The 72,089-nt window shown below is 37.0% G+C and overlaps 1 protein-coding gene and 1 non-coding gene across 2 annotated transcripts; one reads left to right on the top strand and one right to left on the bottom strand.

Moving 5' to 3' along the window:
• Positions 1-34,062: 34,062 nt before the first annotated feature.
• Positions 34,063-38,098, top strand: LOC117695126 (olfactory receptor 1468-like). The gene is made up of 2 exons (XM_034485997.2): positions 34,063-34,257; positions 36,070-38,098. Exon 2 carries the CDS (start codon positions 36,083-36,085, stop codon positions 37,022-37,024), a length of 942 nt encoding a protein of 313 aa, XP_034341888.1. The 5' UTR covers positions 34,063-34,257; positions 36,070-36,082; the 3' UTR covers positions 37,025-38,098.
• A 2,943-nt stretch (positions 38,099-41,041) lies between these two features.
• Positions 41,042-41,170, bottom strand: LOC117695640 (small nucleolar RNA SNORA17). Its single transcript, XR_004604685.1, has one exon. It is a non-coding gene; the product is annotated as a small nucleolar RNA SNORA17 (small nucleolar RNA).
• Between the last annotated feature and the right edge of the window lie 30,919 nt (positions 41,171-72,089).

The following is a 72,089-nucleotide window of genomic DNA, read 5'->3' as shown; positions in this document are numbered from 1 at the left end:
AAGTTCATCCATTTGTTTACAAAATTCATGAAGTAATTTTTAAAAGAGCTGAGTAATAATTCATTCTGTAAATGTAAGACATTTTCTTTATCCATTCTTCTGTTGAGAGACATCTAGGTTGTTTCCAGTTTCTGGCTATTATTAATAAAGTTGCTATAAACATAGTTGGTCAAGTCTACCCCTGGTATAGTGGAGCATCTTTTGGGTATATGCCCAGGGTTGTACAGCTGGGTCTTAAGCTAGAAATATTCCAAATCTTCTTAGAAATGACCATTTTGATTTGAAAAGTGATTGTACAAGTTTGTTTTGTGACAAAGTATATGTAGAAAAGGAAGGTTGCAGTAAGGATATGAACTGAATAAATAAATTAATGAAAAAACCCCAAATAACTCAAGTAGAAAACTCAAAGGAAGACTTACAAGTAGAATTAATCAAAGAGAAGACAGAATACAAGCACCTGAAGATAAAATAAAGGATCTAGACCAAATAAACAAGGAACATAATAAATTTACAAAAATTTACAGAAAATATAGAACACCTTGCAAATAACCAAACCACCAAATAGTCATAACAAGAGAGAAGAATCTCGAGTCAGTGTCACAGACCAGATCCTCAACAAGATCTTAAAGAAAATAATCCCAACCTTCAGGTCTGCACCAGTGCCCTGAGCAGACCTCAAGAATCAGTTCTGCACCCAGTCCCCTGTTGAGGCCCAAGCTCGAGTCCCTGTTTGGGCGCCAAAAAATGTCAGGAACCGAGCAAAATGTTGAGGCCCGGGCTGCCCCGAGTTTGGCAGCCACTGTATCCCGGTCTAAGCTGCTGCTCCAGTCCGCGGGTCAGGGTTCAGCAAGAGAGAGAGTGAGGACAAATGTGAAGAATGGAGACCAGACAGACTGCGTTTCAGTCCTGTTTATTCTTCAGTCTCTCTTCCTAGTCTATGTCCTAAGTCTTGAGTTCCTAGTTCCTAGTTCCTAGTCCCTAGTGCCTCCAAGTTCCAAGTTACCTCTTCCAAGTTCTCTTCCAAGTGCCTGCTACCTAATGCCTAATTCCTACTCCAAGTTGTACTCCAAGTTGTACTCTCTGAAGTGTCTCCTAAAAGTGTCTCCTAAAAGTCTCTGATTCTCTCATTCCTCTTCTGTCTGCCTCTGCCTTTTATATGTCTCACTTCTAAACCATGCCTTTTGGTTACACCTTTAATCATGCTCTTAGGTCTTGTCTCTAAATCTGATCTCTAGGTCACTCTTAAGTCACACACCTTTAATCTCACACACCTTTAATCTCACACACCCAAGGTATCTAAACCAAGATTATCAGAGTGTGCTCAGCTGTTGTAGGCTATTGTAATCCAAGTCTCATGTCAGGGTATATGGCTCAAGATGACTGCAAAGTTGATAGCCGCTTTCTGCTAAAAGTCGGTCCCCTACAGGTCCCCCTTTTTAAATTTTTTTTTTAAAGGGAAGGCTGGGAAAACTTACGGAAACCGTGCCTGTCCTAGGTTGGAACAAAGGACCCCAGCCTCCCTTTCCCGTCCTTGGATACTCAACAACCATTGGTTGAGCTCCTGTCTTAGGATGGTGAGGCCTCCCTTCTTTTAGGGGCAAGGGTCTCGGTATGCTCTCTTACCCGTCTTTGACTATCCGGCTTAGCACGTAAGTTAGGGGATATACCTCATTAGTCTTGATGACAGAGGTTTTACAGTCCCCTACTTCCAGCCTGTAATAATGGACCTGTGTGGGTTTCATTTGAATAGTGTATATCTGTTGTCATACAAAAGCCATCAGTCAGTTGAACTGCATCAACCCAAGAGACAAGAGACTTAACAATGCCTGAACAGTCAGTATGACAGCAACACTCTTTTTTAAGGGCAACACATAACTCCCTCTATCAGAGGAGTAAAAGGTGTAAGCCTCTTCTATTCTGTTTATAAATGTCTTATATCAGAATCTAAATCTATAGAAATACAAAACTGATCATAGCTTTAATCTAAAGAAAACAAGTAAGGAAATCCCTGTTCCTGCTCTAGTCAATCTCAAACCCAAAAAACAACTATAGTAACTGTGGTAGTGGGTTTTTCTCCTGGGTCTAAACAATCTAAATTCCCAAATGGAACCTCATAAAACTGCAAGCTTCTGTAAGGCAAAGGACACTGTCAATAGGACAAAATGGCAGCCAACAGATTGGGAAAAGGTCTTTACCAATTCTACATCTGATAGAAGGCTAATATCCAAAATATATAAAGAACTCAAGAAATTAGACCTCAGACAATCAAATAACCCTATTAAAAATGGGGTAAAGAGCTCAAGAAAGAATTCTCAACTGAGGAAACTAAAGTGACTGAAACGTACCAAAAAATGTTCTACATCATTAGTCATTAGGGAAATGCAAATCAAAACAACCCTGAGATTCCACCTCACACCAGTCAGAATGGCTGAGATCAAAAACTCAGGTGATAGTAGATGCTGGCAAGGATGTGGAGAAAGAGGAACATGCCTCCATTTTTGATGATATTGCAAGCTGGTACAACCACTCTGGAAATCAATCTGTTGGTTCCTGAGAAAATTGGACATAGTATTACCCGAGAATCCAGCTGTACCACTCTTGGGCATATATCCAAAGATGCTCCAACATATAATATATAATTAATATATAATATATAATAATATATAATAATATATAATGATATATAATATAATATATAATATATAATATATAATATATAATATATAATATATAATATAATTAATATATAATATATAATATATAATATATAATATATAATATATAATATATAATATATAATATATAATATATAATATATAATATATAATATATAATATATAATATATAATATATAATATATAATATATAATATATAATATATAATATATAATATATAATATAATATATAATATATAATATAATATATAATAAATATATAATATATAATATATAATATATAATATATAATATATAATATATAATATATAATAAATGTATAATATATAATATATAATATATAATATATAATATATAATATATAATATATAATATATAATATATAATATATAATATATAATATATAATATATAATATATAATATATAATATATAATAATATATAATAAATATATAATATAAAATATAATATATAATATATAACATATAACATATAACATATAACAATATAACAATATAATATATAATATAACAATATAATATATAATATATAATATATATAATAAATATATAATTAATATATAGTATATAATATATAATATATAATATATAATATATAATATATAATATATAATATATAATATATAATATATAATATATAATAAATATATAATATATAATATATAATATATAATATATAATATATAATAAATATATAATATATAGTATATAATATATAGTATATAATATATAGTATATATATATAATATATAATATATAATATATAATATATAATATATAATATATAATATATATAATAAATATATAATAAATATATAATATATAATATATAATATATAATATATAATATATAATATATAATATATAATATATAATATATAATATATAATATATAATATATAATATATAATATATAATATATAATATATAATATATAATATATATAATAAATATATAATAAATATATAATAAATATATAATATATAATATATAATATATAATATATAATATATAATATATAATATATAATATATAATATATAGTATATAATATATATAATAAATATATAATAATATATAATATATAATATATAATATATAATATATAATATATAATAATATATAATATATAATATATAATAATATATAATATATAATAATATATAATATAATAATATAACATATAATATAACACATGCTCCACTATGTTTATAGCAGCCTTATTTATAATAGCCAGAAGCTGGAAAGAATCCAGATGTCCTTCAACAGAGCTATGGATACAGAAAATATGGTACATCTAAACAATGGAGTATTACTCAGTTATTAAAAACAATGAATTCATGACATTCTTAGTCAAATGGATGGAAATGTAAATTATTAACCTGAGTGGGGTAAACCAATTACAAAAGAACACACATGGTTTCTGCACTCACCACTAAGTGGATATTATCTTCAAAGCTCACAATACCTAAGTTACAACTCACAGACCACATGATGCTAAAGAAAAAGGAAGACCAAAGTGTAGGTGCTTCATTCCTTTTTAGATGGAGTAACAAAATACTCACAAAGCAAGTATGGAGAGAAAATGTAGAGCAGAGACTGCCCCATGTAGGGATACATCCCATGTGTAGTCACCAAATGCAGACACTGTTGTGGGTGCCAGGAAGTACATACTGACAGGCGCCTGATATACCTGTGTCCTGAGATTCTCTGCCAGAGCCTGACATATTCAGAGGCAGATGCTCACAGCTAACCATTGAACTGATCATGGGGTCCCCAATGGAGGAGTGAGAGAGAAGACTGAAGGAGCTGAAGGGGCTGGCGGCCCCATGGGGAGAGCAATAATACCAAACAACCAGAACTCCCAGGGTCTGAACAGCCAGCCTCAGAAAACACATGGAGGGACCCATGTCTCTAGCTCTATATGTAGTTGAGGATGGCCTTGTTGGGAGAGGAGGACCTTGTTTCAGGGAAGGCTGGATGCTCTATTGTGGCGTAATTTGAGGGCAGAGAGGCAGGAATGGGTGGATGGGTGGGGGCACATCCTCATAGAAGTAGGAGGATGGGGGATAGGATAAGGGTTTCAGGGGGTAGAATGGGAAAAGGGGATAGCATCTGAAAGGTAAGTAAATAAAATATTCAATAATAATAAAAAACAGATAATGAAACTGGCTATTGTTGTCGAGCATTTGAGACTTTTTGTCAACAATTTAATGTTACTCATATTTCTTGGATTCTGTTTAATTCTCAATGACAAGTTATTATGGAAGGTGCCCATGGAACTTTATAACAATATCTTTATAAAATAAAAACAGGGGTTGTATATCCATATACACCACAAATTTACTTGAATCATGCTCTTTTTATTTTAAGTTTTTAAAAATTTGGATGCCAAGGAACTTTCTGCTGAGTGTCTATTCCACCCTACAACTAGGCATACTTATGCCTACCTGAAAAGGATCCACTTAGTGGCATATGGTATGATCCTGATCAGGTATCTAATATGGGGAGAGAGGTTATGTTTGTGTTTTTTCTGCAGGATGCTGAAGGAGCATGGTTTCTGCTGGAGTGATTGGTGAGACATGCAGATGCTGGGACAAAGAATGATGCTGACCTGTGAGCTTGCTGAGTGCCCTGACAATGATGATTGAGAAGCTGTATTGGACATATGTTCCCGACCAACCTTTGCTCTTTTATATTTCAGATGGGACAAACTGCTTGCCTCACGTTTTTAGACCTTATGGGACAGAGAATAAAAAAGAGCAGTAGTAATGACTCTTGTATTGTTCTTGAATGTGACCAGTTATTCGGACTCAATCATGGACTTGTCTAGAAATCAATTCAATATTGAAATTAACATTCTTCATTTGGAAGGCTGGATATGGACATTTTCAAAGACATATTTGAAAGTTAGCTGCACTTCTCAATAATCTGTTTGCAAGAGATAAAGTTGGGACAGGATCTGGATTTCAAACAAGTGTTAGTAAATGTGTTAAGTCTCTTTTAATTGTCAAGGTAAAATTACATTTGCTTCTTCTACAATATTTATTATAAGGTTAATTGATTATATATGTCCTAATTGTGCTAGTGTGTTGAAACCCAGAATGTCAGTTAAAGAGGACTATCAACCAGCTTTTGTCTTATTGTACTATTACAGAAGCTTGGTTTTATAAAAAAAAAGCTTGGAAGTACTTTAAGAAGTGAGCTAGGCTTTAAGCAGAAGCAAGAGGGTAGTGGGCTTAATTATTGCTGGTATAACAGCTTTAATTACATTAATTTCTAGTACTACTGCTTCTAAAATTTCTTTGCCACAAGAAGTTAAAACAGCTACTTTTGTTAATCATTTAGCAAAAATGTTACTAATGTGTTGAATATACAAGAGGATTTAGATAGGCTTTTGGAAGAATGGATTGATGCTCTTTATCCTATTCCAATTATTGCAAGGAGGGTCAAAGTTTAATAGTAAGGAGCCATCTCAAGTATCATTCCAAAGACCAGTGGAGTTTTGTTACTTCTAAAATTTACAATGATAGTCATTATAATTAGGAAAAAGTTTATAGACACTTGGAGGGTATTTCACATAATTCTAACACCTCTCTGGATGTTTTATCTTTGCATAGTGAGATTATGAATTTAAAGAATGCTGCTTTGCTAAGCTTTGATGCTGCAGATAATTCTGATAAAATTATATATGGCTTGAGGTCAGTATTTCCATATTGTTCAAGCTTCAAGAATGGCATACATAGCTTGATCATGCTAGCCCTTTTTGTTTTGGGAATACTTTTATTCCTGCCCATCATGTAAAAGCTTGTCTTTAACAACATCAACATGTTGGCAGTCAAAGTACATGACTTGAAACTCAAAATGGACCCCCAGACAGAGTTATTAAATTAACAGGCTGGAAAGCCAAGGATGGGTAAGATTCTGCACAGAGCCTTACCCACCTATGTAGCAGGAAAATTTCCCCACAAGTTTGGAGGTGGTAAGGTGGGAGAAGTAAGGAGAGGAAGAGAAGGAGTAAGGGGAGGAAGAGGAGAAAGATAGAGGACCAGAGAAATGTGAACATGGAAGTAGACTTGCGCATGTCTCTAGCAGTCAGAGGTAGTTGATATATCTAGTTTTGGTATTGGGTAATACCTCTAAATGTGTGGGCATCTTGTTATTGAGCATTACCAAATATATAAAGCCATTAGATAATCTTTAAACATTAGAGTCTCATTTATACCAGGTTCTGTGTGGATGGTGGGATGGTCTGGGCTCAGCCCAGCCTAATGGGGACAGCGTGGAAGATTGGCAGAGCCACGGTGGCATCCCATGGGTGGCAGGGCAATTATTTCTGGCCTCCTGAGCTGGCAGCCTGATCGGAGCAGCATCTGAGAACACATCGCTGTTTGTGGCCTCTGGCTTAGCCTAGTCAGGAACATGGTGGTACCATAACAACAAGACTGATTGGGTGCAGTGGTTTTAAGTATCAACCACAACTTACCTAAGACAGAATTGCATTGCTTTTGATAATACTTATTTCATGACTGGTCAGGAAGGCATCCTTGTCAGAACCACCTAAGACAGGTTCAGTCTTGTTTATGAAATAAAAAAGAGGGAGATATGGAGAACTTTTAGGGCTACTTGACAGAAAGCTAACATTGGCCAAACAAAAGGAAATGGGTTGCTTGCCAGGAATCTGACATTGGCCAAGGACATGGAAATGGGTTTCAGGCAAGAATCTGACATTACGTTAGAACAAAGAAGTAATTTCAGGCAGGAATCTAAATCTTAGGTTAGAACAAAGAAATAATTTCAGGCAGGAATATAAATCTTAGGATAGAACAAACAAGTAGGCTTCAGGCTTGAAAATGACTTTGGGCTAGGACAGGGAAGTAGGCTCAGATATTTTAGTCATCCTGATGAGCCCTTAGAAAAGAGTGACCACACGGGAGCGATCATGGGACTTTGTTTATTGCCTTGCTTGTTCTTTGACTATTTGTGTTTATTGTCTTGCTTGTTCCTTGACTATTTGCATCTATTGTATTGCTAGTTCCTCAACCTAGAACTGACATTGATACTTTCATGTAATTAAAATGAGAGCCCAAAAGCTCACAATATCTAAGATACAACTCACAGACCACATGAAACTGGAGAAGGAAGACCAAAGTGTGGGTGCTTCGGTCCTTCTTAGGAGTAACAAAATACTCATGGGAACAAGTATGGAGGCAAAGTGTGGAGCAGAGACTAGAAGAGGGGCTGTCAGTAGACTGCCTCATCTGGGTATCCATCCCATGTACAGTCACCAAATGCAGACACTGTTGTGGATGCCAGGACGGGCATGCCGACAGGAGTCTGATATACCTGCTTCCTGAGAGGCTCTGCCAGAAGTGGATGCTTGCAGCTAACCACTGAACTGATCATGGTTTCCACAATAGAGGTGGTAGAGAGAAGAGTGAAGGAGCTGATGGGGCTTGTGGCCCCATTGGAAGAGTGCCAGTACCAACCAATCAGATCTCCCACAGTCTAAACCTCCAGCCTGGGGACTTGCTTGGAGGGACCCATGGCTCCAACTGTGTATGTAGTGGAGGATGGTCTTGTCAGGCATTGGTGGGAGAGGAGGTCCTTTGTCCATTGAAGGCTGGATTCCCCAGTGTGGGGGAATTCGATGGCAGGGAGAGGGGAGTGGATGGATGGGTAGGGGCACACCCTTATAGAAGTAGCTAAGATTACAGGATAAGTGGTTTCTGTGGGAGGAATGGGGAAAGGGGTTAACATCTGAAATGTAGATAAATAAAATATCCAATAAAAAAGAATGCTATACAAATTCAAAAAATGGTATAAAAAGCAAAAAGGAGGAGGAGGGATAGGGTAGGGGGTTTATGTGTGGGGGTGGGGAAAGGGCATAACATCTGAAATGTAAATAAATAAAATATCCAATAAAAAAGAAAATAATCCCAAACCAATGTAAGACAAGGCTATACAAATACAGAAAGCACACAGAATGCTTAATAGTCAAAACCAGAAATGAATATTCCTATAGTATATTATAGTTAAGGTACTAAGTATACACAATAAGATAAACGTGTATTGAAAGCTGCAAGAGAAAAATCACAGGTTACATATAAAGAAGAACTCATTGAAATCACAACTGCTTCCTCAATGAAAAATGTAAAAGCCAGAATATCCTGGAGCAATGTATCCCAAGTCCTAAAAGACTATGATAAGCAAAATTATCAGCCATAATTGAAGCAGAAAGAAAAAAAACTTTCTGTGATATTAATAGCCAAAAAATGAAACTATATACAACAAACCAAACTTAAAGAAAATACAGGAAATAGTATTGTTTTTTCGAGGCAAGGCTTCATTGTGTATCCTTGATTATGCTGGAATTAATTGCATATACCACCCTGCACAGGCAGCAAGCAGGATTTTGGACTGAAGAGAGGAATGAGCACAGCAAAGCAACTGTGGAAATAAATACTAAATGACAATTCATAAATTACAAAGTACCATTGATAACAAAAATGCCACCACCAAATACCAACAACATGATGACTACAGGTAACACACACATTTCAGCAAACTTTATACATCAATGACCTGAATACGGTACACAAAAGATTAAAGCAATGGGAATTAAAGCAATATGTCTGGAGCCTACAAGAATTACATCAGAATGCTGAATAGATATGATGGTCAGAAGTACTACATTCAAATGTGTAGAAAGAAAGCACACATCGCTATCCCAATATGTGGCAAAATAAATTTCAAAGTAAAACTAATCAGAAGAGATAAAAATGGACACTTCATTTTAATCGAGAGAACAATTAACCAAGAAGACTTTGCTATTCTAAACATACTTGTTATCAACCCATTTACATTAAAATAAATCACAACTGTATTTAAAGGCATAGATTAACACTAGCCTAGTGATAGGAGATGCTGTCAGTACCCTGTTTTTTCCAATTGATAGGTCATCTAGACAAAAATTAAACAGAAACATCAGGATTAATTGACATTAAAATCAAAATGAACTTAACAGATACCTCCAAAAATTTCCATATAAACAGCAAAGAATATGCTTTCTACTGAGCAGCACATGGAATCCATTCAGGACACATGGTGGCACCTGAAATGAACCTTTATGAATTAAAAAAGATTGAAATCATTCCTTGTATTCTATCTGGCCACAATATACTAAAACTTAAAATTGAGTGAAAAAGGCTGGTAAATACACAAACTCATGGGAATTAAACAACTCATTACTAAATGATGAATGAGTCAAAGAAAATAAACCAAAAAAGAAACAAAAAATTTTCTGGAACTAAATGAACAGAAAAATATCACACAACAATTCCTCTAAGACATTGAAATTCATTTTTATGAGAGAAATTTATTGCTTCAATTGCCAACATTTAAAAAAATCAGAAGAGCAAAAATTAATGACTTAATGATTCAATTCAAGAAATTATAAAATAAGAATAAACGAAATTTAAACTCAGTCTATGGTAAGACATAATAAAAATCAGAACAGAAACAAATGGAATATAAGAAGAAAATTATACAAACAATGAATAAAATTAAGAGCATATCCATTGAGGAAAAAACCAACAGATTAACAGTCCCATGGCCCAACATACCAAAGAGAGAGAGAGAGAGAGAGAGAGAGAGAGAGAGAGAGAGAGAGAGAGAGAGAGAGAGAGAGAGAGAGAACCCAAACTAACTAATCAGAAGTGAACAGAAAAAGAGACAGCAGATATCACAGAAATTCGGAATATTATAAAGGAATATTTTTTTAAAGAAAATCTATACTCCATTAAGCTGGAGAATCTAAAAGAAATGGAATAATTTCTAGATATAGCCATACAATCCATTAAACTAAGAGTAACTCAATAACCTAAACACATCCATATAACATAAAGAGATTGAAATAGTAACAAAAGTCTTCTAGACAGATTAATAGCAGAATTTTATCAGATTTTCAAAGAAGATGTATATTCAATCCTTAAACTGTTAAAAAAACAGAATCAATAGGGCACTCCCAAATGAAGCCAGTATCAACAAGAAACTATAGGCCAATATCCCTGAAGAACACAGACTTAATAATACTCAGTGAAATTTATGCAAACAGAATAAAGACAGACATCAAAAGGTGACCAAATTGGCTTTATCCCTGAAATGTAGTGATGGCTCCACATGACACTGGTCAATAAATGTGATAAACCAAAAAAAATGGACTTAAAGTCAAAACTCACATTATCATCTTGATAGATGCATCAAAATCCCAATTTCATTCTTTATAGATGGAGGGGAAAACACTATAAATTTATATTAAGTCAGAAAAGATCCTGGATAGCCCAAACAATCCTGAACAAGAACAATGCTGGAAGAATTATTGTTCCAGATCTTAGGATATACTACAGAGCCATCTAATAAAATCAATATAGCACTGAACAGAATCAGACATGAAGACCAAAGGAGCAAAATGCAACACCCAAACATAAGCACACATAGCTTCATTCATCAGATATTTGACAAAGATGTCCAAAGAGTAAGTTGCAAGAAAGAAAGCAACTCTATCAAATAGTTCTGGGAAAACTGAATGTCCAGAGCCATTTTTATCACCTTGTATAAAAAGTAACTTCAAATGGATCAAAGAAAAGACCTAAACATGAAGTCTGAAATATTGAAACTTCTAGAAAATCCCATAGGTAGTATGTGCGTGTGCGTGTACGTGTGTGTGTGTTTGTGTGTGTGTGTGTGTGTATTAGGTGTGAGAAAGAACCTTCTGAATAGGACTCTATATGCTCAAGAACTAATGCCAGGAATTGACATGTGAGACTTTATAAGACTAAAACACTTCTGCACAGCTAAAGAAACAACCACCCAGTTGAAGAGGAAGCCCACCAAATGGGGGATTTTTTTTTTTTTTTTTTTGCCAGCTATGCATCTGACAGAAGATTGATACCCAGATTGAATAAAGAATTCAAAACACAGAATTCAAAAATGGACGTGGGAACAGAACATAGAGTTCTCAAAACAATAAACCTGGACTTCTGCTAGGCAAGCAGGTAGGCTGACTGCAGATCTTTCATCCCCTGCCCCTGCCCCATTCAGCTCCTCCAGATCCAATGCTCCAGTCTTACCCCCAACTAGGTAACAGAGCACCTGCTACATTCTCCCTTTCCTCTCTGACCCCATCCCCAATAGATCAGGAAGACCCTTTCCTACAACCTTCCTTCCCCCAACTCATCTCATTATTTCAGTCTCCCAAACCAGCAGGAATTCTTTGGGAATACACCACAGGAACAAGATGAGCCAACTGAAGAAGACATTTGCCACTTCCTCTTCTCTTTCAAATCTAATCCCACAGTTTCACCCCTATTTCTGCAACAGAACACCTGCTGGAACCTTCCCTCCCTATTTACACACTTCCTGTAGATCCCACAGACCTTCCCTTCCCAACCTGTCTTTCTCCCCTCATTGTTCTACCCTAGCCTCCAACTCCAGCAGACACTCCTTGCTAACATACAGGTTAGGAAAACCGGTAGGCTGACCATAGAGCTTTCTCTTGTTCTTACAAATCCAGTCTAGGTATTCTCATCCTCAGCTTTACAGTAGATCTTCTGGGGTGACCACTCTTTACTCTCTAGCCTCATTCAAAGGAGACTTAATAAGCAATACTGGTGGAACACTGATTCCCTCCCTCTTGTGAATCCTTTCATACTCCTAGCCTATCCTCATTCCTAAGTGTCAGTTCCCAATATCCAAAACTACATCTTATGTGGAATTCTCAGTGACCACACCTATCAAGTCCATAGAAAAATTTCTACCAGGCAATACACAGCCATTGCACTCTACTAAAATCAAGAGAGGGAATGGAAACCAAGGAACAAAACACCACCAAACCAAGACAAAGCCAGATATTAGCACCTAGACATATAATCATCTTAATCCCAGATACCTAGATGCCAGCATCAAAACACAATAACAGCCAAGACAACATGTTTCCACTAGAGCCTAGAAACCCACCACAGCAGGACCTGAATATCCCAATATAGTTGAACCTCACTCCCAAAAGACTGAAGATGATAGAGGTTCTTAAAGAGGAAATGAATAAATCCCTACAGAAATGCAGAAAAACACAAACAGCAGAAGAAAATGAGTAAATCTCTTTTAAAAACCCAGGAAACAACAAACGGTGGAAGGAAATGTACATATTAGACATCATCAAGCCAAATAATCCAGTCAAAACTGGGGTATATATCTAAACAGATAATTCCATTCATCTTATAATTTGTTCTGAAAAGGGTTTATTGGGGGAAGGGAGAGAGAACCTAGGAAAGCAGTAGAGGCAAATGAGTGAGCTGTGAGGGTAGAGAGAGAAGGGGCAGAGATGGGGATGAGCATCTGAGGCCTCAAAGAGGGAGAGAGTACCACGAACAGAAAGAGGGGGCAGGGGTAGCAGGCAGTTCTTTTATATGCAGCACACACCTGGCACACTTGGAGGTGGAGGCAGGTGATGGCAGCAGGTAATGATGTAAGTCATTACTAGGTCCTTGAAATGAATCCAGTAGAATCACCTATTATCTAACATTCCTCCCTTTTTGTTTAATTAAAAACGAGGAACTAGAAAACGGTGAGGATATTGTGTTCTTTAGACTGCTTCCTGCTGATTAGCGTGTATCATCTTTGGGTATCCTAGTATTATGATGCTGGTCAAGTCCTGGGAGAGCTGGTTGTTTCAGTGCTGTCTGGGCTATGGGACCATCTTAGGTTGCAGTGTGCAGGCCCAGTTGAAGCAGGCTGGAGCACCTGTGGGTAACTGCTTTGGAGCTGTCCTGGATTCAGATTTTGAGAAAACACCTAGACTTGGCAGGATGCTAGAACACACACACACATACACACACACACAGTAGGGGCATAAGATAAATGTAAGTAGGTTGGGTAGAAAATATTTTGTAAACTCAGATTTTTTAAAACTTGCTGTAGTAAGGGTTCTTAAATGTTCCAACCTCCCCTTTAGCCCACCAACCAGAGGTAGTGGGGAAAGATGGTTAATAGGACAAGGGGGATATGGACCTGTTTAGAAGTAGTTCTTTGGGGGGCATTTCCAATCTTTTTTGGCAGGATATCAGCAGTACAGTCAGATCAAACACAAATCAGTACTGGAAGCCCAGTCCAATCCACAAACACTAAACAAAAATCAGCAGCAGCAGCTTGATCCAGAATGAACTGCTAGGCCCTGCTGAATTGGCATGAGTCCACAGAAGCAGCAAGAAGCTGCAGCAATAGCAGAGAGAAGTTCTTTGAAGTGTTTCTCTCTATGAAGTCAGAAGTCACAACAAGTGAAGATCAGTGAAGACCAGTGAAGCATTACAAGGTGTATCAATGCAACAGTGTCGTTCACTGTCTGTTGGGTTTGATTTAGACTAATAGTTTACTGAACTGCATTGACTCTGTTAGGACTCAACTTTCCCAGTTCTAATACAACAGCAGGATAGCAAAGAAAAGAAATCGAAAGGATTTTCCATTCCTTTTATATACCTAGAATCCCTTTCTTATGCCATTTAAACCTTTACCTGCATTTACCAAACTTAAAACACCTTCTTAGACTCCAAAATAATTTCTTAGGTCATCACAACTTAAGTTCCTATATCCTCAGACCTTAGATAAATCTTATATATTTTTCCTATCCAGCTATTCACTATGAGACACAGTTGGGATTACTGGGAATAGTCACTATAAGAGAAGTTTTATTTTTGTTTTATTTTATTTTTGATAAAGGAATAGTAAAAACTTACATCTGAAACCTTAAACAGAATTTTCAATAGAGGAAACTCAAATGGCTGAGAAACACTTAAAGAAATGTTCAACATCCTTAGCCATTAGGGAAATGCAAATCACAACTATTTTGAGATTCCATTATACACCTGTCATAATGGCTAAGTTAATAACACAAGTGACAGCTCATGCTGGCTAGGATATAAAGCAAGAGGAATATTCTTACATTGCTGATGGGAGTGTAAACTTATACAGCAATCCTGGAAATCAATATGGTAGTTTGTCAAAAAATTGGGAACTGAGATACCTTAAGATCCAGCTGTACCACTCTTGAGCATATACCCCAAGGATTATCCATTTCACCAAAAAAAAAAAAAATACATTCTCAACCATGTTTATTGTGGCTTCATTCATAATAGCCAGAAACTGCAAGCACACTAGATGTTCCCCACCTGAAGAATGGATAAGAAAAATGTGGTAATTTACTTAGTGGAGTATTACTGAGCTGTTAAAAATGACATTATGAAATTTTCAGTCAAATGAATGGAACTAAAAAAAGAAACATCCCAAGTGAGGTAATAGAGACCCCAAAAGATAAACATGGTATATACTCACATATAAATGAATATTAGCTGTTAAGTAGATGATAACAAAGCTACAATCATGGTAGACCCATAGAGGTTAGGTAAAGAGTGGGTCATATGAATATCCCTATGAGGAGGAAATAGAATACATATTACAGGCCAGCAGCGGGTGGTAATGGGAGCAAGGGCTCATGTGGGAATAAATACAGTGTAGGGAGAAGCAGCTGGAATTGGGAGGCTTTTGGAGTATGTGGAAATCTAATATAGTGGAAACTCCCTGGAATCTATGCAGGTCATCCAAATGAGGACTTCTAGTATGGAGTCTCAACTGGCCATCTCTAGTAATCAGGTGAAGTTTCCAGCTGTGGGACCGGGTTACTTTTTATTGAGTTGTTGGCCAAGGGAGTCCTGTGAAAATCCTAAGCAACCCAGGTTGCTCTCCACCAACTGTCAGCAGAGCCTCATTGCTGAGGACAACACCCACACAACTCATCTCCTTGAGCATGGAGATTTTGAGCTGGAATGTGAATGAAACTTCCACCCTTATGTACTTATCTCTTTGGTGCAGGAAGGTAATCCACAGGCTAACAAAAGAAAAATGTAGAAACCAACCCAGTCACAAAACTCTTTACCTACAATCTTTCCTGACTACAAAATATACTAGGGCAATGGTGGCACAGAACTCGTGGAAGCAGCCAACCATTGTGTGATTTGACTTCAAGCTCACTCCAGGAGAAGGAACCCATACCTACACTGCTTTGGTAACCAAGAATTAGAGACTACATAACCCAGAAACCTAGAGTAAAGTCAAGCACCACTGGCTTATTGGGAGAAAAATTTACATATATATATATATATATATATATATATATATATATATATATATATATATATATAAAATCTGTCATCATTAGAGAGGTTTCTACTGGCTACAGATGAAAACACAGAGAGAGGAAGTTCAAATGGGAGGTCTCCATCAAATCACCCTCACCCCAGAGCTCAGGGAATCTCATGGGAGAGAAAACAGAAAGACTGTTAGAGCCAGAGGAAATGGAGGACACCAAGAAAATCAACTAAGCAGGAGGCATATGAGCTCCTAGAGATTGAAGCACCAAGCACAGGGCCTATATGGGTCTATATCAGTTCCTCTGTGTATATATTATAGCTATTATCTTAATGTTTTTATGGGACTCATGACTGTGAGAAAAAAATGTGTTTCTTATTCTTGTCCCTACTACTAGACTCGGACTCTTTCCTTCCTGTTGTATTGCTGTGTCTATCTTTGATATAATAGTTTCTGCTTTGCCTTATTATATTTTTGTTGTGCTTTATTCTTGCTTGCAAACCTGTTTTTTTAAATGACAAACATAAAGGGAATAGATTTAAAGGTGTGTGTGGAGGAGCTTGGAGGAGTAAAAGTAGGAAAAACTTAATTAAGATATATTGAATGAGAAAAGAATCTCTTTTCCACCCAAAAGGAAAAAAATAGCTTGAAAGGTATTGTCATGCCTGGTATTCTTCAGTTTTTGCTAGATAGATGGCTCTTATGGGGGGCATTGCAAATTCCCTAAAATGTTATCCAGTGCCAAGAGGTTAATCCCCAAAACATATATACAAGCACCATTAAGTGGACTCAACAAATTGTTTTTATGTATGCTCAACCACAGACTTCACAGACCAGAAGAAGATAGAGAAGACAGAAAATAATGAACAAAATATCCACCCAACAAAGACAACCCAGAAGTAATCAAAAGAGACAAGGAAGGACACTTCATACTCATCAAAGGAAAAATCAACAAAAATTATCTTTCAATTCTGAACATCCATGGCCCAGCACAAGGGTACCCACATTTTAAAAGAAATATTACTGAGGGTTAAAATACATATTGAAAAAAATACATATTGATGCTCACACACTGATTCTGAGAGTCTTCAATACTCTACTCTCACCAACATACAGGTCGTAAAAAAACAAAAACTAAACAGAGAAATAAAGTATCTAACAAATATTATAAACCAAATAGACCTAACAGATATCTATAGAACATTTCATCTAAACAGAAAAGAATATACCTTCTTCATAGCCTCTCATGGAGCTTTCTCCAAAATTGACCAAGTACTCTGTCACAAAGCGAGTTTCAACAGATAGAAAAAAATTGAAATAAACCCCTACATCTTACCAGACCACTATGGATTAACACTGTATTTCAGTAATGACAGCAACAAGAGAAAGCCTAAAAACCCATGGAAACTGAACAAGTTTATAATAAATGATAACTGGTCAAGATAGAAATAAAAGAAAGAAATTAAAGACTTTCTAGAATTCAATGAGAATGAATCACAACATACACAAACCTATGGGACACAATGAAAGCAGAAAAAAGAAAGTTCATAGCATGGATTTTGTGGAGAATTCTACCAGATCTTCAAAGAAGAACTAACAACAACACTCTGGAAATGTTCTTTTTACAAATCCATTATTAATCTGCTACCAAAACCAGGCAAAGACCCAACATAAACAATCTTACAGGTCAATGTATCTGGTGCACACAGTTGTAAGAATTCTCAACAAAACACTAGAAAACTAACCTCAAGAACACATCCAAAAGGTTATAAATCATTATCAAACTATCTTCCTTCTAGAGATGTAAGAATGGTTCCACTTATGTAAATCAATAAATATAATCCATGAAATAAATAGACTCAGTGACAGAAACCATATAATCCTCTCATTCAGTGCAGAAAAGGGCTTTGAAAAAAAAAATCACACATCACTTCAGTATAAAATTCCTGGAGAATATATGGACATGAAAGACATATCTATACATAATAAAGGCACTATACAGGAAGCACTTTGGCAACATTATCTTAAATTATGAAAAAAACTCTTAAAACATTTCCACTAAAATCAGAAACAAGACAAGGATGTCCACTCTGTCCACTCCTATTCAATATAGTACGTAAAGTCTTAGCTAGAACAGTAAGAGTCGTGAAAGAAATTAAGGGGATACAAATTAGAAAAGAAGTAAGCCTATCTGTATTTGCAGATGATATAATTCTGTACATAAAACCCCTAAAGATTCCAAAAACTAACAAATATATTCAGCAAGGTAGCAGGGTATGAATGCCAAACATGCTGAGATAAAATCCAGGGAAATAATACCAGTCACAATAACCTCAAAAAATATCTAGGAGTAAGTCTAGCCAAGGAAGTGAAAACCTATACAATAAAAATATTAAGAAAATGAAAAAAGACATTTAAGAAAATATCATAAGATGGAAAGAACTTCTACGCTCATGGTTCTATAGTGTTAATATTGTAAAAATAGGCATTCTTCTAAATGTAAGCTCCAGATGACTCAACACACTCCAATCAAAATGCCAGTGAAATTCTTCATCAAAATTAGAAAAATCAAATGCTGTTAATTTTTATTGTAAATAAAATTTATTTTATTTTATATAAAAAATTATATAAAAATACAAAACACTCAGGATAGTCAAAAGAAGCCTAGTGAAGTAAAACAAAACAGAAACTGCTAATAGTATCAGCATCCTAGATTTCAGACTACACTACAATGTTAGATTAAAGAAAACCACATAAAACTGTCACAAAAACAGACACATTGGTTAATGGAAAATAATTGAGGAGACAGATATAAGCCTACATTACTATAGCTACCAGATTTCATAAAGAAGTCAATAATACATATTGCTTAAAACATACCATAATCAACAATGGTGCTGATAAAACTGGGAAGCTACACACAGAAAAATATACTGGATCCTTACCTTGTACTTTTCATAAAACACAATTCCTAATGTATCAGTGACCTCTACAAAAGACATGATAGCTTGACTCTTAAAGAGAAAAATTATGGAATATACTTGAACTCATTGTCATAGGAGAGATGTCTTTTAATAGAATAGGCATTAAGACCAACAATTAATAAATGAAACACTATTATACTAAAAACTTCCCGTATAGCAAAGAACACCTTTATTTTGGTGAAGTGTCAGCCTAAAGAATGAGAAAAAGCCATTACTAGTTGTATATCTGACAGAGGCTTAGTATCTAGAATATGAATATACAAACAACAAAACCACCAAGAAAAAAATAACCGAATTAAAAAAAATGAAGCATGGAATAAAATAAAGATTTCTCACAAGATGAAACGCAAATGTGTGAGTAACATTTAAAAAGTGTTTGATAGCCGTACCCATCAGGAAAATGCATCTTACCCAGTTTTGAATGGCTAAAATAAATATAAATAACAAGAAATATTGATATGGTTATGGGATAAAGAGCCTACTTACTCACTGCTGGGGTGGGAGTACAAACTGCTACATTTACTATGGAAATAAATGTGGAGTTTCTTTAAAACACAAGAAATAGATTGACCATACGATCCATGTATACCATGCTTTAGACTATAACCAATGGACTATTTAACCTGCTCTTCATTCATTGCTGTTATTTTCACAATAGTCATGAAGTGGAAAGAGGCTTAGTTGTCTATCAGTTGATGAAAGGATAATGAAATGCAGTATATTTATATAGCAAAATATTCTTCATCTGTAAAGAAAATGAAGTGATGATGTGTGCAGGTAAATGGATTAAACCAAACACAATTATTCAGAGTAAAATAACCCAGACACAGAAAAATAAAACCAAATACATGTTTCCTTTGATTTGTAGATGGTAAATCTTATCTTCAGCTATATGTCTCATTTTGGACTACACACAGAGGATAGGAGATTAATATGGAGCTATGAAGTGGGGAGGACATACTTAGATTGGGGTATGGGAGCACAGGATAAAAGACGGAATATAGGGAATGGTAAATAATAAAGACTTTAGAAGAAGAAATACAGAAAACTACTACTGTAGAAACTTACAGGCTATTTCCAATGCTATTGTTTACCCTCCAGAACCTGACATTAACATTCTATCCATGAAGACACCACATACACGAGTAACACAAAAACCCACAGGTATGCAAGGTACCAAGAATAAAAGACTAGAATTCTCAGAGCAAACGGGACTTCTAAGTTAAAACCCACTTTCCTAAGGATCAAGGATCCCTGCAGAAGAGGAAACCAAAAGAATGTAAGAGCCAGGGGAGGATGACTACAGAGAAACTGTTTCTTCTGGACACAGAAATGCAGTTGAGCATATGAATTTACAGCTGTCATGACAGCATGCACAAGACCTGTGCAAGCTCAGTCCAGACCAAACCCCAGGAGGATGACATGAGGTGAACACAAAGTCTCAACACCTAGGAGGATTGCTAATAACTGCTGAAAGAGGGAAGATGAGTTTTCTTAAAGAGTATATATCCAAGTAAGTTGGCCACACTCCAGTGTAAGGCCAGACATCCAAGAATATATTAACAATACAAATTGGATTTGATAGGTTTCAAAAACAAATAGGATACAGAATTGGGTGAATTAGAAAGGAGACTAGATACAGAAGTATCTTGGAGAGGTGTTGGCTATGATCAAATCACATTATAGAAATCCTTAAAAACCACCTTATATTATTTTTTTATTATTAATGTTTATGCCTATGCTGGGGGGTGCTGTTGGCTACAATGTGCATGGGGCTGTCAGAAGACTACTTTCCAGAGTCTGTCCTATCCTTCCACCATGGATTCTAGGAATTGAACTCAGGTTATCAGGCTTGCTTGGCAAGCACCTTTGCCTGATAAGTCATCTCACTGGCACAAGAAATTATTTCTTAAATTAGAATATCAAACAAAGAGATCCATTTTACCAGATATGTATTTCTTCCAGAGTGAAGAAAATGTAAAGGATGAAATCAATAAACACTTTAAGAAACAATTACAGAACTTGAGAATTATTGCCCAGATTAAAACAGACATTTCTTTTTTAAAAATAGATATTTTATTTATTTACATTTCAAACATTATCCCCTTTCCTAGTTTTCCCTCTGTAAACCTCCTATTCCCTCCCCTCCCCCTGCTTCTATGAGGGTGCTACCCTAGCCACTCCTGCCTCCCTGCCTTGGCATTCCCCTACACTGGGGAACTGAGCCTTCACCAGAGAGGACCTTGGAGAGGACCAAGGGCCTCTCCTCCCATTGATGTCCAACAAGGCCATTCTCTGCTACATATGCAGCTGGAGCCATAGGTCTCTCCTTGTGTACTCTTTGGTTGGTGGTTTAGTCCCTGGCAGCTCTGATGGGTTTGGTTGGTTGATATTGTTTGTTCTTCCTATGGGGTTGCAAACCCCTTCAGCTCCTTCAGTTCTTTCCCTAACTACTCCATTGGGGTCCCTGTCCTCAGGCCAATGGTTGCCTGTGAGTATCCACATCTGTATTTGTCAGGCCCTGGCAGATCCACTCAGGAGACAGCTATATAAAGCTCTTGTCAACAAGCACATTTTGGCATCCACAATAGTGTCTGGGTTTGGCGTTTGTATATTGGATGGATCCCCAGGTGGGGCACTCTCTGGATGGCCTTTCCTTCAGTCTGCTCCACACTTTGTCCCCGATTTTTTTTTTTTTTTGACAGGAGCTGGGTTAAAAATTTGGAGATGAGTGGGGAGCCCCATCCTTCTACTAGGGGCCTTGTTTAACCTCTGGATATGGTCTCTACAGATTCTTCCTCCCGTTTGTTGTGTATTTCATCTAATGTCATCTCAGTTGGGTCCTGGGAACCTCTTGTTTTACTGGCATCTGGGATTTTCTGGTTGTTACCCCCAGTTCCTCATCCCCTATTGCTACATACCTCTGTTCAATTTCCTGACCCTCTGTATATCATCCAGGTCTCCTCTCATACCTGATCTTGCCCCCTTTCCTTCTCCCCTCTTCACTTCCTCCCAAGTCCCCCTAATGTCTACCTCCTGTGAATATTTTGTTCCTCCTTCTAAGAAGGACTGAAGCATTGCCTAGCAAAATCCATGAGTTTAGCACACTGAATATTCACACACTGAAGGCATATCATGTTGAAATGTAAAACACTGAAAACTAATAGAAGATTATGTCTAGTGATAGACATGTTGAATAGGAAGGCAACACTAAGTGCCACAGAGGTGGCACTAATTGTACAGTGATGTAAACCCCTGCTATACTGAATCTATCAAATTCTCCCTTACCTACTTTAAAAGAATATCAAATATTCAAAAACTTGTCTGCTTTCTCTGTGTCTTCTCCATCCAATTCATTGTCATGTTTCTCAGATAGTATAATAGTCTATAAAGGGAAACTCTATCTTCATCGTGGCACCCTGTAATTTATCTACCAGACAGCACCCACAACCAACTTGGTGAAGTATAAATCAGAATCATTTCTTCCCTTCTTAATCTCATAAGAGATCTAATATTGCATATAGAATTAAATGCAAATTCTTTTCAATAGCTTGCTGGTCTCTTCATAATGCTGTCTATAGTTGATTATTTCTTGACTTTATTATCTGTTTCTTTTTCATCTTAACCATACTAATCTTTATAGTTTATGTATGTACTCAACACATTTATTTAAATGGCTTATCTAAAGTAGCCATTCAATTCTCTAGAACATTTTATTCCTATCAGGTATTACCAGAAAGAATTATATTTTGAAATCCAATTGCCCATTTATATAAGGTTTGTCTTTGCCAACTGGCATGCAAATACTGTTAGAATAGAAAATGAATTTATCTTTCTCAATTATTGTGTCTCAATATCTAGAATAGAGGTTTACATGTCATGTTGCTAACCGTAGTCAATTAATTGGCTAATTATGTCTTAGTGTATTATTGCTCTGAAGAGACACCGTGACCATGACAACTTCTGTAAAAAAAAAAAAAAAAAAAAAAAAAAGATTTAATTGGGGCTTGCTTATAGTTTCAGAGGTTTAGTCCATTATCAGTATTGTGGGAAATATGATAGCATTCAGGCAGACATGGTGCTGGAGAAGGCAATGGGAGTTCTATATTTGGATTTGAAGGTCACATGAAGAAGGTGGCACTGGGCATTTGAAACTCCAAAGCCCACCCCAGTGATACACTTCCTTCAGCAAGGCTACGCCTACTCCAACAAGGACACAATTCCCCATCACTTTCATGGAGTGCTACTCCCTGATGACCAATCATTCAAATATTTGAGCTTATGGGGACAACTCCTACTTAAACCACCAACATTTTCTCCAACATTTTATATAAAGAATTTATAGATATTAAAGGACACAGTAAATAAATAGAGTTGTGTGACACACAACGTGCCATGTTGGCCCCATATTATGGAATTCAAAATTATCTCCTCAATAATTGGTCAAAGTGATAAGTGTAGATGACTGTTGATGGCTCTGCCCTGAATGGGACATTTATATCAATCCTCCCTGATTCAAAGAACAATGAATAAAAGAGGAAAGGAAGAGTGTACGAGCTGGAGAATCGGGAGAGTGTTATGAAACTTTTTTCTGGGAATGACATTTATATTGCATTTCATGAACTAGACTTTCACAAGACAGGATGTACACATACTAGAGAGGTTCACGAGGTCTGTTCTTAGAAGTTAGTAGCAGTTAATGTTTTCAGGGAGGTGCCATTTTTTTCACTGGAGTGCCACTAGTAAGTTCCCCAAACTCCAGTAAGGAACACTGGATCCATTATCTTGCAAGAAACCCCAATTAAACTTAGTGGCTAATAAACACATAAAAGTCATGAAAGTAGGAAGAAGACTTGTTAGAAGAAGAGGGCTTTCAAAGGGAGTGGGATGAGGATGAGAGAGGGCAATTAGGATGAAAATGACCAAATCTTACTACATACATGTATGATGCTGTCAAAAATTAAGTTTTCGAAATATTGACCATTGTCAAGATTATGATAGATTCATTATTATTGTCTTCCAAAAGAAGAAAATAGTTTTGAGCTGTTGTAATGCCCTCCGTATTATTATTTTCCACGATAAAATACCACCAAAGGTAGAGAAAATAAAAATTAGTGAGGAAAATATACACAATACAGTAAAATAGAATATATGCAAACAGAGTTGATACAGAACTTGATAGTCAGGTCCTGTTCTTCACTTTATTCAATTTTCATAAACCATAGATTGTTCTACAAATAGAACACATATAGTTTTCTGGATTCAATGAATATATAATTATATTGGTGGTATTAGAATGCCTTTCCTTATAGGACACAAAAATGGGATTTGTTTAGAAAATAGCAATTTTTTTCCTCTCTGGATAAGGTATTACAAAATATCATAGAAATATCATGGTTTAAATGACAGAAAATAATCCTCACATAGCTTTAGAGGTTGGAAGTCCAAGATGAGATTTTTAGCATGGTTGGTCTTAAGGGGGATTGACTGGGGGTTGTAGGGAGACATCTGTTGCGTGTCCTTACACTTAGGGAAAGGGAAAGTGAGTGGGGGAGGACTCAAGAGAAAGAATGACCCAGAATACATTGGGGCAGTAACCCAAAATGCCTCTCATTTGTGGCCTTATTTAAGGCCACTACCTTAATGACTCCCATTCTAATAAAGTCACATGAGGGTTTCAGGTTTTACCATGGTAATTTGAGGAATACAATTTAGTTCATAGCTATAATGAGGATGATAGCAAGAGTAAAAATCAAGTCCCTCATACATTTATGTATTCGGGGGGGGGGGACCCTAACACTTCTTCATCTCTTACCTTTCCAAATTGATATGGAATGAATATAAAGATGACTGTGTTCCAGGAGCGAGGAAAATGACTTGGTGGATAAAGAGCATTTGCCTTACAAGCTGCTAGGGACTGAGTTCAGATCACCAGCACCCACATAAATGTTGGGCAAGTGTGACATCCCTCATGTAATACTAGCATTCGGGAGGCAGAGAAAAGAGATCTACAGTGCAAGATGGCTGGCTATACTAGTCAAATTAATGAACTCTGGGTTCATGTAAGAGATTCTGCCTCACCATATAAGGTAGAGATCAATTTAGAAAGATATCTAATGCCAGTCTTAGACTTACTTGTGAACATACACTCTGATAATATATGTCTTATTCTACATTCATCTTAAAGGATCACTTCAGCCATGGAAGAATATCATTTGTGTCAAGAAATCAAATACATGTGTTACAGCATTAATAGGTTCATATTCACCTTGAAAATAACATTTTCAGACATATCACAGTCATAAAACCATTGTTTATTAGCAGGAGGCTTTTCCCTAGAAAGAAGTTTTTGCTCAAATAGATGCAGGTTTTGGGGTGGTTCTGAGGGAATTCAACATAGATTTAAGACATATTACAGTGCTGTGTCAGTGACCCTCATAGAATACTCTACTATTCAGTTTCTTTTCTGGACATCTTATGCAGGGAGCTAAAAATCAAGAAGACCCACCTTCTCCACAGCCTTCAAATTTCCTCAGGAAAGAAGGGAAGAAAACCATGTCTTTGTTACTTTGACACTTCAGGTGGCAAAATTTCATTTTTTCCTAGGCTTATTAGAAGCTTGCAAGTACCTTGTTAATCTTGCCAGCTGTCATCCGTTGTTTTTGTCATTATTAAACTCCAGCCTTAGTCCATGGTGATCTGACAGGGTGCATGGGATTATTTCAATCTTTTTATCTGTTTTATGACCAATTATATGGTCTATTTTGGAGAAGGTACCACGAGGTGCTGAGAAAATGGTATATTCCTATGTCTAAGATGAAATGTTCTATAAATATCTGTTAAATCCATTTGGTTCATAACATCTGTTAATTTTGTTGTGTCTCTGGTTAGTGTCTGTTTCCATGATCTGTCCATTGCTGAGAGTGTGGTGTTGAAATCCCCAACTATTATTGTGTGAGGTGCAATGTGTCCTTTGAGCTTTAGTAAAGTTATTTTTTTATGTATTTGGATGCTCTTGCTTTTGGTGCATAGATGTTCAGAATTGAGAGGTTATCTTGGTAGATTTTTTCCTTTGATAAGTATGAGGTGTCTTTCCATGTCTTTTTGATTACTTTTCGTTGAAAGTCGATTTAATTTGATATTAGAATGGAAACTCCAGCTTGTAGTTCTTGGTACCATTTGTTTAGAAAATTGTTTTCCATCCTTTTACTCTGAGGTAGTTTCTGTCTTTGTCACTGAGGTGCTTTTCCTGTATGCAGCAAAATTCTGGGTCCTGTTTATATATCCAGTCTGATAATCTAAGTCTTTTTGTTGGGGAATTGAGTCGACTAATATTAAGAGATATTAAGGAAAAAAATGATTGTTGCTTCCTATTATTTTGTTATTAAAGGTTGAATTATGTTTGTGTAGCTATCTTCTTTTGGCGTTGTTGGAAGATTACTTTCTTGCTTTTTCTAGGTTGTACTTGTCCTCCTTGTGTTGGAGTTTTCCACCAATTGTCCTTTGAAGTGCTGGATTTGTGTTGAGATACTGTGTAAATTTGGTTTTGTCATGGAATATCTTGGTTTCTCCATCTATAGTAATTGAGAGTTTTGCTGGGTATATTAGTCTGGACTGGCATTTGTGTTCTCTTAGGGTCTGTATGATATCAGTTCAGCATCTTCTGGCTTTTATAAAGTCTCTGGTGAGAAGTCTGGAGTAATTCTGATAGGTCTGCCTTCATATGTTACTTGACCTTTTTCCCTTACTGCTTTTAGTATTTTTTTCTTTTTTTGTGCATTTGGTGTTTTGATGGTTATGTGACAGGAGGAATTTCTTTTCTGATCTAGTCTATTTGAATTCTGTAGGCTTCTTGTATGTTCATGGACATTTCCTTCTTTACGTTAGGGAAGTTTTCCTCTATAATTTTGTTGAAGATATTTACTGGCCCTTTTATTTGGGAATCTTCACCCTCATCTATACTTATTGTCCTTAGGTTTGGCCTTCTCATTGTGTCCTGGATTTCCTGGATGTTTTGGGTTAGGAGAGTTTTGCATTTTTTATTTTCTTTGACAGCTGTGTCAATGTTTTCCATGGTATCTTCTGCACCTGAGATTCTCTCTTCTATCTCTTGTATTCTATTGGTGATGCTTGCATCTATGACTCCTAATTTCTTTCTTAGGTTTTGTATCTCCAGGGTAGTCTCCCTTTGAGATTTCTTTATTGTTTCTGCTTCCATTTCTATGTCCTGGATGGTTTTGTTTAATTCTTTCACCTATTTGTTTGTGTTTTCTTGCAATTATTTAAGAGAGGTTTGTGTTTTCTCTTTAAGAACTTCTACCTGTTTACCTTTGTTCTCCTGTACTTCTTTAAGGGAGTTATTTATGTCATTCTTAAAGTCCTCTATCATCATCATGAGAAGTGATTTTAAATCTGAATCCTGCTTTTCCAGTGTGATGGGGTATCAAGGGCTTGCTATGGTGGGAGAGATTGGTTCTGATGATGCTAAGTGACTTTGGTTTCTGTTGCTTATGTTATTATGCTTGCCTTTCTCCATCTGGTTAATTCTAGTGCTACCTGCACTCTCTGTCTCTGACTGGAGTCTGTTTTTCCAGTTATCGTGCTTGTTTCAGAACTCCTCAGAGTCCAGCTGTCTCTGTGATCCTGTGATCCTGAGCTCCTTCGTGGAAGAACTCCTGGGACTCAGGCTGCCTCTGGGATCCTGAAATCCTGTTGCTCTGAGTGCAGTGGTTCCTTTGCTGCCCTGAGTGGAGTAGCTTTTCTAGAATGGCTCAGGTTAAGGTGTCTTCAAGGGAGCAGACCAGCTAGGTGTCTGTCCTAGCCAAAAGGACCAAGAGAGGGGCAGAAGGAGAGTGGTGTTCTGGAGGGCTGGGGTTTGGGTGGCTGATGTGTCCTGAATGCCCAGGCTCCCAGTTATAACTCTGGAGTATAGTGTAGTGGGAGAGGGTTCTTACCAGCTGCTCTGAATGCAATGGCTCCTCTAGGATGGCTCAGAAGAAAGTGTCTTCACAGGAGCAGCAATAAATATTTCTTAACATTGACAAATACGTCCATATCACAATAGAAAATACCAAGATCTCTTCTGAGAATAAAAGGTTGTCTGAAAAAGCCCCAGTGATGTCTGATTTATAGAATGAGGAGAATGTTTAGGGCAAACCCCTTCCTGTTTTGCCTCTTCCACGTCTTGGCTTTGTATTCTCCTGTTTGCTACAGTTTACTTGCTACTCCAAAACAATCAAGGCTGAAGAGTTGACTGAACACACACTCTTGCTCTCCCTAACTGACTCATAGCTGCTGTATAGCTGCCTCTGATTTGTGGTCTTCATATCAATGCTTGATGTCTTGAAACCTCACTTTCTGCTGTTCCCTTTCACTGACAAAATAATTGGCAGTCGGGAAGAAACATGGAAAATCTTAAGGAGTATAGCTTATGCATCAGCTGTAACGGGCTGAATAGTAATATAGGAAGCTATCTGTGACGATTTTCTGTGACACTGAGAGCTAAGTGCTTCAACTTGGCTTTCCAAACTTCTCCCTTCACTAGATCCCCACTGGGTCACAGTGCCACTCTTAAATGGCTGCCAATAAAACCTTGATGAAACTGATCATTATGAAGTGACCAGAGAATGAATGAAAATACGATTGCTTCTCAAATACGCAGACATCTGAGAATTTTTCTATAGGGCACAACAAGCAAAAAAAAATTAAATTTAAGATCTATTTATTTATCTGTTTTGTATATGAGTGCTCTGTCTGTGTGTACACCTACCTGCATACCAGAAGAGGTATAGATGGGTATCAGCCACAACATGGTTACTAGGGATTGAACTCAGGACCTCTGGAAGACTGGTCAGTGCTCATAATCACTGAGCCATCTCTTCAGCCCCAAGTAAAATCTTTTAACAGAAAGACTGGATGAGGCAGGGTGGCTAGGTTGTTTAGCACTTGCCTTTTCTTTCCTCTTGATGTTTTTTTCATTTAATGTTCTGGATGCTTGTGAGAAAGAAGGTTCCTTCAGTCTTCTGTGCCAAGTAGGTGGGATTTAGAAAAGAAACAAGCCTATTAGATATTTTCCTCACATCATTTTTTTTCTTTTTCCCAGTACTGAAGAAGCACTTCAACACTACTTATATCTCCCATTAATGATATAATGAATAAATACAAAACTTGATGACTCCTCCCAAGCTGGATCACCCCCAAGTAAGCTTATAACCATTTTTATGTTTTTCACAAACTTACTAAGATATTTAAAACAGCTTTAACCTTTTCCTACACCTTTGTGTTTCCAAAATTTTCCGTTTCACACAGAAACCTAGCCATACTACTATCCCCAGATGACCTCCTTTTTGTAAACACATGCATTTATAATGAGCTCCCTAACTTGCACATAACATAAGTGAACTGATTAGGCAAAATGTAATTTTTTGTCACAAATTCTCTCAAAGCTTGAAATTGGGAAACTTCATGAATTATACATCAGACTGTATACACAAAAGCTGCTGTGTTAGTTAAAAAAATTGTACTGTTTCTACTACCCATATACAAACACTCTTCTACCACACCATGAATAAATGTATCTAATTAGAAATCATAGGATTTTTCAAAGGTCATAGTGGAATGGGCGTATAGAGATCACTTAGTATAACCCCTTCATTTTATAAAGGATAAAACTTACACCCCCAGAGACGACTTTACAAAGGTCATTCAGGTACCTGTAAATGGAATCAGATTAAAATGGTGAGCATGTTTATGATGTCCTGTGTCAGAGCATACAAACACACATTCACCCAAGAACATAAGTGTGTATAGATCAATCCTCCAAATGAGGAAACACCAATCTTTTCGAAGCAAAAATGACCCCATTCATCATTTCTGAATGTCCCTGTTCTTTCCTTCACTGCTCTGCTGCTTGTCAATTCCCAGGACACTTCCCTTTCCCTGCCTCTGAACAGCCCTCACGAATGAGCAATTCCTAAGTGCATTTTCTATGACGTATGCAAAGGCAGCCACTCAGAGAAAAGGTCAGTGTCAGTGTCCTTTGTTTCCAAATATTCCTCTTTGGAAAAAAAAAAACATTTGAACATTGCAACACTGAATACAAATTGTCTAAAGACTTATAGATATCTTCTAGGAAAGTCCAAGGCTCCTGAAGAAATGGCAAATCCAATGAAACTTGTGATGTGATTTGCCAAACTGAAAAGGCTACACAAAAGGGGCATGGAGAGACTATTTTTCTAGTGGCCTAGGGAATTGTGTTGACAGTTCTGCAAGTGGCAGCTATGACTTTTGATTGTCAGTCTTTCTATGCAGCCAATTCTCTAGTACCTTAAAAAGCCATGCAGATCTGAGACAGGCTCCTCAGTCATTTGATACAGGGTGTCAGATTTCTGGGGAGCTCAAGGCAAAGAAGAAAATCCCTGAAAGGAGAAAGCAATTATTTGCACACATTTTATTTTTTGTGGTGTATACATGTGTGCATGTGTATCTGTGGGTGTATGTATGCAGGTGTGTACATTTCTGTGTGTGTGAGTGGGTATGTGTATGTACAATTTTGCATGAATACACATGCACATGCGTGTATTCTTAAATTATATGGTATATACAAAGGCATTCATATTATTACCAGTTATATCATTACCAGATATTATTCTGGTACTACTTGACTACTTGAGAACTATCATCATAAAGATAGTTGTAGACTTAGATTTTTCAAATTCTACTTTAATTAAGATTCTTAACTGCTTCAACCTCCCTTCTAGTCCACTGACCAAAAGTAGGGGAGAAAGATGGTTAATAGGACAAGGGGGATGTGGACCTGTTTAGAAGTAGTTCTTTAGGACATTTCCAATCTTCTTTGGCAGGATATCATCAGTCCAGTCACATCAAACATGAATCAGTAGTGGCAGTCCAGTCCAATCTTCAAACAGCAAACACAAATCAGTAGCAATGGTTCAATCCAGAAGAAATAGTGAGGCTCCACCTAATGGGCCAGAGTCTCTGGAAGTGCAAGAAGCAGCTGGGATAACAGACGTTATTTGGCACATTTCTCTCTACAAAGACACGACAAAGAAAGATCAGTGAAGACCAACAAAGTGATGCATTGCAAGAGTGTACTTCACTCTCTGTTGGGAATCTACTTATATTCTTTCCAAACACCACATGTCCTCTTGAGTGTCTGCCTCAGCAAAATATCCTCTCACATGTCTGCCTCAGCAAAACATCCTCTCATCAGACAACATCCAGAAAAAATCATATGACACAACTAAGTCTCCAAAGAAAACAGAAATTTCCACTTCAGATAGTAAATGAAACCCTGAGAATAAACAGATAATTATATTTGAAGGAGAGAGTTGAACAAGCAAGGAAAACTCTGTCATATCACTATAAATATTTAAATATCTTTGAAGGTGTCATAAAAGGTAATGGCAAAAGAATAGCCATCCAACTAGAAGGAAACTCAGACTTGTGATAGTTTCCCAAAGCCAAGGAAGGAGTGTATGTTAGGAAGGGTGACCATTTGAGGTAAATGCTGTGAAGTTGCCAAGAAAACTGGATTTAGCAGCATAAGTGTCACTGTGACCTTAAAGAACTATTTCAGTGGAATTATTTGGGGCAGAAGGCAGATTGGAGTGGGCTGAGGTGAAGAAATGGAGACAGAAATATAGCTAATACAAAAAAATGTGTTTAATGATAGGAATAATTTAGTTTAGTAATTAAGTGTCTGAAATAGATGGGGGTTTGCTTTGTCTTTTTTGCTTCCACTTTGCAAAGACTAGAACAGTTTTGAAATCCAAGTGTTTGAAAACAGTGTTTTTTTATTTTTTTAAAATATTTTATTTACATTTAAGATGCCATCCCCTTTCCCCATTTCCCTTCCCTAGAAAACCCCTACCCCATGCCCCCTTTTTATTTTTCATTTTTGCTTTTATACAATTTTTAAAATGTTAATCAAAGGCTTTATAAGTTTGGTAATGCTCAATCAGAAGTGTAACCCAATACCCAACCTAGATATATAAACTATCTTTGACTGGAGGAGACACGTGAACATGTGCCTCCATGCCCCCTCTCTTTCTCTCTCTTTTTCTCTCTCATCACCTAGCTTCTCCTCTCCATATTCTTCTCTCCTTACTCCATCTCTTCCTCTCAGTACTTCTTCCCCCTTAGCTCCTCCTACATATCACCTTTCCTGTTAAAATAAAACTTTTTTCTCACAGTACAATTAGAGCATACTTATTGCTAATTGTACCAGTGAGGTACAAGATAGTCTTAATACCCAGTCCATCATTTTGTTGACTAACCAGAACCTCTGTCATCTCTCCTAACTAAAACACTTACTTTTGATCCTGGCTTTTTTTTTTTTTTTTTTTTTTTTTTTTTTTTTTGGCTTTAGAATGAATGTCAGCTGAAAACCATCTACTCAGATCTTTTCTCTCAAAGTAAATAGCCAGGATTGGCTATGAGACTATATGTCTTCAAACCACGTTGGAAATCCAGAATGACTGAGTTAACTGAAATTATGGGAAGAACTAAGCATAGCTTCTAAAACTTAGCCAATTTATAGAGACCGCTGAACACCTGGAAAGCCCCTATACTACCGAACATTGGAGCATCAAATCTTCAGCCTTCTGGTCCAGAATCATCTGACAGACCTTAGTGATGCAGAATTATTAAGGGCTGATTACTCTGTCTAGGCAGATATAATCAGTCAACTATTCTGCATGTGTGTCCTTTTCTGGACAGTAATTTGTAGATGGAAAGAGGCAATTCTTGCCTAGTGGCTGTCACAGCACAACTGGAGTAACTCCAAGGATGCTCAACTTCTTCTTAGAATCCACGACAGGAAGCTATCAGGAGCAGACAAGTCTCTAATCAATATGAACATTAATATATAAATATTTGTAGCGTCAGTTCTATGGACTTCTGATGTTTTGAAAACCAACTATCCATGTAAGGTAACCTGGACTGTTGTCTGTTCACTCCTCTCAGCTATTTCTAAATAAAATATGGAAAACACCCTAACAATAACCTCAAAGCCATGAATTTGCTAGGATTTTTTGCATAGCCATAACCTATTGGTGGAAATCTGTATAATTAATATCAAGATGAAGCTATAATTTCTTAAATGATAAAAAATTTTCTTTGATTTCAAATTTAAGGTTTTCATTGGTACGAGCTTCTTATTGATATAAAAGTGAGATGAATATTGATACTCTCATGGGTATTGTGCCTGTATAACACATTTAGGAATACAAGGCTTAGACCCAGTCCTTCTTTAACTTTTTAAACTGATTTGGAACAGTTAGCCTATGAGTTAATGAACTATAGCAAATTCATGAAAACAGTTTTGAAACATCTGTTGATGATTTAAATCTTCATGGTAGACAAATGGATATAGAATCCTGAACATAGGTAGAAGGCATAGGTTAGCCAGTGATGTTAAATGGAAATACTGTGGGAAAACAGAGTAGTGTGAATGTCTGTAGTCTTCAGGGTTAGAAACAGAGATGGCTCTAGGTTTAGTGTCAAAGGTTTCATAGTAGATTTGAGTAGGTGTTAAGAAAATTTGCTTATATTTTGAAGGGAGGAAGAATTATAGGAAGGATTTTTTTCTGTATGCCTTTTATTCTATAGCTCCTCCATCTATGATCATTACAAAACAGTATCATACAATGCTTACATGGGATCTACAGAGAGATTTCTTGGTGGTTATATGTGTCTACTATTGCCTCTGTGTTGGACTATAGTTAACACACTCAAATTCTGACTTCAGTTTATTTGTCTGTGAGAAAGACATCATATTTTTCCCATATTAAGTTTTGTTATAAAATAAATACATGATGGGCTTAGAATAGTACAGGAAAGATAGTAAATGCACAGTTTTACTTTCATTGTTAAACTTCTCCAAATAAAAATCTAAGATTACATGGAGATCCAAATAACAATTATTATTAGGTGTAAGGAGGCTGAATTTTTCTCCCTAAGCCAATTTTTAGTTTTATGACTAGATAAAAAATCTAGCAGGTATGTAATATTTTTCATCTATTCTGATTGTATACAATCTTCAAATATCACAAATTAGATAATGTCAAGAAATCCCAGTGGGGAAGATTTGGTCTGCAGAGAAATGGTCATACGAGTGGTTTTTTTAATAAGATGCCTTGAGGATTATGTCCCGAGCCCAGAATGCAGAAGCAGAGACAACACTGGTTGAGGTTTTTATCCTTCCAACCTTTTTTCTCTTTTATCTTTCTGTTTCCCACTATTTTTCCTATGAGGAGGAGAAAAGGTTGATGTAGCTGGAAAAAATTTCTGACTTCTTAGTGAATAAAGTGAAGCCATTTCTGCATGTAAGAGCTTTGAACACAGCCATAAAAACCCAAGGTGAGTACCATGGGAGGGAGACCCCAAACCCCAAACATAAAACACTTGCTTCCTATATTCATTGCAAACATATTGTGCCAACTTTAGTGACTTGAATATTAACAGTGACAGATGGAAGAAACAAACATGCTGGTTGTAAGGGTAAAATCAGCTTGGAGAGGGTAGTTGGGAACATTCAGTTAAATGGAGCAAGCTAACATGATATCTTGAAAGTCAATTCAGAAACGTGCACTGTCAAACTTGGTTAATTCAATCTGCATTAATGAAAAGCCTAGATTACATGTACATAATAATATGCCACTTTATTATTTTCAGTACATTTTGTACGTATGAAACAGCAGAGTGTTGCCTAGCAGAGGTCCCACCAGACCCTATCCTGCTTGATTTACAATTAGCACATTTGTTAGTATGCAAATGAGGACTGCTATGGTACTTAGAAAAAATTGTGTTATTAAATAAGTGCAGCATCCTTCCTGTAATCTTGCTCCAACTATTCATTAGTGTTAGCAACCTCTTTTTTTGTTTGATCATGGAAGGCACAATCTTAACAGAAAACCAGTCAAATTATAGAAATTTACATAATAGCAGTTCTAATTGTGTTAGGTGGTATGAAGACATGACAGGCCTTCGTGTAACAAATTAATAAAATGGATCTGTGAACATCAATCTACGACAGTCTAGAAGAGGTCCAAATTGGAAGAAGGAAAAACAAATCTTGCAGTTTGCATGTCCATTGTTTATTGCTCCCAGATACGGGTCAATTAAGTTCTAGGTCACAACTCAATGTCCAACTCCATTATGATAGACAGGGTATGACTGGATGAATAAGTTTTCAGGTGTATTGAATATGGGTGACATTGAATCAATATTAATTATTGGCTCCTCTGATGCATTCACAAAGGTGTAAAACACTACAGAGATGTTTAAAGCCCAGTAGTCAAGCAAGACATCTCTAAAATGATGCTTGCTAAGCTCAGAATGGACTGAGCTTAAAAACTGCACTGTTTTTTCTATTAATTTGATTAACATTACTCTGGATGTGGCAAATTTTTACCTATAAATTTACAAAATTTCAGTATTCTTATGTATTTTATAAGGTTATGGTGAATATCTGCATAAATGCATCATGTAAGGCACTTAGTAGAATGTTGACAAACTAGAAGCTAGAATAATTACTAACACTTAAATTGTTACCCAAATCATTCTTTGTTTTGGCATCCTTCTGTTCAAATGATTTCAGTGTAAACTGGCTCAAGACACTAAATGTTGCCACTTTGTTGCTTGCTTGAATGGCCATTCATGCATGGCTTTTTTGTGGTGCTTCATGTAGATGATCACTTCATCTTGTTGAAATGTGAAAAGTGGGGTTTGGATCAGTTCTTCTTTGGAGCTTTCTTTTTGCCTTTAGGCTCCATGAGTTCTTCAAATTAGTGAATGATAATAGCTGTAATTTGTGTTGTTGTGGCTCAAACACGTCTGACTACTTTGCATGTGTCAGGACAATTCTCATAGTACCCATAAAAAATAGAAACTGATGAAATAGCTCCAGAAGGCTCAGATAGCAAAGACATGAAGAGTGAGCTGTAAATACAGATCACCCATTTCCGACATTTATCCATTTATGAATATTTCCTGGTCTCTCACTATGTGTATGAGGCTCTTGTTTTACTGATGTTTTATTAATAGGGAAAGAATGTATCCCCAGATTGTCTGTCTCAAAGGTCTGACTCTATTCTACAATCTAGTGTGATGTATTGATGGGCTTTGTGTCGTGTTGCCATTTAATGATGAAGATGAATTTTCACTTTTTAGATACAGCAGAACCATGCACCAAGGGAACCGGACTGCTACCTCTGGATTCATCCTCCTGGGACTCACAGTGGGGTCTGAGCAGCAGCTGTTCCTCTTTACACTGTTTCTATGCATGTATCTGGTCACTATGGTAGGAAACTCACTTATCATTCTGGCTATTATCAGTGATACTCACCTTCACAGTCCCATGTACTTCTTCCTTGCCAATCTATCCTTCACCGACATCTGCTTCATAACCACTACAGTCCCTAAAATGATGGCAGACATTCAAAGCCAGAATCCAGTTATCTCCTTTGTAGGATGCTTTACACAAATGTATTTTTTTATGTTCCTGGTGGACCTGGACAATTTCCTTTTGGCAGCCATGGCATATGACCGATACATTGCCATCTGTCACCCATTACACTATGCTGCGCTGTTGAATCCCAAGTGCTGTGCCCTGTTGGTTGTGATTCCATGGGTTATCTCTAATCTAGTCTCAGTACTACATCTCAGCCTGCTCAGCCGCTTGCCTTTCTGTGATCAGAGAGTAATCCGACACTTCTTTTGTGATCTGGAACCCGTTTTAAGGCTTGCTTGCTCAGACACACAAATCAACAACTTGCTCATCTTTGTTGTTGGGGGAACAGTTATCTTCATCCCCTTTGTTTTTATTCTTGTCTCCTATCTACTTATTGGCACTGCTGTGCTTGGTGTTCCATCAGTAAAAGGAAAGTGGAAGACATTTTCTACATGTGGGTCTCACCTCTCAGCAGTGTCTCTCTTCTATGGGTCTATTGTTGGTGTCTACTTTCTCCCAGCTTCCAGCTACTCAGCAGAAAGAGATAAGGTAGCTGCCATCATGTATACAGTTGTAACCCCCATGATGAACCCATTCATTTACAGTCTAAGGAACAAAGACATGAACAGGGCACTGAGAAAGCTGCTCAGCAAAAAAAGCTACTTTTGTGGTTGATGAACTCTGACATTCCAATATCTCCATCGATCCTTAAAAACCTAGATTGGCAAAAGAGATACAGGGCCTTAAGCTACTCAGCATCCTTAGCAGTTTCCTCCCATCAACTTCTTAACTTCAGTTCTGTCCCAAGATTCTAGTTCTGAGATATCTCATCACAATGGAAAGGATCACAACAACAAAACAAATTCCTTTATTTTACTTTGCATCCTTTCTTCACTGCTCACGTAAGAACTGTTCCTTAAATAAATTATTTATACAAATAAATGTATAGTCACGGTTTAATAATAATTTTCTCTAATACTTGGGTTGAATTACCTTTTGTCTTCTACTAAATTTTACACAATAAATTATAAATTTCAAAAGGAGAAGAGAGAGAGAGAGAGAGAGAGAGAGAGAGAGAGAGAGAGAGAGAGAGAGGAAGGAAAGAACAAGAACAAGGTAGGGTAGGGAATACGTAAGAAGAAAAGGGAGGAATGATTATCACTTACAATATCATAAAGATAAAATGATGCTAACTTTCACAACATCCAATGAATAACTTTTTTCTATAACACGTTGTGGTAAATATTATGGTTGTTCTTATGTGCTGGGTAAGAAGAAAAATGTATGTACTATGAAAAGAATGTACTGCATCAAAACATAGTAAACATCTTGTCCTACAAGCTTTACAGAGGCTCTGTAGCCATTAAACTCTTCTGAAGTTCTGCTGTCATGACTCCCCAGAACTATGAAGCATCACTGACGACGTTTCATCCAGTTTTGGTACACTCTCTGTTGTAGCTACATTGAACATTTTTCTCATTCCTTGAGCAGTCTCTGAATTTTCAGCATGCTGGTTCTCCCAATATATGTGTTCTTTTTGAAATGTGTTTCACCCTCTTGCTCTAAAATATTCAATACATTCTTTATGGTTCCATAGTAGTTGCGGCATCCTCTGAGCTCTCATATGTATCTCATGTTTCTAGGTACAACAACTTGCTTTTCTTTTTGTCATCCATATAGCTCTCTCTCTCTCTCTCTCTCTCTCTCTCTCTCTCTCTCTCTCTCTCTCTCTCTCTCTCTGTGTGTGTGTGTGCCAAACATTTGCTACCACTGAGCTTTATTTCCAGCCCCTAGCACATTGATAAACATCCACTCCATAAAAATGTTTTATCATTTAACACAATGGATTATAATTAGTATAATATTTGTTTGTGTTGTCCAAAGTATTATGAACCCTTGGAGGTGGGGAGGATGATCTTATCATATTAAATTATGTAGCTTTTGCCAGAATACAATGCCTAAAATAGACTCTCAGTAAGGTGAATTGAATAAAATAGACATTTAAAAATATTTAGTTTATTTCTCTGCCAAATTATTGTTAGTAATTACTGAACAACTACCATATTTTTATGATCTTCACTTTTCTTTTTTTTTCTTATTACATAATCTATGAATTAGTTATACTAGTGCCTATCTCTTATTTTCTTATCTAATGATTATATAGAATAGTTAGCAGTTAACATGTTCTGAGACAGAAGGCTATGAAAGTGCCATACTCAATAGTTGCCAGTATTAACTCTCATTGCTGGATGATCACAGGTTGCCATTCTAGAGTTTAGCTTCTTTTGTCCCTAGCCTTCTGTAAACCACCCACTACCCAGTTTATAATTTTAAACTTTAATATTTCATTTTATGTGTATGTATATTTTGTCTGCATGCATGTTTGTGCACCACTTGCATATCTTTTGCACTACAGATGCCAGAACAGGGCATTAGAGTATCAAAAACTGGAGGTACTCATGGTGTGAGCCAAGATGTATATATTGGTAACTGAACTCAAGTCCTCTGAATGCATATCTAGTGTTCTTATTTATCTATTTTTATTCATTATTATCTTATAAAAGATACCCTGACTTCAGGCTCCCCTGCTGTCACTCTTCCTAGCACCCCTTTCTGTCCCAGACTCACGATTCCTCTGTTTCCTTTCAGAAAAAAAGCATGCTTGTCAGTGATATCAACGGAACATGGCAGCCATGTTTTTTATTGGTTCTTTGTGAATTTTACCTCATGCATGTCAATCACACTCAATCACTCTTCCTTTCCACAGCCCCCTGCGATGGAGAAAAAAAAAAAAACTATTGTGGAAGCTGTAGCGTGTCACAGTGTGTTTCACGGTATATCCTTTTGTCCACACTTCTCTGCTTGCAAATGTTCATTGCAGTGATCCCTTGAACTTGTATGAGGCCTATGTGTTTCTGATATTCTATCAATACTGGAACCTCACTGAGACTTCTCTCGGATGTCACTTGGATATACTGTTGTTGCTCGGCACCAGGGAGATCCTGTAGTTTTGGATCTGTAGGCCTGGCTTCTTCATATACTCCAGCAGTTCTTCACTGGGGTAGATGTTGGGGTGGGCCAATTCAAAGGTCTGGATCTAGGCCTGAGTGTCATTTGATATGGTCAATATACTGGCTCTCCAGGTCTTCCACTCTCTGGGCTGGCTTACCAGTAGCCCCTGCTACTAGGTCCAGCTCTATCCTACTGCCCAGGTGAGGTGCAGGACCAGCTCTTCCAAGTGTTGCAACTGGTGAGGGTCATGACCAGTTCTCCCACACTCATGACCACTGGGCCAGCTCTCCTGCCTTTCATAGATGGTGAGGTTTGAGGGAGGGGAGAAGGGCTTTTCTCCCTCATTTGTGCCACTACCCAGCAGGCAGTTCCAGGTCTCCCACAGTTATGCCCCTCAGGGCTGGCTCATTTGCTACCCCCCATATCCAGAGCCAGCCCTAACATGCTGCCTAGGTGAGAGGAAGGTCCAACTCTCCTAATCTGATGACCTCATGGCCAGATCTTCTGCCTGCCATTGGTAGCAAGAAGGGATCATCTCTTTTTTGCCCATGATACCACATGGCAGACAATTGACAGGGCCAGCTCTCCCATGCTCACACTCTCAGTCCTGATTATAAGTTCCCTCACCATCAGGGTCAGTTTTACTGTGCAGACCAGGTTAGGTACAGGGCATGCTCTCCAGAGTGCTACTAGCTGGTAAGGTACAAGGTCAGCTCTTCTGTTCTCATGAACCTCTAGGGCCAGGTCTTCTGTCTTCTACAAGTGGTGAGGGACACAAAGGGAGGAGGACATCTCTCATTTGTCCATGCCACCACATGGGAGATGAGTGGTAGGGCCATGTCTCCTATATGCATATCTGTGGAGATGATTCACTTGCAATTCCTGCAATGTGCAGGCCTACTCTCCTGAGCACTGCAGATAGCTAGGGGCAGGGTCAGATCTGCTTTCATGCCCCTAGGTCCAGCTCTCCCAAAGTACCCAAGTGAAGGGTGAAGCCAGTTCTGCACAGCCTTCAGACATTAACATGTTCCTGGTCAACAGCCCAGACCAGTAACGTCCATCTGTCCTTTGGTGGTAACTGCTTCAGGGCAATGGACCCAGACATGCCCCCCAGTGGCAGTACAGGCCATCATCTCACAAAAGTTGTAGGTGGTATCACCAGCTACTCATATCACACTGTTCTTCAGTATCCTTGAGTCTCTAGTTGTGCCTCTTTTCATCATGCCCACATCCTTTTGTTTCTCTTTCTCTTCTATTTCTACACCATTTACTTGCTACTTTTAGAAGCATATAGGATCCCTGAGTGTCTGGGGCCATCTTAGGAGTGGTATCAGTAGTGTGATGAACTGCTTATGCATTATGATATCTGGCAGAGGTCATCTTGGGAATGGTTTGCTCCCCACTTCCCTGATCTGTGCAGCACCTAACTGTTGGTTATTTCAGGCTAGCTTTTTGTCCAGGCCCCATGATGTCACTCTGAGGGTTATATCTGGCTCCCTCCTCATCTGGCCTACTCAAGTGGACCCATACAAGGATAATTTGTCTCAGTCTCACTCCTATCCAAGGCCTTCAGTTCCAGGTGGGGTTCTTCTAGTCTCTGGCTTGCTTCTGGTGCTAGGAGCCATCAGAGCTTGTGAGGCACCAGACTGGTGGTCTTCTCAGGCTTGCTTTTTTTAAGGGAGTATTAGGTCACTAATCATTCAGGTGTTCATTAGTCTTAACACTAAGCCTAGACCTAGCCTTTCTCCTCTCTGCTACCTACCATACATGTGACACAGGAGCAACTCCTGCAAGAATTCTAAGGCCAGGTCAGCCAATGCTCTTAGCCACTAATCTTTCTCTCTAGCTCCCAACTACTATTTTTGTTGGACTACAAATACATACATACATACATACATATATGTTTATATACACAAAAATATGTACATATTTCAAATATATGTTACTGGATGTTTGATCATGCTGTGAGCCTGGCCATTGTATTATTTATTGGAAAAAACTGCTTTCAGTAGTGATGTGGCTCCGCCTTAGCAAACAGCCATAGTACACACCTTTAATCCAAATACTTTCTGACTGAATAATGTAAACTAGATTAAATAAAGTTAACCGTAGGTCAACAGGAGAAATAAGCAACCAGATGAGAAAAAGTGAGCATAGGATTGTTAGGAAAAATCCCCAGAGATTAAGGAGGAGTCAGGTGGATGGATAGAAAGGTGCACATGAAGTCAAGTGAGGGGCATTCATTTTGAAGAAAGTTTTTTGAAATTGCAGGATAGCATTCACTGTGAGACATTGGCTGAGAAGGAAGGTCATCTGGGTGCTTCCTCTGCCTCTCTGAGCTAGCACGCTTTCAACCTAGCACCTGGATGCTGAGTCATTAGTAAAACTGAATGATTGAGGTTTTGCTTAAACACACACACACACACACACACACACACACACACACACACACACACACACACACAAGTTATACCAAATGCAAACAAACTGAAAAGCTATCAGCTTTGGTAAGCTACCTGGGAAGTTCTCAATGAGAGAGTTAAGTAATATTAAAAGGAAAAATCTTTCCCATGTTAAAGATGAGAAATATAATACAAGGATATTAGGACCATATCTAGTGGTACCTTACACGACTTGAAAATAGAAGCAGAAAATGAAAATATAAATGACTTAATTGAAATTGACATAATAGAGATTATAATTACTATCCATCTGATAATTCATATTTTATCCTTAGTAGTCATAGTGGTTTTTATGTCAAATGTGAAGAGTGCTTTGATAAGATATGAGCTGTGAAAAGAATTATAAATGAAAATAAGAAAAATACTCATACATATACAGAGAAATTTAGACAAGAATTTTCTGTTTCACCACATGATGAAACCAAAGAGAGGCAGCCCAAGGGTTTTAGAAAACCAACCTTAGTTTGTCCACTTACTATGTAAGAACTATGAACAGATGACAGGCATTCAAGGCTCTTAATGAAGCAGTTAAATGGAATCCTATAGACATATTAGATTTGAAGATCTTTAAGGAAGAGGCTATTATATATGTTATGCATTCAACCTATGTGAAGCAGGTATTAAATTTATGGGCAACTTACAACAGAATTATCCCTCAAGATGGGAATAATTTGGCAAGAGCAATATTGGAAGCTGTTCCTTGGTTAAAATGGTGAATATGGTAGAAAGAGGAAGGTAGGACCATAGAACAAAAAAATAGGTCCAGAGATGGTCTGTTGCTAGATGAAGGTCAATATGGGGAGTTACAAAGTTGGCTTGAATTTCAGGATCACATCTTGACACTATGTCACTTTCAAGCTTTCCATGCTTGGGAAAAGGTTGAAGAATCAGGAAGGGTGTCTGAGACACATATGAAAATCATGCAAAGCCTGAAGGAAGCCTTCACTGATTTTTTGCAAAGTCTGACTTCAGCTATATAGAGAATAGAATCAGATTCAGATGTCAGACAAATATCAATCAAATATTTGACTTTTGAAAATGCTAATTCAGAAGGCAAAATGGTGATTAGTATGTTCAAGGGAGGATCAGCACCAATTAATAAATGGCTTAGAAATATGGCTGATATTGGATCTCATACTTATGATGGTACCCTGCTAGAAGTAATTTTAATTTTTTTTTAAAATAAAAATGTCAAATGTTTTAATTATGGTGAGCAAGAACATTTGAAAAGGGGTTGTAGGACATGGGTCTCTTCCAGTCTGCGCTGGCGCCCTTAGCACAGCTACGGTGCCAGTTCTGTACCCAATCTGAGAACACCCAGAGGAGGCTGGACTCCCAGGAGCTCAAACAAGCTCAGGGTCATAAGTGAGGAGGCCATGGCACCTCTGCTGCCTAAAACAGAAAGTAACTGGGACCTGTGGGGACCCAGGGACTTCCTCCAGGCCAGTGGCATGGGTTCCTTCTGGTCTATGCCAGTGCCCGGAGCAGACCAAGGGCACCAGCTCTGCACCCAATCCCAGACCACTCAGAGGAGGCTTGACTCTCAGGAGCTCTAACACATCCAGGAAGAGAGTAGCATAGGATCACAGGATCTCAGGAATTAGGGCACACTAAGATTTCAGAATCCTAGAAGCAGCCTGACTACCATGAACTTCTACACCCAGGCTCTCAGTATCACAGGATCACAGAGACAGCTGGACTCTGAGGAGTTCTGACACAAAGAAGATAACAGGAAAGACAGGTTCTAGTCAGAGACAGTGAGTATAGGTAGCACTAGAGATAACCAGAAGGGCAAAGGCAAACAAAAGAACAGAAGCAACAGAAACCAAGGAGTCTAGGCAAACTCACAACACAATTCTCCAACTATAACAAGTCCCAAATATCCCATCACACCAGAGAAGAAGGATTCAGATTTAAAATCACTTCTCATGATGATGATTAGAGGACATTAAGAAGGACACAAATAACTCCTTCAAAGAAATACAGGAGAACACAGGTAAACAAGTAGAAATCCTTAAAGAGGAAACACAAAAATCCCTTAAAGAATTACAAGAAAACACAAACAAACAGGTGAAGGAATTAAACAAAACCATCTAGGACATAAAAATGGAAGTAGAAACAATAAAAAAAAATCTCAAAGGGAGACTACTCTGGAGATATAAAACCTAGGAAAGAGATCAGGAGTCATAGATGCAAGCATCACCAATACAATACAAGAGATAGAAGAGAGAAGCTCAGGTGCAAAAGATACCATGGAAAACATTGGCACAACTGTCAAAGAAAATGCAAAATGCAAAATGCAAAAGCTCCTAACCCAAAACATTCAGGAAATCCAGGACACAATAAGAATAAACCTAAGGATAATAGGTATAGATGAGAGTGAAGATACTCAATTTAAAGGGCTAGTAAATATCTTTAACAAAATTATAGAAGAAAACTTCCCTAACCTAAAGGAAGAGATGCCTATGAACATACAAGAAACCTACAAAATTCCAAATAGACTAGATCAGAAAAGAAATTCCTCCTTTCACATAATAATCAAAACACCAAATGCACAAAACAAAGAATAGTAAAAGCAGTAAGGGAAAAAGATCAGGTAACTTATAAAGGCAGACCTATCAGAATTACACCAGACTTCTCACCAGAGACTGTAAAACCAGAAGATTTTAGACAGATGTGCCAGACCTTAAGAGAACACAAATGCCAGCCCAGGCTAGTATACCCAGCATAACTCTCAATTACTGTAGATGGAGAAACCAAGATAGTCCATGACAAAACCAAATTTACACAATATCTTCCTCCAAATCCAGTCCTACAAAGAATAACAGAGGGAAAACTTCAACACAAGGAAGGAAATTATACCCTAGAAAAAAGAAGAAAGTAATTTTCTTCCAACAAAGCCAAAAGAAGACAGCCACACAAACATAACTCCACCTTTAAATAGGAAGCAACAATCACTTTTCCTTAATGTCTCTTAACATCAATGGACTCAATTCCCCAATAAAAAGACCTAGACTATCAGACTGGATGCTTAAATAGGACCCAGTATTTTGCAGCATACAGGAAAAGCACCTCAATGACAAAGACAGACACTTCTTCAGAGTATAAAGCTGAAAAACAATTTTCCAAGAGATGGTCCCCCAAAACAAGCTGGAGTATCCATTCCAATATAAAACAAAATCGACTTTCAACCAAATGTTATCAAGCAAGATAAGAATGGACACTTCATACTCAATAAAGGAAAAAAAATCTACCAAGATGAAACCTCAATTATGAATATCAATGCTCCAAATAAAAGGGCAATCAAATTTATAAAAGAAAATTTACTAAAACTCAAAGCACAGATTGTACATCACACAATAATAGTGAAAGCCTTCAACACCCCACTCTCATCCATGGGCAGATCATGGAAACAGATTCTAAACAGAGACATCATGAAACTAAAAGAAGTTATGAACCAAATGTATTTAATAGATATTTATAGAACATTTCATCCTAAAACAAAAGAATATGCCTTTTTCTCAGCACCTCATGGTACCTTCTCCAGAATTGACCATATAATTGGTCACAAAACAGGCCTCAATAGATAAAACAAAATTGAAATAATCTCAAATATCCTATCAGGTCACCATAGACTAAGGCTGGTCTTCAATAATGACAAAACCAACAGAAAGGCCACATACACATGGAAGCTGAACAACACTCTACTCAATGATAATTTGGTCAGGGAAGAAATAAAGAAAGAAATTAAAGACTTTTTAGAATTTAATGAAACTGAGTACACATCATACCAAAACTTGTAGGACCCAATGAAAGCAGTGCTAAGAGGAAAAGTCATACCTTTGAATGCCTACAAAAAGAAACTGGAGAGAGCATATATTAGCAGCTTTATAGCACCCCTGAAAGCTCTAGAACAAAAACAAGCAAATACATCCAAGAGAAAAAGAGGGCAGGAAGTAATCAAACTCAGCACTGAAATCAACCAAGTAGAAACAAAAAGATCTATACAAAGCATCAATCAATCAAACAAACAAAACCAAAACCAGGGGCTGGTTCTTTGAGAATATCAACAAGATAGATAAATGCTTAGCCAGACTAACCAGAAGGCACAGCGACAATATCCAATTTAATAAAATCATAACAGAAAATTGAGACATAACAGCAGAAACCAAGAAAATTAAAAAATATATCAGATCCTACTACAAAAGCTTATACTCAACAGAGCTAGAAAATCTGGATAAAATGGACAATTTTCTAGACAGATACCAGGTACCAAAGTCAAATCAGGATTGGATAAACCATCTAAATAGTCCCATAACTACTAAAGAAGTAGAAGCAGTCATTAAAAGTCTCCCTACAAAAAAAAAAAAAAAGCCGAGGCCCAGATGGTTTTAGTGGAGAATTCCATCAGATCTTCCAAGAAGACTTAATATCAATTAAGTATAAACTATTCCACAAAATAGAAATAGAAAAACACTACCCAATTTGTTCAATGAAGCCAAAATTACACTCATAACTAAATTACAGAAAAATGCAACAAATAAAATGATCTTCAGGCCAATCTCCCTCATGAATATTGATGCAAAAATACTCAAGAAAGTTCTCACAAACTGAATCCAAGCACACATCAAGACAATCATACATCATGATTAAGTAGGCTTTATCACATGAATGCAGGGATGGTTCAATATTCAGAAATCAATCAATGTAATCCACTACATAAACAAACTCAAAGAAAAAAACACATGATCATCGCACTAGATGCTCAGAAATCATTTGACAAAATTCAATACCCATTCATGGTAAAAGTCTTGGAAAGATCAGAAATTCAAGGCCCATAACCTAAACATAGCAAAAGCAGTATAGAACAAGTTAGTAGCCAGCATCAAACTAAATGGAGAGAAATTTGAAGCAATCCCACTAAAATCAGGGACTAGACAAGGCTGCCCATTCTCTCCCTATCTATTCAATACAGTACTGGAAATCCTAGCCAGAGCAATTAGACAACAAAAGGAGGTCAAAGTGATACAAATTAGAAAAGAAGTCAAAATATCACAATTTTCAGATAATATTATCGTATACTTACATGACCCCCAAAATTCTACCAGAGAACTTCTAAGACTGATAAACAACTTCAGCAAAGTGGCTGGATATAAAATTAACTCAAACAAATCAGTAGCTTTCCTCTACTCAAAGGATAAACAGGCTGAGAAAGAAATTAGGGAAATGACACCCTTCACAATAGTCACACATAATATAAAATACATTGGTGTGAATCTAACCAGCAAGTGACAGATCTGTATGACAAGAACTTCAAATCCCTAAAGAAAGAAATTGAAGAAGATCTCAGAAGACAGAAAGATTTCTGTGCTCATAGATTGGCAGGATTAATATAGTAAAAATGGCCATCTAGCAAAAAGCAATCTATAGTTTCAATGCAATCTCCAACAAAATTCCAACCCAATTCACCAAAGAGTTAGTAAGAGCAATTTGCAAATTCATTTGGAATAATAAAAAACCCAGGATACAGAAAACTATTCTTAATAATAAAAGATCTACTGGGGGAATCACCATCCCTGACCTCAACCTCTACTACAAACAATTGTAACAAAAACTTCTTGGTATTTGTACAGAGACTGGCAGGAAGATCAGTGGAATAGAATTGAAGACCCAGAAATGAACCCTCATTTCTATGGTCACTTGAACTTTGTCAAAGGAGGTAAAACTGTCCAGTGGAAAAAGGACAACACTTTCAACAAATGGTGCTGGTTCAACTGGAGGTCAGCATGTAGAAGTTTTCAAATAGATCCATTCTTGTCTCCTCGTTCAAAGGTCAAGTCCAAATGGATCAAGGACTTTCACATAAAACCAGATACACTGAAACTAATAGAAGAGAAAATGGTGAAGAGCATCGAGTACTTGGCAGAGAGGAAAAGTTTTTGAACAAAACAACAATGTCTTATGCCGTAAGTTCAAGAATTGACAAATGAAGCCTCCTAAAATTGCAAAACTTCTAGAAGGCAAAGAACAGTGTCAATAGGACAAAATGCCAACCAACAGATTGGGAAAAAATAGAGGGCTAATATTCAATATACATATATATAAAACCCAAGAAATTAGACTCTTGACAATCAAATAACCTTATTTAAAATGGAGTATAGAGCTCAACAAAGAATTTTCAACTGACAGATATCTCATATCTGAGAAGCACATAAAGGAATGTTCAACATCTTTATTCATCATGGAAATGCAAATCAAAACAACCCTGAGATTCCACCTCATACCAGTTAGAATTGTTAAGATAAAATACTAAGGTGACAGCAGATGCTTGTGAACATGTGGAGAAAGAAGAACATTCCTCCATTATTGGTAGTATTGTAAGCTGGTACAATGACTCTGGAAATCAGTCTGGCAGTTTCTCCAAAACTGGCCATAGTATTACCTGAGAATTCAGCTATACCACTCCTCGACATATACCCAGAAGGTGCTCCAACATGTAACAAGGACACATGCTCCACTATGTTCATAGTAGCCTTATTTATAATAGCCAGAAGCTGGAAAGAAGCCAGATGTCCTTCAACAGAGGAATGGATACAAAAAAATGTGGTACATTTATATAATGAAGTACTACTCAGCTATTATAAACAACAAATTCATTAAATTTTTAGGCAAATGGATGGAACTAGAAAATATCATCCTGAGTGAGGTAACCCAATCACAAAAGAACACAGATGGTATGCACTCACTTAATAAGTGGATATTAGCTCAAAGGCTCACAATACCCAAGATACAACTCACAGACCACATGAAGCTCAAGAAGAAGAAAGACCAAATTGTGAATGCTTTGCTCCTTCTTAGTAGGAGTAACAAAAATACTCACAAGAGTAAATACAGAGACAAAATGTGGAGCAGAGACTAGAGGATGGACTCCCTGGAGACTGCCCCACCTGGTGATCCATCCTTTGTGCAGTCACCAAATGCAGACACTTTTGTGGATGCCAGGAAGTACATGCTGACAGGAGCCTGATATTCTTGTCTCCTGAGATTCTCTGCCAGAACCTGACATATTTAGCTGTGGATGCTTGCAGCTAATCATTGATCTGATCAAGAGGTTTCCAATGGAGGAGTTAGAGAGAAGACTGAAGGAGCTGAAAGGGTTTGCAACCCCATGGGGAGAGTGACAATACCAACCAACCAGAGCTCCCAGGGTCTAAACAGCCAGCCTGGGAACACACATGAAGGGACTGACCCTTGGTTCCAACTGTATATGTATTATAGGATAGCCTAGTTGAGGATACCCCTGTTTGGGAGCATTTGAGGGCAGGGAGGCAGGAGTGGGTGAATCCGTGGGGGCACACCCTCATAGAAACAAGAGAAAGAGGGTGTGATAAGGTGTTTCTGTGGTGGGGGAAATGGGTAAAGTGGATAACATCTGAAATGGAAATAAATAAATTACCCAATTAAAAAAACAGACAATGGAACTGGCTATTGCAGTCTAGCATTCGAGACTTTTTGACAACAATTTAATATTACCCATATTACTGGGATTCCTTATAATTCTCAAGGACAAGGGACTATTGAAGGGTCCCATAGAACATTAAAACAATATCTTTGCAAAATAAAAAGGGGGAGGTTTATCCCGGTACACCACAAATTTATTTAAATCATATTTTTATTTTAATTTTTTTTAAAAATTTGGAGGCTAAGGAACTCTTTGCTGAGTGTCTATTATACCCTACAATTAGGCAAACTTATGCCTAGGTGAAAGGGAAGGGTACACTTATCGGCATATGGTATGATACCAATCAGGTATTAAATATGGGGAAGAGGACATGTTTGTGTTTTTTCTGCAGGAGGCTGAAGGAGCATGATCTCTGCCAGAGTGACAGCTGAGACATGCTAATGATGGGACAAAGAATTATCCTGACCTTTGATCTTGCTGAGTGCCCTGACAATGGTGACTTGGAAGCACTATTGGACATATGTTCCAAACCCAACTTTGCTTACCTATATTTCAGATGGGACAAGCTGCCTTGCCTCAACTTCTTAGACTTTTGTGGGACAGATAATCAAAAAGAGAAGTTATAATGATTCTTGTATTTTTCTTAAATGTGACCACTTATTTGGACTCAATCATGGACTGGTCTAGAAATCAATCCAATACTGGAAATAACAGTCTTCTTTTGGAAGGCTGGTTCTGGACATTTTAAGAGACATATTTGGCCCTTCCGCCCCTTGCCTGTATACCAGTGGCTGGAGCAGTCTCCCAGCCAATCTGCTCCCCTCTGGAAACTGAGTCCGGAGGCACCCTAGGGAGGTCAGGGACCACAGAGCTGCAGAGCAGGGGATACCATATCCTAAAGCAGCCTAGAGGAGCAACTACATTCAGAGCAGCAAACACCTAGCTGGTCTACTACCGTGGAGACACCATATCTTGAAATATCCTAGAGGAGCCATAGTACCCACAGCAGCTGGAGCTCAGGATCATAGAGTCATCTGGACCCCTAGGAGTTCTGACACAACCAAGATAACTGGAAAGGCAGACTTCAGTCAGAACCAGTGAGTGCCAGTAGAACTACAGCTAACCAAATAGCAAAAGGCAAGCTTAAGAATGTAAACAAGAGAAACCTAAGTTACTTGGAATCACCAGAATGCATTTCCCCCACCATACCAAGTCCTGAACACCACATCACACCAGAAAAGCAGGACTCAGAATTAAAATCACTTCTCATGATGATGATAGTGGACTTTAAAAAGGACATAAACAACACTCCCAAAGAAGTTGAGGAGAACACAGGTAAACAGGTAGAAGCCCTTAAAGAAATGCAAGAAAACACAACCAAACAGGTGAAGGAATTACACAAAACCATCCAGAATCTAAAAATTCAAGTAGAAACAATAAGGAAATTGCAAAGGGAGACTACACTGGAGATAGAATACCTAGGAAAAAGATCAGGAGTCAAAGACGCAAGCATCACCAACAGAATACAAGAGATAGAAGAGAGAACCTCATGCGCAGAAGATACCATGGAAAACATAGACACAACAGTCAAAGAAAATGAGAAATGCAAAAAGCTCCTAACACAAAACATCCAGAAAATCCAGGACATAATGAGAAGACCAAACCTAAGGATAATAGGTATAGATGAAGGTGAAGACTCCCAACTTAAAGGGCCAGTAAATATCTTCAACAAAATCATAGAGGAAAACTTCCCTAACCTAAAAAAAAAAGATGTCCTTAAATATACAAGAAGCCTACAGAACCCCAAATAGACTAGACCAAAAAAGAAACACCTCCCGTCACATAATAATCAAAACATCAAATATACAAAACAAAGAGAAGATACTAAAAGCAGTAAGGGAAAAAGGCAAAGTAACATATAAAGGTAGACCTATAAGAATTACACCAGACTTCTCACCAGAGATTATAAAAGCCAGAAGACTGATATCATGCAGACCCTAAGAGAACACAAATGCCAGCCCAGACTACTTTACCCATCAAAACTCTCAATCAATATTGATGGAGAAACCAAAATATTCCATGACAAATCCAAATTTACACAATATCTTACCACAAATCCAGTTCTTCAAAGGATAATTGGTGGAAAACTCCAACACAAGGAGGGAAACTACAACCTAGAAAAAGCAAGAAAGTAATCTTCCAACAACCCTAAAAGAAAGTAGCTATACAAACATAACTCCACTGCCAATAACAAAAATTATAGGAAACAACATTCATTTTTCCTTAATATCTCTTAATATCAATGGACTCAATTCTCCAGTAAAAAGACATAGACTATCAGATTGGATACATAAACAGGACCCAAAATTTTGCTGCATTCAGGAAACGCACCTCTGTGGAAAGGACAGACACTACCTCAGAGTAAAAGGTTGGAAAACAATCTTCCAAGCAAATGGTCCCAAGAAACAAGCTGGAGTAGTGATTCTAATATCAAATAAAATCGTTTTTCAACAAAAAGTAAGCAAAAAAGATAAAGAAGGACACTTCATATTCATCAAAGGAAAAATGTGCCAAGAGGAACCTGCAATTCTGAACATCTATGCTCCAAATGCAAGGGCACCCACATACATAAAAGAAACCTTACTAAAGTTTAAAGCATACATTGCACCTCATACAATAATAGTGGGAAATTTCAACACCCCACTCTCAGCTATGGAAAGATTGTGAAAACAGAAACTAAACTGAGACACAATGAAACTAACAGTACTTAAGAACCAGATGGGTTTAAGTGATATCTATAGAACATTTCATCCTAAAACAAAAGAATATACCTTTTTTTTCAGCACCTCATAGTACCTTCTCCAAAATAGACCATATAATTGGTCACAAAACAGGCCTCAACAGATACAAAAAGATTGAAATAATCCCTTGTACCCTATTAGACCACCTTGGACTAAGACTAGTCAGCTCCTGGTTTTGTTGATATTTTGTATAGTTCCTTCTGTTTCAACTTGGTTGATTTCAGCTCTGAGTTTGATTATTTCCTGCTGTCTACTCCTCTTGGGTATATTAGCTTGTTTTTGTTCTAACACTTTCAGGTGTGCTGTCAAGTTATTAATGTATGCTCTTTCCATTTTCTTTTTCTGGGCACTTAGAGCTATGATTTTTCCTCTTAGTACTGCTTTCATGGAGTCCCACAGATTTTGATATGATATGTCTTCATTTTCATTTAATTCTAAAAAGTCTTTAATTTCTTTCTTTACTTCTTCCCTGACCAAGTTATCATTGAGTAGAGCATTGTTCAGTTTCCATGTGTATGTGGGCTTTCTGTTGTTTTTGTCCATGCCAAAGACGAGTCTTAGTTCAATATTCAGAAATCCATCAATGTAATCAACTACAAAAATAAACTCAAAGAAAAAAACCACATGATCATCTCACTAGATTCTGAGAAAGCATTTGACAAAATTCAACATGCCTTCATGTTAAAAGTCTTGGAAAGATCAGGAATTCAAGGCCCATACCTAAACATAGTAAAAGCAATATACAGCAAGCCAATAGCCAACATCAAACTAAAGGGAGAGAAACTTGAAGCAATCCCACTAAGATCAGGGACTAGACAAGGCTGCCAACTTTCACCCTACCTATTCAATATAGTACTGGAAGTCCTAGCTAGAGCGATTAGACAACAAAAGGAAGTGAAAGGGATACAAATAGGAAAGGAAGAAGTCAAAATTTCACTATTTGCAGATGATATGATAGTATACTTAAGTGAACCTAAAACTTCCATCAGAGAACTCCTAAACTTGATAAACAACTTCAGTAAAGTGGCTGGATATAAAATCAATTCAAAGAAATCAGTAGACATCCTATGTTGAAAAGATAAACAGGCTGAGAAAGAAATTAGGGAAATGACACCCTTCACAATAGTTACAAATAATATAAAATATCTTGGAGTGAATCTAACCAAGCAAGTGAAAGATCTGTGTGACAAGAACTTCAAGTCTCTGAAGAAAGAAATCAAAGAAGATCTCAGAAGATGGGAAGATCTCCCATGCTCCTGGATTGGCAGGATTAGTTTAGTAAAAATGGCCATCTTGCCAAAAGCAATCTATAGATTTAATGCAATCCCCATCAAAATTCCAAATCAATTTTTCATAGAGATAGAAAGAGTAATTTGCAAATTTATTTGGAACAACAAAAAACCCAGGATAGGGAGAACTATTCTCAACAACAAAAGAACTTCTGGGGGAATCACCATCCCTGACCTCAACCTATACTACAGGGCAATAGTAATAAAAACTGCATGGTATTGGTACAGAGACAGGCAGAAAGATCAATGGAATAGAACTGAAGATCCAGAAACGAGCCCACATACCTATGGTCACTTGATCTTTGACAAAGAAGCTAAAACCATCCAGTGGGAAAAGGACAGCATTTTCAGCAAATGGTGCTCGTTCAACTGGAGGTCAAGTGTAGAAGGATGCAAATCAATCCATTCATATCTCCTTGTACAAAGCTCAAATCCAAGTGGATAAAAGACCTTCACTTAAAACCAGATACACTGAAACTAATAGAAGAGAAGGTAGGAAAGACCCTCAAATACCTAGGCATGGGGGAAAAGTTCCTGAACAGAACACCAATGGCTTATGCTCTAAGATCAAGAATTGACAAATGGGACCTCATCAAATTCCAAAGCTTCTGTAAGGCAAAGAATATTGTCAATAAGACAAATCGGCAACCAACAGATTGGGAAAAGATCTTAACCAATCCTACATCCGATAGAGGGCTAATATCCAAGATATACAAGGAACACAAGAAGTTAGACTCCAGACAACCATATAACCCTATTAAAATGGGGTACACAGCTAAACAAAGAATTCTCAACTGAGGAAATTCAAATGGCTGAGAAGCACCTTAAGAAATGCTCAACATCCTTAGTCATCAGGGAAATGCAAATCAAAACACACCTGAGATACAACCTCACCTCCATCAGAATGCTAAGATAAAAAACTCAGGTGATAGTAGATGCTTGCCAGGATGGGGAGAAAGAGGAACAGTCCTCCATTGCTGGTGGGATTTCAAGCTGGTACAACCACTCTGGAAATCAGTCTGGCGGTTCCTCAGAAAACTGGACATAGCATTACCTGAAGATCCAGCTATACCACTCCTGGGCATATACCCAGAAGATGCTCCAACATATAACAAGGACATATGCTCCACTATGTTCATAGCAGCCTTATTTATAACTGCCAGAAGATGGAAAGAACCCAGATGTTCTTCAATAGAGGAATGGATACAAAAAAATGTGGTACATATACACAATGGAGTATTACTCAGCTCTTAAAAATAATGAATTTGAGAAATTTTTAGGTAAATGGATGGATCTAGCAATTATCATCCTGAGTGAGTTAACCCAATCACAAAAGAACACACATGGTATTTATTCACTGTCAAGTGGATGTTAGCCCAAAAAGTTGGAATTGCAAAGACTCAACCCACAGACCACATGAAGCTCGTGAAGAAGGAAGACCAAGAGGGGATGCCTCAGTTCTACTTAAAACGAGTAACAAAAATATTCAAGGGACCAAATATAAAAACAAAACATGGGACAGAAACTGAAGGAGGGGCCATCAGGAGACCATTCCACCTGGGTATCCATCCCATGTACAGTCACCTATGCTAGACACTGATGTGGATGGCTGGAAGTGCAAGCTGTCAAGAACATGATATAGCTGTCTCCTTAGAGGTCTGCCAGAGACTGACACATTCAGAGGATGATGCTCACAGTTAACCACTGATATGATCAAGGGTTTCCCAATGGAGAACTTAGAGAGAAGACTGAAGGAGTAGAAAGGGTTTGTGACCCCAGGAGGAAAGCAACAATACCAAACAACCAGAGCCCCCAGGGTCTAAATGACCAGCCTGGGAGCACATAGGGAAGGACCTATGACTCCAGTGGTATATGTAGGGGAGGATGGCCTTGTTGGGCATAGGTGGGTGAGGAGTTTCTTGGTCCCATAAAAAACGAACACAGAGTGGGGGGTGGGATGTGAGGGTGGGGAGGGGGTAGTGGGGTGGTAGGTGCAGGCACCGCTTCATAGAAGCATGAGGAGTGGGATGTTATAGGAGGTTTCTGGGTAATGGGAGGAAGTGGGGTAAGGGGATAAAATCTGAAAGGTAAATACAATACCCAATTAAAAAAAAGATGGAAAAAAGAAAAAAAAGGAGAAAAAGAACAAAAAGAAAGAAAAAAGAAAAATAGGAGATTTAATAACACAAAGGTAAGGATTTAGAAATTTAGGAGGCAGTTTATGTTAATGGAAACAGCATCATAGAAACTGGAAAATCACACCCTCATAGAAGCACAAGGAGGGGCGATGGGATAAGCGGTTCCTTGGTGGTGGGGGGAAGGGGATAAGGGGATAAAATTTAAAATGTAAATATTACAACCAATTTTAAAAAGGGAAAAAAAAAGAAAAGTTGTTAGAACCAACATATTTAAATAAATGTCAGCCCTTTAGGAAAAAAAAATTTCTTGATACTAAAACTTGTTCTGAGAATTGTATATTGCAGAATACACAGCCTTGGTGTGTATCTACTCATTAAGCATACTGAGCAGACCTGCCCAAACCTCTGAAGTCCTGGAATTCCATCTGGATGCAGTGAAGACACCGGGTCAGAGGCTTATCAATTTACTCTTCCCCCCACCCCTCTTCTAATATCTCAATTCCCGTAATCAGCTTGAAGAAGTTAAAGAAGAGTCAGCGCCCCTGTTCCCTGGGCTTGGGGACTAAGGTGGTTAATATTGGTCTGTCTTTTTAGGGAAAAGTAGTGGTTTTGTTGGAACAGGAAGGATTAGCTAGGACTTATTGCATAGCCACAACCTATTGGTAGAAATCTGTATAATTAATATCAAGATGAAGTTATAATTTCTTAAGTGGTACAAAATTTACTTTGATTTCAAATTTAAGGTTTTCATTGGTACGAGCTTCTTATTGATATAAAAGTGAGATGAATATTGATACTCTCATGGGCATTGTGCCTGTATAACACATTTAGGAATACAAGGCTTAGACCCAGCCCTTCTTTAACTTTTTTAAAAACTGATTTGGGATGGTTAGCCTATGAGTTAAGGGGCTATAGCAAATTCATGGATTTGAGTTTATTGTTAGAGTGTTTTTCATATTTTATTTAGAAATAGCTGAGAGGAGAGAACAGACAACAGTCCAGGTTACCTTACATGGATAGTTGGTTGTCAAAACGTCAGAAGACCACAGAATTGACGTTGCAAATATTTCTATGTTAATGTTCATTTTGATTAGAGTCCTGTCTGCTCCTGACAGCTTCCTGTCATGGATTCTAAAAAATTGAGCATCCTTGGAGTTACTCCAGTTGTGCTGTGACAGCCACTAGGCAAGAATTGCCTCTTTCCATCTACAGACAAATTACTGTCCAGAAAAGGACACACCTGCAGAATAATCGACTGATTATATCTGCCTAGACAGAGTAATCAGCCCTTAATAATCTTGCATCACTAAGGTCTGTCAGATGATTCTGGACCGGAAGGCTGAAGATTTGATGCTCCAACGTTCAATAGTATAGGGGCTTTCCAGGTGTTCAGTGGTCTCTATAAATTGGCTAAGTTTTAGAAGCTATGCTTAGTGCTTCCCATAATTTCAGTTAACTCAGTCATTCTGGATTTCTGACCGGGTGAAGACCTATAGTCTCATAGCCAATCCTGGCTATTTACTTTGAGAGAAAAGATCTGAGTGGATGGTTTTCAGCTGACATTCATTCTAAAGCCAAGAAAAAAGCCAGGTTCAAAACTAAGTGTTTTAGTTAGGAGAGATGACAGAGGTTCTGGTTAGTCAACAAAATGATGGACTGAGTATTAGGACTATCTTGTACCTCACTGGTACAAATTGGTATAATTATGCTCTAATTGTATTTTGAGAGAAAAGTGCTATTTTAACAGGAAGGGTGATATGTAGGAGGAGCTAAGGTGGGAGGAAGAGAAGGAGTAAGGAGAGGAAGAGAAGAAGTCGAGGAGAAGCTAGGTGATGAGAGAGATAAAGAGAGAGAAAGAGAGGTTAGGCATGGAGGCAGATGTTCATGTGTCTCCCCCAGTCAAAGATAGTTTATATATCTAGGTTGGGTATTGGGTTACACTTCTGATTGAGCATTACCAAACTTAATAAAGCCTTTTATTAACATTAAAAATTATATAAAAGCAAAAAGAAAAAGGGGGCATGGGATAGGGGTCTTCTAGGGAGGGGAAATAGGGAAAGGGGATGGCATCTGAAATGTAAATAAAATATAAAATAAAAAAGATACATATTTGGAAGTTTGTTGTAGTTGTCTATAATGTTATGTTAGCAAGATATAAAGTTGGGGCAGCATTTAGATTTCAAACAAGTGTTACTACATATGTTAAGGCTCTTTTAATTGTTAAGTTAAAATTACTTTTGTTTCTTCTACAGTATTTAATGTAATATGCATTGATTGTACACTTTCTAATTGTGTTAGTGTCTTGAAATCCAGAATGTTAGTTACAGAGGTCTATCAACCAGCTTTTGTCTTATTGCACTGAGTATTAAAGAAGCTTGGTTCTATGAAAAAAGCTTGCATGTACTTTCATAAGTAAGTTAGGCTTTAAGCAGAAGCAAGAGGGTATTGGGCTTGATTATTGCTGATATAACTGCTTTAATCATATTAATCGCTAGTACCACTGCTTCTGAAATAGCTTTGACACAAGAAGTTATAACAGCTACTTTTGTTAATCATTTAGCAAAAAATTTTTTACTAATGTCTTATGTATACAAGAGGATTTAGGTAGGCATTTTGACCAATGGATTGGTGCTCTTTATCATAATCAAATTATTGGAAGGAGATTCAGAGTTTAAGTGTAAGGAGCCATTTTGAGTGTCATGCCAAATACCATTGGATTTGTGTTCTAAAATTTATATTGGTAGTCATTATAATTAGGTAAAAGTTAAAAGACAATTGAGGTTCATTTGGCATAATTCTAACACCTCTCTGGATGTTTTAACTTTGCACAGTGAGCTTATGAATTTAAAGAAGTCTGCTCTGCTGAGCATTGATGCAGCAGATACTGCTGATAAAATTATTCATCATCTGAGGTCAGTCTTTCCCTTTTGGTCAAGCTTCAAGAATGGCATATATTGCTTGATCATGCTAACCTTTTTGTTCTGGGAATACTTTTATTCCTCTCCAAAGCTTATCTTTAACAACATCAACATGTTGACAGCCAAAGTACATGACTTGAAACTGAAAATGGATCCCCAGACAGAGTCCTTAAATTAACAGTCTGGAAAGCTAAGGACAGGTAAGATTCTGCACAGACTGATTTCCAGAATGGTTGTACCAGTTTGCAATCCCTCCAACAATGGAGGAGTGTTCCTCTTTCTCCACATCCTTACCAGCATCTCCTATCACCTAAGTTTTTGATCTTAGCAATTCTGACTGCTGTGAGGTCGAATCTCAAGGTTGTTTTGATTTGCATTTCCCTGATAACTAAGGATGTTGAACATTTCTTTATGTGCTTCTTGGCCATTCAAAATTCCTCAATTGAGAATTTTCTGTTTAGCTCTGTTCCCCATTTTTATTAGTGTCATTTCGTTCTCTGGGGTCTAACTTCTTAAGTTCTTTGTATATCTTGGATATTAGCCCTCTATCGGATGTAGGATTGGTTAAGATCTTTTCCCAATCTGTTGGTTGCCATTTTGTCCTATTGACAGTGTTCTTTGTCTTACAGAAGCTTTGCAATTTTATGAGGTCCCATTTGTCTATTCTTTTTTTTGAAATATTTTTATTGGATTTTTTTACATTTCAGATGTTATACCCTTTCCCTATTTGCCCCCTACCCAGAAACCCCCATTCCATCTCCCTTCTCCCGCTTTTATGAGGATGAGCCCCTACCCACCCACCCACTCCCAACTCCATGCCCTTGACTTCTCCCACACTGGCACATCCAGCCTTCAAGGGACCAAGGACTTTTCTCACCTATGCCCAATACAGCTATCCTACCCTATGTATACAGCTGGTTAGAGCATAAACTGTTTGTGTTGTGTTAAGAAAATTTTGACCTGTGCCCAAGTATTTGAGGCTTTTTCCCAGTTTCTTCTCTATTTGATTCATTTTATCTGGTTATATGTGAAGGTCCCTTATTCACTTGCACTTGAGCTTTCTACAAGGAGATAAAAATAGATCGATTTGCATTTTCTACATGTTTACCTCCAGTTGAATCAGCACCATTTGTTGAATGCTATCTTTTTCCATTGGATAGTTTTATCTCCTTTGTCAAAGATCAAGTGAGCATAGGTGTTTGGGTTCATTTCTGGGTCTTCAATTCTATTCCATCGATCTTCCTGCCTGTCACTGAACCAATACCATGCAGTTTTTTTTTTTTTTTTTATCACTATTGCTCTGTAATACAGCTTGAGATTTGGGATGGTGATCCCCCCAGAAATTCTCTTATTGGGGAGAATAGTTTTAGCTATCCTGAGTTTTTTGTTATTCCTAATGAATTTGAGAATTATTTTTTCTAACTTTATGACAAATTGAATTGGAATTTTGAGGGGATTGCATTGAATCTGTAGAGTGCTTTCGTCAAGATGGCCATATTTACTAATTCCTGCCAATCCAGAAGCATGGGAGATCTTTCCATCTTCTGAGATCTTCGATTTCTTTCTTCAGAGACTTGAAGTTCTTATTGCATAGATCTTTCACTTGCTTGGTTAGATTCACACCAAGATATTTTATATTATTTGTGACTGTTGTGAAGGATGCCATTTCCCTAATTTCCTTCTCAGCCCATTTATCCTTTGAGTATAAGAAGGCTACTGATTTGTTTGAGTTAATTTTATATCCTGCCACTTTCCTGAAGTTGTTTGTCAGGTTTAGAAGTTCTTTGATGCAATTTTTGGGGTCACTTAAGTATTCTATCATGTCATCTGAAAATAGTGATATTTTGACTTCTTCCTTTCCAATTTGTATCCTTTTGACCTCCTTTTGTTGTCTAATTGCTCTGGCCAGAACTTTAAGTAGTGTATTGAATAGATAGGGAGACAGTATGCAGCTGTGTCTAGTCCCTGATTTTATCATGATTGTTTCAATTCTTTCTCCATTTAGTTTGATATTGGCTACTGGTTTGCTCTATATCCCAATAGAAATTTTAGTACCCTTTCCTAATGCTAAAATTCCCTCATTATTGTTAGAAAATGAACATTGGCATAGAGCTTGTATTAATTTTAGGGGAGGTATTAACAAGAAATATCTTCAAATCAAGAAACTTTAGTTTATATAAAAAAATTCATTGAATTCTTCCTCATATAGTAAAAAAGATACAATTTTATGGAGACCATACATTCTTGTTTTAAAATTGGATATTATATTTCCATTTCAAATTTTATCCCCTTACCCCATTCCTCCCACCACCCAGGAACCCTTTATTCCATTTCCCCTCATAGTAAAAGCAATATACAGCAAGCCAGTAGCCAACATCAAACTAAATGGAAACTTAAAGCAATCCCACTAAGATCAGGGACTAGACAAGGCTGCCCACTCTCACCCTACCTATTCAATATAGTACTGGAAGTCCTAGCTGGAGCAATTATACAACAAAAGGAAGTCAAAGGGATATAATTAGGAAAGGAGCCCATACATTCTATATTGATGCAAGTAAATAAGGAAAGTCATCTTATATGTCGGGAAAAACAAGTAAAATTGTTCAGAGGCCTTATGATTCTGTTAAAAACACAGTCATATGTCATTCTTATGGCATTATTAGATGTCCCCAAATGTCTTTATGTTGAGGTCCAGGAGTCACTCCACAAACCACACAAACACAGATGTCAGGTAAATAGGGATGGTATATCAAATGCATACCCAAACACTGATCAACCACAGCAGCAGTTCAGGCTTGAGAGCTCAATACTGTGCACTAGACATTTCTAAGGACCAGCTTATAAATGCTAAAACCACAAAAACTGCAATGAGATCATGTGTAGGTGCCAGAAATGCTGTCTGGTGGTCAGCTCTGAGTCAATATATTTTAGATAAAACAGCTCACATTGACTTTAATTTGATGGGTCCTATGTGAAGCTTATAGTAATGGGATTTCTTAAGATTGACAAACCTCAAAAAAAAAAAAAAAAAAGACTGACAAACCTCATAACATACAGAACATAACAGGATATGTAGTCAATGTAACCCTGCTCTGAGTCAAGTAATTTTTCTGCATCAATCACTGCTAGGCATATTACAAGAATGCTGTGAAATATCTGGCAGGCATGGAACCAAATGGCTATAGCTATGCTGGCGTGGGCAGGCCTCAACAGTTTATATAGCTATTTGCTCTCAATATGCAGAAAGAGTTTTTTTAACATATTGAAACCACTAAAAATTTTCCAGATGATAAACATGTAGTCAGAAATAGAAACCATCTATTGCATAATACCTATCATATTCCATATGGGTCTACCAGGAACTCTCATACAAGATAATAATGAAACTGATCAACTATTAATAAGAAATGTACTAGAAACCTCAGAATTTCATAAAAATACCATTTTAACAACAAAGGTTTAATGGAACACTTTTCTATCATTTGGCAATAAGCCATGAAAATTATAAGGAAATGTCCTACTACTTCTTTGTATAACAAAAGTCCATTACCTGCAAGAAGTAACCCGTAAGATGCCCCTCAAAATGAAATTTGGCAAATGTGTTTATTTCATTTTACAGAGTTTGGAAAATTAAAGTATGTGTACCATACCTTAGATATATTATCAGGATCTCAATGGGCTTTAAGTTCTGAAAAGGTTGATTATGTAATTACACATTTATTTAAAGTTATGGCTATTATAGGGATGCCTGTATAAACTAAGACTGAGAATGCTCTAGCATGTGTCTCTAGTCAAATGAAAACAGTGTTTTATGTATTACAACATAAAACATACTAAAGGTATACAATACAATCCTACAGGACAAGTAGTTATGGGTAGACATAATCAAACATTAAAAGATAATCTTAATAAACAGATAAAGCTAATAAAAGCACCCAGAGATAGATTACCAAGTGCTTTATTAACTTAAAAATTCTTAAATCATAACGAGAAAGGAACAACAGTTGTGGAGAGACATTGGATAGTACATAAAAGCTGCTGAATTAAATCATCCTGTATATTTTAAAGATGTGTTGACCTCAGATGTGTTGAGTAGGATATGTGTTACTTTGGGGAAGAGGTTTTGTAGTCATTTCTGGAGGAGAAGAAAAACTATGGATATAATCATGGTTGATAAAGATTAGGTTCAAACAGAGAAGATCTCCTGAATAAGGAAAAATGATAGTTCATCAGAAAGCTTGTCTAGTCAGTCCAAACTAACTCATAAATACTAACAAATGGCTTTTATTTGATCAGGCATAAAAAATAAAATACTTGCCTCATTGATATGAAACTTTAAAAAAAACTACATGTTTTAATTTCATGTTAGAATATTAGAGTGTAGATTACCACATGGCTCATGCCTTCTTGTACTTTTGAGTTTTCTTCTTAAACAAAAAAGGATATTTTTGTTGTTTGGGATTAAAAACACAGTTAAGAGACTTAACATGTTTTAAGTAAATTAAAACAGTTACTATAATTCAAACTTGTTTTCTAAATATCTATGAATTGGATTGATTTAGATCAAAAATAAAATAATTGAGCAGGGCAGTGGTAGCCCATGTCTTTACTCCCAGTAGATCTCTATAAATTTGTTGTTTTCTAAATTCTAGAGTTAGAGTGAACAAGGTGGTGGTGGCACATGCTTTTTATTCCACCACTAAGGAACAAAACTCAGATGCAGCTCCTAATGGTATATTTTCACACTAAAGAAACCACATACCACATTTGTAGATTATTATAAAAAACCCTCTACAGGGTACTAGAAATGCAGCTAGTTTCCAATGAGGACAGGAACAAAGATCAGCTTTTGAGACTGCTGGTAAGCTCATCTCTTTTCGTGAAACTTTGACCAATATAGAATTAGATGATACCCTAATTATGGATATCCTATTTTTTCGTGAATTGGCAAATGGAAACTCTTCACAAAGCAACAAGGAATCCACCAACATTTGCCTGCTGGCTTCTCTTGCAAACACTTTCTATATATGGAGAATAAATATTCTCTCTTTGAGAAACAAATGAGGACATTATATAAGGTGTAGAGAACATTTATATACAGCCATTGCCAACCACCTTGTGGTCATAAGTGTGCCCCTTAGAATGATGGAATGAGTTTGTTTAAAGGTGTAGCCATAGAAGAAAAGGCATTGCAATGGAACTGGTACCTATGGGAATTTTATTGTGACCATGATGTGGTAGCAAAGAGTTCTCTGCTTTCCTGAACTGAGAAACTGGCTCAATTGCCTAAACTTTTGACCCCTTGCCCAAAAGAAGCACATGTTGACCTGTGGGGATCCACTGAATGGTCACAACTTTTGGCTAACTCATGGCTTACTGATAGTTCCTCGATGACTAATGGAAACTGGCAGCCTATAGACCTGGAAGATGGAATGATTAATACTAAGGAAGGAACCACAAAATCAGTGCATCATTATTGGCTATAAGACAAACAACTTTGATACAACAGGAAAATTTCTATCTTCTCCAATTTTGCTCCATGTGCAATGGTCATCAAAACTGAAAACCACTAATGTGTAGATAAATGGCAACGATATCTGGTTATATAGGAGTCATGAATGGAAATGGCAAAACTTAGAAAAGACATCAAATTACATGTGGTTCATATAGGCAAGAAATAAAAAGTCTGAAAAATAAATCAATAGTAGAAAACTTATCATCATGATTAATTAAGACTAGAATATTAAAATTTGCCAAGGAACAAATTTAGAAAAAATAAGGAAGAATAATAGATTATACATTTGGAAAAACTTGAAAGTTTACCCCAACACTAAAAAATAAGGGGAAATAGAGAACCAAATCAAGCCAAAACAACTTATGAGACTAAGTATTAAAAGGAATCCATAGCCAGTTGGGTATTCACACCTTTACTCCCAGCACTTGAGAGGCACAGACCTTTTAATCCCAACTCCTGGGAAGCAGAGACAGGAATATAGGATTACAATGATTTAAATTTAAAAGCCCTTTGCAAAAGGTAGGCTGAAATTTAAATTGAATGCCTTTTGTGATCTAAAATAAATACACTTAAACCTTTAATTTATATATAAAGAGAAAGTAGAATATAGGTATGCTCATTCATACATATTGAGGTACATTTAGTTTCAAGTTTTCGAAGAATTTTTTTTTTTACTTTTTTATTGGATATTTTATTTATTTACAATACAAATGTCATCCTCTTTCTCCATTTCCCCTCCCTAGAACCCCCTGTTCCATCTCCCTTCCTCCTTTATGCTTTTATACCATTTTGATTACATGCATGTATTAAGGTTAGTTCTAGGTTGAGGGTCTAGCAATACAATAGATGCAAATAGTCAAGGAACAAGCAAGACAATAAACACAAATAGTCAAAGAACAAGCAAGGCAATAAACCCAATTATGTGAAAACTCCCGTGATCACTGTTTTTAAGGGCTTATCAGGATGACCAAAGTTTCAATTGAAATACAATATTTTTTCTGTTGCCAAAAACCACTTTAAACCTAGGAAAAAATATATCAGCTCAAAAAAGGACACTCCCCCGGACCTCTGAGTTAGTGTTGGGGCAGGGTTTTGCTTTTATGTTTCCAGGAGAATAAAAGAATCCAACTAAGTAATCCAGAGACCAACGAACAAGTGAAACATTTGGGGAAAAAAAGGATGGATCATCAAGAGACAATGTCTCAATAAATTGGCCAAGTGGTGTTGCCCATTTCCAACTTTTCTCTGCTGCCCTCTGCAGATATAAATGACAAGTGGTCTTTAAATGGTCCCAATTCATCTGTACTCCCCCTGAACACCTATGCTCCTGTGTCCTCCTCTTCCCCACATCCTGCATCTTTGTGTTTATAACCCCTGTGTTAAAAAGTAAAAATTATGATCTGATAATAAAAAAGATAAGTGACCAGCATTGCCAAACATGAGGGAAATGCAAATCAAAAAAAAAAAAAAAAAGATACAGAAAGAATAACTGGAAATCTTGAATAGAATTAAATTATATGAGAAAGTGTTAAAAATGGTCCCAATTCAATTAAAAATAAATGCTGGCTTTGGGATTTGAGCATAGCTCTCTTCTTTAAACCTATGACACATGCTTGTTAAAGGAAAATCCAAAATCTCTGTCTCATATCAGAAGAGTCACCTGGTATGGTATAAATATTATCTCAAAATCTGTGAGATGATTCTGTATATATAAACTTTGTCATGATACTAGTAATCATACAGAGTACTAACTCTAGAAATAAGCTTCATCTGTATGTGCTTTCACGTTTGAGTCTGACGCAGGTAACTATGACAACTTAGAACTTAGTACAAAGGTTATACTTAATTGTTTGTGGTTCTCAATCCTTTCAAAGATTAGCTGTATATGCCATTTTAAATAGCTATGCTTGCTATAATAAACTGTGACTATTCCTAATAGTAATTTTTGTGGTTTCCAGGGAGATGATGGGACCTTGCAACAAGGAATTCACCTGGATTGTGATAACTCTAATCATGGAGTAAACTGCCCCACACCTATTCTGATGCCAGATTTGGTGCAAACAGTACACGTCTTTGGCTTGATAACTGTGGTCTACCTATCCAGGAATGCCACTAAGCTGACAAACACCACCCAAACATCAGTTTCAAACTATAAACTGCTCAGAACATTCAAAGAGTTGAGTTCATAAGAGACTGTCAGAAACATTTTACAGAACGTTGAACTCAAAGATACATAGTGGTAAAACTGCCAAGTACAGCAAAGCTGGACATTTTGGAAAGCTTGGCAGGAATGGATTCATTATTTTAAATAGTTTTACTGTTTTAGAGTTAAAACCTTTTCTTTTTATTTAGACAAATGTGGGGAAATACAGGGCACTTGATCACGTTGAGAACTCCAACATTGAATCATTTACTAGAAAAACCTGTTTTTAGTTGTCGTGTGATCAACCTTAGCACACGCCTTTAATTCAAGTGGCTTCTGCTTGAATATTATAAACAGGGTTAAATAAAGTCAACCATAGGCAAATAGGTGAGGCAAGCAACAAGTTGACAGGAAGTTAACTTAGGATTGTTAAGAAAAAAAAACATGAGAGAGTAATGGGAATGAGGAGGACAGATAGAGAGATCACATGAAATAGAAGGGAGGGACATTCTGTTTGGCGGAGGTGTTTTGAGATGGCATGAGAGAGCAGTATTTGTTCCAGGACCTTGGCTGAGAAGAAAGGTCAGCTAGGTCCTTTCTCTGCCTTTCTGAGCTGAAATGAAGTTTTCCTTTGGTTCTTCATGACTCATCATATACTCATCAAGTTGATGAGAACATGAAATGAGGTTATATAAGAATAAAAGAATCATAAAATAGGATTGTTGCCATACCAACAGAATAATATTTTAGTTCAAGTTATACCATAAGGTCAGAAGAGGCCTGAGCAGATTGTATCTGATAGAAAATTTCTCTCTGACAGAGTCTGAAATGTAAATGGGACTACCAAAGAGAAGTCTTTATGCTGCTTATTCTGCCATTTTTGGACAAAGCAGGTATTTTAGAACAACTAGGCTAAAAAATGCAGAGGCTATGTCTTCATCATTAAGGTGCTATTCTATACCATGGTGCTATACAGACAGATGAAGAATCAAAATTATGTTAGAACAATATTGATAAAAATTTGCAAGCAAAACTAAGTATGTATGAAAATTTCATAAGGAAGTTTGTTATATGAAAATATCATTTGGGAAACTATGATTTACAATCTGTAAAAATACACAAATGGAATAGTAGAACATATGTTATATGAAAGGACATGAAAATAAAGATTAAGCAGAGATGGGAACATGGGGTGTAAGGGAAAGGAAGGTTTAATCAAAACTAAGTATGGAGAACCCTTCTGAAATCTCACTGCTGCATAAATTAACTTAAAATACACACCTTTAAAATAAGTTTAAATATAAATACCAAATATTATTGTCATAGTTTGTGTTTCCATTGCTGTGAAGAGACACCATGACCAAGGCAACTCTTAAAAGGACAATGTTTAATTGGGACTGGCTCAAGGTTCAGAGGTTCAGTCCATTATCATCAAAGTGGGAAGCATGGCATCATCCAGGCAGACATGGTGCTAGAAAAGGAGATGAGAATTCTACATTTGTATCCACAGGCAGTCAGGAGAAGACTGTCTTCCACACAGCTAGGTGGAGTGTCTCAAAGTCCACCTCCACAGTGACACAACTACTCCAACCAACAAGGCCACACCTACACCATCAAGGTCATACCTCCTAACAGTACCACTCCCTGGGCCAAGCATATTCAAACCACCACAATTATTTAACAATATTGTTCTTGTGGGTTACTAAATGAAAAAATCAGTATCAGTCACAGGTTTTCTCTCTATAAGTAATCACTTAGAGAATCTTAAAAATCACCAACAACAAGATAGACTATTACCATTGCTCTTGGCTGTCTACTGTAAGTACATAAGACATTATTGCTAAAGGCACTATGTATTTTGGTTGCAGGATACAAAGAAATCAGTCCTGAAGTAATCAGAAAACACTTCCTGCTGGCTAGCTTTTGTAGTAAAGGAAGGTGCTATGCAGGTTGCTATGGAAGAAAAGCAATCAGTGGTCTTATCCAGCACTTGCATACTACAACACTGACCCATCAGGCAAGATATGTCCACTGGGACAATTGTTACAGAATGTTTTATAGGATGAACCAATCACTGTTTTCACTAGACTTGAACCTGATTCTAGACTTATGGTCAACACTCATGAATAGGGATTTCATAGACCCTAGGGGAGAATTTATTGTTATTGTTTTGATAAATGGTAACTGACTTCTAAATATTTGTTTATAAGCACCCATTTGTGCTCCTACCAACTTTGGTTAGAGAAACTTATTTCAGTGGGTAGAGGTTAATTCAGAAATGTATTGTAAAAGTAACTTTTATTCCCCTGACATAATTGTCATCTCAAAGGCTTACTATGAAATAACCTCACCCTTCCTAGCTCTTTCTGAACTCTGCCCAGTTGGAACAACTCTCCTGTTCTGTCTTAAACTCCTCTACAAGCTGATTGATTCAATCTGGTATTTCTCAGTTTCTCCCAGAATTGCTCTGCTTGGCCTCAAATTAACTCTGGCAATTTGATCTAATCTTCAGGCTCCTCATTAAGTGGTTTCAACTGCACCTACATTATGAACTTATAAGGAAACTCACCTCTAATGTACTGCACTCAGCAAACTGACTTCCAATTGACTCGACTCCACTGTATTGAACTCAACTGACTGAACAGAACTGATTGAATGTATTGAACAGAATTCAACTGTACTCAACTGAGCTGACTAGAATTCAGATATCTGCATGCTTCTGTTTCCTAAGTGCTGGGATAAAAGGCATGTACCACCATGACTATACCTAAGCATTTTTATTTAACCTGGAACTTACTCTGTAGCAGGCTGGCCTTGAATTCAGAGATTCTCCTGCTTCTCCCTTTGGAGTGCTGGGATCAAAGGTATGCACTAAGGTCATGTTGCTGGATTAAAATTCCATACAAGGCATTACATTTGCTAAAAATAAGTGATTAGTAGTGTTCAGGTGTATGTGGTATATCTGAATCAGCACCCACCTTTGAGGCTTAGGGAACAAAGCAGAAGAGGATGCAGAAAAAAATGCAGGAGTTGGAAGATTAGGAAAGAGTGTCATGAAAATTCTTCTCTGGATATGACATGGCTATTGAGCACATAAACTCACAGCAAAAAAGTTTACTTACTCAAGATATGCATAAGATCTAACTAGTTAATTCCAGAAAGAGGATGGGCTCCTGAGGCCCCACCCCTTTTCAAGGAACTGTCAGCAATTGATAAGTACTGGGAGAGAGGGAGAGTGGCCACTCGAATATTGTCATTGGACACACACATACACATGCAACTTGTTAATTTTAATTTAACAAACCAAACCATGCTGGGTTTTATTCACAGTTTTTTCTTCATACTGCATTGAATTGTCTTCATTGTATGTTTTGGTTTTTCATTTCTCCTGCAGAATCCTCTTGAGACTTTCTTACAGGATTGGTGTACAGATAATTAACTAATTCAACTTTAATTTTTGCTGATGATGTCATAATTTCTCTTTCCCCATTCAAGGCAGTATTGCTAGATACTGAACAAGGGGTCAAAGTTCTAAATAAAAATAAACATAAATTTTGTTTAAATGCTGGAAGACATATTAAGTATATTTTTTTTGACAATACTCCTCTCAACCCCTTGCTCTGACCTTCTTTTCCCATACCAGTCCTCCCTTTCTCCTTAGGAAAGAACAAGACTCCCATAGATATCAATTCGCCTTGACATATCAAGTTGCAGTAGGCCTAGGCACATCTTCTATTGAAGCTAGACAAGGCAACCCAGTTAGAAGAAAGGAATCCCAAGGCAGGGGATTCGAACACACGGGGTAGAGAGAGCGCTGAGGGACCCGAGCCCTCTGCAGGCGGATGTCTTACAGGCTGCACCACCACCGGTTCGCTATCCACCTGATGTTTGACTGTGGGTCTCTGCATTTGTTTCTATCAGCTGCTGGGTAAAGCTACTCAGATGACATTTATGCTAAGTGCCTGTCTGCAAGTATAGTAGAATATCATTAACAGTGTCAAGGGTGGGCTCTTTCTTATTTTAAGGATCACAAAATGGGCCAGTCATTGGTTGACCATTCCTTTAATTTCTACTCTATCTTTCACCCTTGGTATCTTGTAGGCAGCACAAATTGTGGGTCTAATTTTTTTGTGGCTGGGTTGGTGCCCTAGCCTTTTCTTTGGAAGTCTTTTCTGGTTACAAGAGATGGTATTTTTAGGTTTCGTCCCTCTTTTTTCTCTCTCTTGCTCTCTAAAAAATACCAAAAATTAAAATTTCAATAAGACAAACAAAATAAAGCAAAACAGAAAGTGCCATATACACACACATGTACACACATGCACACACACACAATGAAAAAGAAAACCATTACCACCACCACCACCAAAATGTAGTGTCTATTTTCTGTTGGTCAATTACTTTTGGGCATGAACCATGGCACAGAGTGTAGTTGTCGCTCAGTGACACTCTAGTGGAGAAAACTATTATTTTTTCCTTTATCAGCATATATCAATTACAAATAGCTTCTTGGTTAGCACTACGAAATATTAGAAATGGAATTCAACAAAAATATTGGAAATACATACAAAATGGACAGGGGCTGATCTTAATTCAGAGAATAGTCAGAAGAATGGTGTGGGGTAGGTGTGTAGAGGTGTGTGTGTCTTTGTGTGAGGCAGAGAGGCAGAGGGAAAGAGAAGAATAGAACCCCACAAAAGAGAATAAAGCACTCAAATATGAGTAAAAAGTGGGAAAGAATTCAATTTTAACTGCAACTCAGAAGAATTGTAATCATGAGAATGGCAGTGATGAGTATCTAGGCAGAAAAGATCACCAGCAGAGACCACATTAGACAGTTGAAATGGTTGAAATTCTCAAAGGAAAAAAAAAACAAAAAATACACAACCTAAAACCAAATGATTCATTTTATGAGTGTTCAAGCCCAAATATCGAAATGGAGGAAGTGGTATAAAAGAAGACCATTATGATTTTGATACATCATCGTCAAACATAAAATTAACTCCCCCAAAGTCTCAGTATGTATGACTTTATTCACCTAGCATACAGCCACTAGTTGTATATCATAATCTCCAAACCCGATAATAGAGCTATATGTATGCATGTGACATAAAATTTCTATATAAGGACATCTAGATGATAGCATTTAGCAGAAACAAAGAACAAAACTATCAATATTTAGATCACATAAAGGAAGAAAAAACAGTGCCTTTGTTAAAATATTCACCAGCACTTTGAGACAGTGACTGAGTACAAATGCAAAACTGCAAGAAAGGATAATTCAGGGAAGGAGGAATGCAGTGGTTCAATATTGTGATTAATACCTATATATGACTGGTAATCAAAGACTCGCATGAAGAGAATACACATACCAAAATAGATACCTCAAAATAGAAAACTTGCATGTAGGGGTCATTTGTATTTCTAGATAGAATATATTTTATTACTGAATTTTAAAATTAAGCCGTGCTTCTTTTGTGCATATTTGTTCCCAACTGCCATATCTTCTTAGCTCAAAATAAAAATATTGCACAGTTAGGAATAGCAACTGTTAAAGTTTCTGTTTATACACTCATGTACATAAATAGGCATGGACATTTATGTTGTAGTAATACCTTGAAATACTGAATATTGATAAATACAAGAATGTTAGTCTTTGTTTCTAGACTTTGTGTCTAGATCAGAGACACTGCTTTTGGTTTCATTTGTGGAAATAAAACAGTAATTTAGTAAATCATGTGAAACATGTCATTTCATTGTTTTAAAACAATACTTTCATGAACTGTTAATTCTACATAAGAATATGGCCTTGGTTTTATATGTAATAGATGCTTTGATAAGTTCTTGAAGTCATTGTTTATATAGTCTGACTTTAACTAAAATGTCCTACAATTCATCATCATCATCAACAACACCCCAAAACCAAAACTGAAACATGGTATTTAGGACATAGGAATTAATTGTGACAGTCTTAATATTTTCTAACTTACTTGTATTTGATAT

Source organism: Arvicanthis niloticus, chromosome X (assembly GCF_011762505.2).
Source record: "Arvicanthis niloticus isolate mArvNil1 chromosome X, mArvNil1.pat.X, whole genome shotgun sequence".
In the NCBI taxonomy this organism is placed as follows: Eukaryota; Metazoa; Chordata; class Mammalia; order Rodentia; family Muridae; genus Arvicanthis; species Arvicanthis niloticus.
Note: the sequence above shows the minus strand (reverse complement) of the source record. Positions and strands in the feature narration are given on the sequence as shown.

Bases quoted from the DNA above. Each gene is read 5' to 3' on its own strand.
- LOC117695126 (XM_034485997.2), top strand. From the start codon at position 36,083: ATGCACCAAGGGAACCGGACTGCTACCTCTGGATTCATCCTCCTGGGA.